This window comes from Mercenaria mercenaria, chromosome 16 (genome assembly GCF_021730395.1).
Source record: "Mercenaria mercenaria strain notata chromosome 16, MADL_Memer_1, whole genome shotgun sequence".
NCBI classification, from domain to species: Eukaryota; Metazoa; Mollusca; class Bivalvia; order Venerida; family Veneridae; genus Mercenaria; species Mercenaria mercenaria.
The window spans coordinates 39150672-39222760 of NC_069376.1; the positions used below are offsets into that span (position 1 = coordinate 39150672).

Here is a 72089-nt window from a genome sequence, read left to right on the forward strand (position 1 = left end):
TGAAAGCGAACAGCATGGATCCTGACCAGACTGCGCGGATGCGCAGGCTGGTCTGGATCGATGCTGGTCGCAAACCCACTATGTTGGTTTTCTCATGGCGCGGCTCATTTATTCGATATTATCATTATTTTGTGACTTTTACCTACATTGTATTTTATGTGTCAAAATACCTACAATAATATATATTTTAAGACACGTGTACATGTATTGTTTAGAAGGCTTCTCAATGTCTACCGTTAGGCAAGAATTGTGTTCTGTTCTGAGTTTCAGTGGGTACCCAATACATGCACATATTCTGAAACCAATGTAAACATAAAATAGATGTCATTGTGGGTAAAAATCAAATCTTGCGTAATTCTTTTCTTAACTGATCGGTATTTTTTTCAACAGCTTTTATGTGTTGAGGTCAAAATAGTATTATGGTAATTTTAAAGTAATAAACTCATTATCTATCTCATGACAGACAGTCTAGTATATACAAATGTAACGTGCTTTGTGTATTATCTAGCAGCCATCACTCCTTAATTACAATAAAACTATCAATCATGTTGAGAAAGAAGACACCTTTGATACTATTGTGTACACATTTGCATATTCATCTGCATAATGAACGACTTTTAACGGTTTCAACGGTGCTTTTGCATCACCATTTTGCACTCGGTCCAGTGTAGAAAATAGAGTTTTGAAGACAGAAACACGCTAGCCTGTCAGAAAATTGCCCTGTCATTTCGAAATCATTATTACAGGAAAATTGTATTTGCTGTTTATTGTGTGGATTTTCTTTTCTCACAGCGTGCTAACGTTTATATCATTAATCAATTTCTATATCATAACCATCTGTCCTTTTCTGAGCTTACAAATTAAGACCAATATTTCCATCTGAACTGTATGTTAAATAATAGCATTACTTATCATTTTGGAAAAATCTTGCTACAAGCTTTTAGAAACCATACCAGATACAATTTTAATGTCTTCTTCTCATTGTTTTGCCAATTAACCTTTAGAAATATAATCAATTGAGCACGCTAGACTGTCGGCATAAAATCCGAGGTTTGATTCAGAGAATTACCGGCCGGCTGGCAATTAAGCATATTAGGTATTAGGGGAGGAGCTTTACTATCTATGAGAGACTGAAGTCTGAGCATGTAAACACAAAATTCGTCTGCTTGATATATTTACACATTTAATTCATGTTTTCATTTTTGTTTTTTTCTTTTACCAGAATGACACTTGATTTATGTGATAAATGTCTTTTTCCCAAATAATGTTTTCTACATGTATTATGTAGTTATTGCCTCATATCCTTTTCTTTCCTTGCTGTCACGAGTCCCATCTACATCACCAAGTATCTGCAAAAACGTTGCATTGTGTTCTTTACTCAAGTATCTACAGAACAAACTTGATACACAGCAGAAAAGAATGTCCCTTAATTTTGATTATATGTTTAAATGTTTAAATATTTCTACAAAATAAAAATGACAAGTGCATTGTGTATTGCTATCAATAAATGAGAAGATATCTTTTCAATTTCCATACCTGAAAGCCATATATTTGGGGACAATAATTTTCTATGTAATTCAGTAATACATGTTCATAAACACGTGTAAACTTTCCGCCTTATGTCAAATGATATATAGAGGGTGTAACTCATACAACTGCTGTTTCATGATTAGCTCCCATCAAATGGGGAAGCTGCCAATCATCTGAAAGATAAATTCAAGTCTTGTAGCAGACAACACATGTTTTTCTGGAAAGGACACTTCTAGACAATCATTCAACATAATTTTTTCACAATTTATAAACATGGCGCTGAAGAAGACTTCAAAATTTCAAAAAGATACGTACCCTACTTTCTTTGCAATTATGATATAAACCTCTGATGTTGCGGGCTCACTGTGTACAAAAAAGTGGCCATTTCTCTACCTGAATCATTTTTATAGTTCTTTCCCGGCCTTTTGTAATAAAACTATGCTCTAAATTAAATGAAAAATAAGCAATGCTATGCTAAACTTGTAAAGAATACACAAGGATAAAATACTACAATTACAAAATAATATGCGTTAAGAAAGTGACTTTATTTGAGTTTGATAAATGTCCATTCGATCATCGACAGTTTAAATACCGACAGCACTGTAGAGTTCTGGTCCTGAGATACCTCCAACTTGCATTGACTTCTTAATATAGTCTTTCGGATGATTCAAGTCTACAAAAAACATAACAAGCCGTTACAAAACAGAAACCTACCGGCCAACCAAGAATGTCATAAGTGCGAGAATTGTAATGCTGAAAGCAGACTGTACACTTTTCCTATTAAGGGGCGTTTAGGTATCAAACAGTACATGAAAGACAAACCCTGCAAGTTTGGCGTAAAATTCTGGATGGCGGCAGATTCAGTTTCGGCATATTGCTGGAACTTCGATATTTATGTTGGAAAAAAAAAGCAACACAGGTTTGTGTGCCTTGTGTCACTAGTGTGATATATTTTTTCTGACATTATTTTGATAAAAATAAATACATATTATAAATTTTATAGCAGTGTTTGACAAAATAAATGCAATTTTTTATATTTCATACTATTGCGTGACTAGACCAACTAATATTTTATGTAATAGGATAATGTCTCGAGTGAAATTACCCGTGTTATTACATCGTACCAACAATTTTTCTGTTTATTTTATGTCTAAAACTTTTGTTGTGTTTATTTCAATAAAATGTCGAAATTTGCGGGACATTTTATCAGGAAGCATCGCAAAGATCACGTCATTTTAACGACGTCATCGTCATATTGTTTCCGGCTTTCAGTACGCTCGGTAAACTTTTTGACGTTAATCCGGGTATCAGATTTGATAATTTTCACTGAGTGGCCAGTGAGTTTATCAGGATATAATTCACCGTTATATTTCGAAAAACCACCGAAAAACATAAAATAAAAGTTTATAATCTGAGACACTATATGACGTTGTTTTATACAAGTACATAATTATATTTTCATAAAAATAACATTTTTAAACTCAAAGTGAAATATTTTGCATCACTTATTCCAGACCAGTATACATGTACATGCATTGTAGTTTCATTTATATCCTTTATTTTTCAGATTGATCGTGTGTTTGGGCTGAGCTCTAAGGTTGTGACAGATTTAACGAAAGATTTGGAGGGAAAAGGATATACAGTTTACACTGACAATTTTTACACGAGTCCGCTGTTAGCTGACTATCTCTGTACGAAAGATATCTATTTATGTGGAACAATTAGATCAAACCGAAAAGGTTTTCCACAAGAAATTGTAAAAAGTAAGGCAGAAGAAAGACGTCTCCCGAGGGGCTATTTTGAATGGCGGCAGTGCGGCCCTCTGATTGCTACTTGTTGGAAAGATAATAAAATGGTGTACTTTCTGTCTAGTTCGCATGTTCCCGAAGTTCCAAACCTAATAACGTCTAGAAGAAGTAAAGATGGTACTGTGATTGAGTTACCGTCAACTCCTACAGTTGCAGAGTACGGCAGATATATGGGTGGAGTCGATAGAAATGACCAAATGACACGATTAAATAAATCAAAAAAAAAAGTATGAGGTGGTATCGTAAAGTAGAAAGGAAACTTTTTGATTTGGCAGTTTTCAATTCATACATTATTGAGGGTACGTTTCAGGATCATCATGTACCGGGTAAACGAAAGCATGATATAAACTTGACTTGGCTCATGCTTTAGTGGGTAACAATCGTCTAAAAAAGAAGTCGGCAGGGAGATCAAGATCTGATTCATCTGTAAATTTAATTCGGTTAGACAATGTGGGACATCTTCCAGAAATCGGTGAGGGAAAGGATCATGTTTGTGTGTTATGCAATGAGAGGCATAATAAATACAGTTCCAGAAATCCAGGTGTTACAAACTCAGACAACCCTAACAAGAGGTGTATAACAACCATTAAGTGTGGAAAATGTGATAAATACTTGTGCTGTAATACAAAGAAAATGTGTTTTACTGACTATTATACTTATGTCAATTTTTAAATCCAACTGCGGACATCTTTCCTGTCAGAGAAGCCTTGTACTGTGGGATTCTTTTGAATTCTGCACACCTGTAATTAAGGTTTCATCTTACCTGTCCTAAAATGATGGAAATATACTTAGTAATTTTGGATGTTTTTAAAAATACTGTAAATATCTATGTTCTTAGGTTGAGATGGTGTAGTTTCAGTCAAAGAAAATGTGATGACAGTTCACAACTTTGTTTTATTGTAAATGTACATGAACGAAAAACACTGCAGAAAAATATTAAGTACTTGTACATGTGTTTGGACATTAAATATTCACTTTTATTCCATTTTTATACACATCACTTGATGGAATTAGAAGTTCTGTATCAGTTTATGGAATAAAATAAGCTTTTTTAATTGATTGAGGTGATTTTTATTTCTATCTGACGTTTGTATGCATGAAATTGACAAAATCCTGATTTTTTTTACCTGCTAATTAATTTTACCTGAACTTTGCAGGTAAAATTAATTAATCATCTTTAAGTTCAAACATTTTATATAAATTGCACTCATGAAATATCTGAAGTATAAAAGTTTGAATTTAAACAAGTACATTTACTGTAAATTTTCACCAGTATTTTTGGAACATTTTATTCATACCTGCATTTTACACAATACTTGCCGGTTAATTACAGGTAATTTCAGAGATAAAACATAACGCAAAAGTTATAAAATTTTGGATTTTTTTTATTTAGACAGAAAGTAACATAAAACTGGTAAAAGTATACTATCTTACTGACAAGAAATAGTATAGAATAGAAAAAACAGCATTTTTTACCTGTTAATTACATTTTTTATCTGGTTTTACAGGTAAAATACCTGTTAAATGACTATGTTCAAAGTTCATTGGGAAGAGTAGACATTCCTGAACATAAATATATATGGTTATATAAACCTATCTAGCTTATTAAATGTTGTAACATATATTGTAAAATGTTACTTATTTTCTTATATATTATTATATTATATTCAGGGTTTAAAGGTATAATACAGTATAATATACTCAGGGTTGAAAGAGTTAAAAGAAATTATATAGATCTGCATTTGGATAAATACACCTTCCACCAGGTTTAATTTTAAGCATGCAATGGTAATTATGATTACTGCAAACAACCCTGAACGTCCATATGTCCGTCAAAGTTACTTCAAAAATAAAAGAAACTTCTTTTTTTTGCATTCCGATAACTGATTTGTATAAACAGGCATTCCCGAACAAAATTTGATACACCATCATCTCATATCATTTTTGCCTTGAACAAAACAAATTGATGTAACTGATATTACACTTTTCATACCTAATTTTACAATTAACATTAGTTGAATGACGTGTTTAAACTACCCGGTGGTGTTTTTACTTGTGATCGCTCTAAAGGCGATGCCGTACTATATTCCTATGTGGTTTTGTTCATCTTGTCGATGTATTTTACTTTGGCTTTGTTGTTTCGTACGTATTGCCACGTTGTACACATTTTTACAATCTCATCTATAGAATTTCAGTATGATTGACCCGCCACGACGTTTTATTTATTCCAAAATATCGTTTAAAAACATTTACAACCAAGAATATTATTTACTTTTTTATCTCATTGAATCAAGATAGTATAATGTCAAAAACATATACATGTAAGTACGTCTAGAATCACAAAAAAATGTTATTCATATCTATATTTAATGGTTATGATATAATGTACATTAAATTTCACTATATATTAATAAGGAAAGTTGCGTGACTGGCGCTTTTTAGAGCTATTCTACATATTTTACAGACATATAGTAGGGATTGTATGTAATACAATACTGCATGGAATTATGAAATCACATAGCATTTGCTTAATAACAATTTTGCACGAACGGAAGCATGTTATGGATGTTAAAAATTGGCATAAATCTGACCTCAATAAGGCATGGCATAAACCCAAGCTCACAAACAATAATTATATCGTGAATCAAGATAATCAAGTGGTGGATCAAAGAACGTCAAAAACAAGACAATAACGCAAAATATATGAAATTTGAAAGATTTTCAGTTTTATTCCAGACACATGGCACAAATAGATATAAGGACAATGAGATTGAACGAACGTATAACGAACATGTTTTGTTGATTATTTCATTGTTTATTTTCGTCTTACTGTATTGTATTAACATATTGGTCACAAATGTTATTATTTCTGACGTGTATCAGTCTGTGACCTACAACACATTGGTATGAATATGTTTCAACAAGTAAGCATGATTATCATGATTATACTGTTTGATATTTAATCTGTAAAACAGAATAGTGTTTCTATTTCTGGAGGTGATTAGGGTTAAACAGCAAGCCAAAACCCCCTTTAATTCAAAACAAGACATTAATAACATGACTGTATTTGTTTCATTTATTGTGTTTACAGATTACTTTAAAATGACTAAATAAATGTAAGTATAAAATGTAATGAAAAAAGCGAGGAAATATAAGACCGAATATTTAGGTCAAAGGAGAAAGAATAAAAAGTTAAAGAATTGTGGGGAGGGGGTAGTAATCTTTTGGTGATGGTTGTGGGACAAGTGGGGGTTTTGCACAACAACAGGGAAGGAATACTAAGACACAAAAAACTAACCATGGAAAAACAGGTTTGGGGTGGTTAATGGAGTACTATAGATGTTTGCACTCTGCACATCGTCATTTTATCTCTAACCAATATTCCAAGTCCAAGTTTAAGTCAATACCTTAAAAGGTTTTAAGCTGCGCTCAATACACGAAGTATGGCATGCCAGGCAGTTTTGTTTTTTAGGCTGATTTGTACCTGAAAAGTTAACCTATCGACCCGATTCATGCGCTGTGCACATTCTCCCAAGTCCAACTACCCGCATTCTAATCTTCCAGTCAATGCATTGAAAGTTTTGTCTAAGTTATGATCTGAGCACATCATCCCATTTCGCCATATCTATACGCGAAGTGTAAAGTCAATACCTTGCAAATTTGACGCTTGTTAAGCTTTGCTCCGGACACAAAATGACGCACGCACCATAACATATTTCATCCTGAACAAATAAAAACGGTTTTTTGTAAATGTGATATCATTAAATGCATTCGTGTTTTAATTATGAATTCTTTACATACAATTACAGGGATGTTTTTGCATCAACAATTTATTTTATCATTTTTTATTAAAATTACTATCCTTGTGACGCTATAAATTTCACAAATGTGACATTGTTTCAGTTCACTTGTTACAAATTGTATCTACATGAATTATTGTAAAATTAGCAAAAGATGTCCATCAAATATTCCATGATCATTTTACAAATATGAATTTTCTTGAATATTTGAAGCTTGGTATTCCTATGTTTACACAGATGTTGGTATTTATCAGAGTCTTTAGTCACAGGTATCTGTTTGTTTACGTCTCTTCCACTGTCACCATTGAATGGAAATGACAACCGATTTGAAACAATATTTCACAACAAAGACAAGTAGGGTTTATTCGTCTTGGTATTGCTTAGCCTTGTATTACAGCATCAGTTTTTGTCAGCTTATCTATGGAACAAAGTATTTTACAATTTGATAATAATAAAGTGAAGTCTCACTCAGTATTTCAAAGTGAAGATACTACAGTTTGCTTGCCATCACAAAAGACGAATTTATTCATTAGTGATCTGTAGTACATGTCTGGATATAATTCAAGAACTGCAGAAATTAATCTTACTTTCGTAGGAAAATAGTCTTATTTTTCCTAGCTTAGCGAAACATGTCATCTCGCGTTTAACCTACAGTGTTTGATAGAAATTGTTTAAAGTCAGAACATTATCACTTTTAATAAGCAGAATCAATAATTTAAAGAGTATATTCTAAATATACCGATGCACACGATTCGTATAATTGTACGTACCACAATCCACAAAAAAACGGTAACATGCGTGCTTCTCATGTAAAACAAATGTCCCGCTTTACGTGTGTGTTAACGATTATTCTAAATATGATAAAAGTCATGCACATTTCTAGTAAAAACGGAAATCTGACAACACGTTATCATATTGTATGGCGCCGGAAAAAGGTACTGCTATTTTTGATCTGCAGTTTTACTCAGTTCACACACGCTGTATAGGTTATTAGGCGCGACAAAATACTCATTAGACATGTACGTACTTCTAAGTTAATCTGCGGGACTTGTTTCTTCCCGTATTCTAACTCTGTTAAAGCACAGATAAGAGTTAAAGTCACGTCAACCTACTATATTTGGCGCCACTAAAATAGTGCTTCCCTTTTACATAAAAGACATATCAGAATCGAAATAATATTTAGCAGAACCATGTTTTGAATATCCATCAACTCGACGGAAATTCTTCGCTATGACCCTCGTGATGAAATATCCCGGGAAAGGAACCTATGTTTCTTCACATCAAAGTTAAAGTTCTGCTATAATGATCTAATTAACATGAGTCTTGTGTAACGTTTATAACACCCCACAATAAAAAAACAGTAACACGAATGTGTCTCTATTATAAAACTTCATTTATCACTTCACACTTTAACTATTTCGAATAGCTAGTGCTGCTAAAAACGATATTGACGTTTATAAAGTATCATTTTTGCCGAATACCGATTAGTCGATTCTTTTCGAACTCATTTTTAATGTAGATAACAACTATCGTAATCAACATCAATAATAACACATGGATAAAGTTCACAAAGTGTATTGATTTACAAAATAAAAGCAAGGAGGCTCAGTGATGCTAAGCGTTGATTAATTATTTCCCTTTATTTCGACACTCAACTCAAAGCTGAAATATGGAAAATCAGACAATAACTTACAAATAGCATTTACAGGGTAGTGTATATAATGCAAGGAACACATGGTCTTCTAATCAATTTTAAAATCAATATATACGATGTATCGTCGACTTTTCTCTCGCAAAATCAGTATCAGTCCATATCACTAAGATATAAAATTCAATACTCCCTAGTTTCGAAAACAATTTAATACTATTTCATCAACGGAAACTAACAGATTTGTAAGACATATCAGAATGAATCTCAACAAATGGATGTTGTCGCTATACTTAAGACCGTTGGGCTTTCCTGAAATACAATACATGTATACAAGAAGGCTAACCTACAACCGTCAAAGAATAATTCGAATCTCAAACTCGGCTATTATGTTTCTGTGATTGTAAGCCTGTAAGTCCCTGGTTGTGGCCGTAAAAATGATTCACACACTCAATACTTTTATTTGTTCTGATCTTTTTTATTTCATTGCATTCATTCAATGTTCATGTATTTTAAAGAGTTCCGCTCAAGCCGATGCTAGGTGATATAAGAGGTTATCACTACCTTTCTTCAAGACTCCATCAAACTGAGTCAACTATGACTTTGTTTGCTGCCAAATACTCTTTTTATGATTTTATTTTTAGATTCAATGTTCTCCAGGGCAAAAGTTTAAATCGGTAATAAGGATTGGAATCGCAACCGGACTATCCGTTTTTAGTGTACTCGCCACCTGGAGTATAGGATCATTAAAGACAAGAAAACAAGAAACTACATATCATCAACTTTCCATTTATTTCAATGGATAGCACTCCCCCGTTAGGCATGCGGTTCAACATGGTGCAAATATAACAATTAGTCAGGTTGACATGAGAGCAATATATATGTTAACACCAATAAAACTTGACTCACTCCATTCTTTCAAAATAAGTAAACCCGGCTCAGGTTGATATTTACTTACTCTTAACCTAACCATTCAGTAAGCACATAAACTACAAGCGTACCAAACTATGTAATTGCTCGCATTTTTTTCAAATATTCCCAAGTAATAGGTATATACACCGCTGCCGAAAAAAACTAGTTTCAACTAGGTCAACAAGAATTAGGCAGGCAAATGAATTCATAGATACGAAAGCTACTTTCTTCTCAAAATGCAGTCACTGTGGTAAATACAGATCATCACCAAAACAGTTTCAGCTGCAATTACTTGAAGACGCATTACAATTGTTCTATTTTAAATGTCCATGTCTTGTAAAGATATAATTTTTAAAACAATACAAAGAGAAAAGAATCATGTACAAAAACTTGTACCTTTCTATTTGAGTAGGATTCATTGGTGTATTGGTGTAATTACACATCTTCTGTAATGAGACATAGGTGACGATACGTAAACGAAACCCTTGACGTTAAAACTACAAATATATAAATTCTTAATTTAGTGTTAGAAGTTACGATAGAGGACTGTAATATCGCAGTGTTCGTTAATCTTTCCTGAAGTTATATGTTCCCGGAAGTTCTAAGGAATAGAAGGGCAATTTAAAGAGTTCCACTAATCTGCAAGACAGTAAAAAAACGAAGATGCTCTTTTAGCTCTTTAGAACGTCGTGTTGCTTGAAGTTCCGAAGTTAAATGATCAAGTTATTTCATTGATAAATAATATTTTCATACGTCTTACTATATATTTATTACATATCACAGTAGTAGAATAGAAACCAATTTTGTTAAACAATAGGGCCAAGATGACCCTAGGTAGTTCACCGGAGTAACACACCATAACAGTGGAAACATGTTTGTCCTAGTGATCTGGGTTTTGACACCACATGACCCAGTTTCAAACTCGTCCGAGTTTTCAAGGAGATTAACATTCTGAAGGTTGAAGAAAAAATGTGCATTTTTGCGATTAGCGGGTTGTTCCTTTGAGTTTGATTAAACTAAAATCAATTTTGTATACAAAATCATACTTTCTGTTGGCAAAAGTCTTACTTGATCACGCCATTTTCTAGTAAAATTGTTAATGCAGTCATTTTTGTGAAAATATTCGGTGAAGTTTGTATCGACAGTGTGTTTTTAAAACACGTTTGTAATATATCAGTTGCAGAACAAAATATGCGTTTGTTATTGAAGAGGTCTATTTCCATAGAGGTGGCTTTCAAACAAGGAGAATTTAGACTAATCTACTAATTTTACGGCGTAAGATTTCACTTTCTAGCGCAGATTACGGTAAGCCAGTCTAAAAGTGCCCAAATGCGCTTGCGCACAAGTACGTTTTGAAATTTTCTAAAACGGAAATAATTGTTCGTTTAAAATAAAGAAATATAGTGTAATACTATTGTTTTACAAAAGTTGGAAACGGTTCAGTTATTAACAAGAAATATATAGATATATATTTACTATTCTTTGTTCGCAGTATTAAAAGATATTCATATGAATTGAATCACGTTAAAATGTATTTCGTTCATTTAAATGAATATATAGTTTAACTGGCGGGTTCGTTTGCCCCGTTCGGAAGATCTACCGGAATTTATAAGAAGAGATCTTCCGAGCTTCTGATAGTCGGAGATGTTAATCACGTGATCAAAACAAGGATTCGACAAACTGAGTAATAAACTAGAACAAATAAAATACTTAGAATTTCAAATAGCACATTAACAAATAAAAATATCTGAAAAAAAAAAATAAAAAAGAATGATATTTTTTTTTCACTTCAGGCAGATGTCCGTTCAATTGGAATTTTCTTCTAAGTTTTTCTAAAGCTTCTCGGAAGCTATTTTCTTGGGCCCGTTGACAAACAAGCCTGTCAGGTGAGGTTCTCGCAAAAATGGTAATATGCTAATTTGGCAGCTTTCACCAGGGCCAAGTTCATTTGAACCTTTTTAAATGAAATTCAGTAACTAGGAAATGCTTGGGCTTACAGTCCTCGGATTGGCGGAGGTTGATCATAACCTGAAGATGACTTGTGGATTTTGAGGTCATAAGGTCATGGTCACAGGGACTATGACCCCTAATAGGTCACAGTGACCTGCAACAGGGAAACTGTTTTTCGTCTACAGCACAACCTATCATATAACCAGATAACAATTATATAACAATTGTTATCTATGTCTCTGATATAACTTTAAAAGTAACAACAGTGGACCTCTCCTAGGTTTCTTATGTGAGGAGAATGTCGGCTTAATTAAAATGTTCGTTATATTAACTCCCACTAGCATTAAAAAAAGTTTAGTATGCAAAATATCAATCATTGCAGCTAAGAACGTTTTATGGGCGTATCCTTCGTCGAGTGGTTAAGATCACTGACTTCAAATCACTTGCCCCTCACCGGTGTGGGTTCGAGCCTCACTGGGGGGCGCTGAATTCTTCATGTGAGGAAGCCATCCAGCTGGTTTACGGAAAGTCGTTAGTTCTACACAGGTGTCCACTGGTGATAAAGTAATGCATGGAGGGGCACCTGGTGTCTTCCTCCACCATCAAAGCTGGCAAATCGCCATATGACCTCTTAATGTGTCGGTGCGACGTTAAACCAAAAACAAGAGAAAAAAAGAACGTGTCAAATGGACATACATAATTCACATCATGCGTGTTGTGATACTTATCTTTGTCTGAGATGTTTTTACTGAATATGTGAAATAGAAATGAACATGTTCTAGTTAGACTGATAATTTCACCATAATTATTAACAATTTGTCGACGCAGTATGAAAACTTCAGTAAAAAGTTTCAACAGTCGAGTTTAAATAGGATTTTTTTCTTTATTTCAAGAAAGGTCATTAGTGATGTCACAACGAAAAACGACGCTAATGTTTTTTTTTTCTTTTCTTTTCTTTTTTTTTTTTTCATCACGATAAGCAAAAATATGATGCATATTTATTAGTCATATTTTTCTATCAAAATATTGAATTTAATGTTTTTCATTATTTAAGGCCATTTTTTTACCGAATTCTTCCGGCTTAATACGTTTTACTTGGCGATTAGTGTTTTTCTTTGTATTAAAGTATCTAGATACATTGTATTTAGTAAAACATGAACGAATTTAATTACAAACTAAGTGACTGTTCTCTTTTCCCCTATTTTGAAAAACAATTAATCTAACTTTGAGACAAAAATTAAAATAAATTAGATTTTCTAACACGACCCTATTCATTTTCCTATTTAACAAAAGAAGGATAAAAACTGTGTGTTATTATACAACAATTCATTTTTTTCTGACGTCACAATTATTACTTTATAGCGTCAAACGGCATAGCGGTGCGCTGAAAAAGAGACCAACACAAAACGGGCAAACATTTAATAAATATCGTCAAGGATGTACTTTAAAGACCTTGGTAACGTGTTAGAATCGAAACAATATAACTCATTTAGTGATTTGCTCTTCGATAAAATCATTGTTTGTCGTTCAGATGCGTATTATTATATCACTCGGGCTGCGCCCTCATGATATAATTCTTCACATCTGAACTCGAAACAATGATTTTATTCAGCGACGAATCACTAACTGAGATATATTATTTCTTAACTGAATGAGATAGATATTCTTCCATAATAACACTGCGGGACTATTTTATATTGCATTAAGGCATCTCTAGTGGGATCAATATTTCTATGAAAAATTAAAGTTCTTTGAACCCGTTGCATAAGTTGTGTTTTTATTCCCTCTGTCTGTTATAAATCAAACATGAAATGTTGCAATAAATGTGTTCAGTCTTTATACAGTTCACCTTTTTTTCGACAATTCCGTTTAATTTCTTACATAACATCAGCTGTTTTATCGCTTAAAGCTTTGTTCGTTAGGGAAAATGCTTAACTCATACCGTTTTGTACAAGGCTTATTTGATATTGTAAAATATAATTTCCTCGTGAATGAAACGGATACATGTGTTTCAAGTTTGAACTAGATGTTGATGTCCTAAGATAACTTCTACTTAACATAATAATATGATTGTTGCTTAGTAATGACTGTATTGTCTGGTACCACTCCTTCATTTCTAGTATTAATACCATTATGCTATTATGTACTGATTAAATACTGGCTTTACCATTTGTCTGAGGGAGATGGTATGTTCTAAGGCCAAAGGGCATGAAGTGTATGTTTTGAAATGTCTAAATACATACTGTAGGCCCGATATTAATGTAAAGATAACGTGTATATCAGTTAAATTTGTTCTCGATTTTGCAAAGTGCAGTGTGAAACTTTAAAGGATGATTGCCTGTGATCAGTAGATGACTTTTGTTTGTATAGGTCAAAGGTCTGGCTCACAATGACCTTGAAACTGAAAACAGTTTCTGCTTTATAACTAAAGAACGAGTTGGCTTAGCTACATTCGCTAAACTCAGTAGAATGTTTGACTGTGGTCAGAACTTGACCTGTTTTGATTTGGTGGTCAGTAGAACAAAGATCACGACTGGAAATGGTTTCTACTCAATACCTAAATATGCTACAGCCTGCATTCTTCAAATTGACAAGATGATTGGTTGTGGTTAGTATATTACTCCTGCTGTTTTAGGGATCTGTGGGACAAAGGTCACAATTGCAATGATATTTGAAACGAACTATACTTTTCAGACTCCACCCAGCGCGGGAATTGATAAACAGTTGTTAAAAGACCACGCATGGGGGTAGTTCGATACAATATGCATTCATTACAACTCTTGTATATATCTGTAAATAAACTGTATATATCTATGTATGTTCAATTAAAGACCTAACACTCAACACAACAAAGTCAAAGTGACCTCTAAAATGGAAGCGGTTTCTGCTAAAAGAATAAAGCTTTTTATGGCTGTGTTCATGGGATTATTCGATGATCCCTGGTGTTTATTTATTTTCTCATTTGGTTGAAGTTCAAGGTCACGGCGTTATAATTTACATATATATTTTCCTCCGACTCATATTGGGGAGTGTGTTTTACATACAGCTCTTGTTTTACATGATATTTGTTAAAAGATCTGCCATAGTTCGCCGTAATATCTGGCCTCATTTCAGATACGCTGCAAATGTATATGTTTGTTCTCTTTTACTTTCTACTTTGTCATTTAAGTTCGTTCACAAAGTTATTAATGTGTCATTATATGTGTATATGAGTTGTTTTCTTTGCATATGAGTACTATATGTGTCTACGTATTCGAGCTGAACATATGCGTAACACGAGATCATCAATATAAAATTAGACACGTGACACGTTGAAACCGAGAACCAGTAAGACATTTAGTACATTGTATTGTATTTGGTTTTAACCTTTTCTTGTGTCGAATTAGCAAAATATCTCTACAGTCAAACCTGTCTATAAAGACCACCCTTGGAAGAGCCAAAATATGGTCTTTATTTTGGAAGTGGTCTTTATTCACAGGTTAAAATACACTGTAAATGTTAAAATGGGAAACAAAACATGTGGTCTTTAGAGCCAGGTGGTCTCTGTTCCGAGGTGGTCTTTAACACAGGTTTGACTGTAATTTCATTATGGTTTTATTACGATTCGTCTAACGTATTGCTGATAATAAATATGTTAAGGTAGTACGTGAAACATGGAAAATTTCAAACATGGTAATAAAAGTTCGCGTTGTATACTATTGTAAGAAAACTCGCCTAGTACAGGTACTTAAATGTAACAGACTACAGGGGGCGAGGCAGATTTATCTCTCTAATTACTCATCACTGTCTGTTATAAACGAAAACTAGAGAAGGTGCGACTGGTGTTCTATTAATTTAAGGGGTTTTACCAAAAAGGATTTGTGTATATTTCCATCTAATAAAATAAAAAAGAAGATACTCTGGGAGCAAAGAACGCAACCAGGAAAATAACAACTGACTCGATCCGATGTAGTCCGTTTATGAAAAGTAAAGAAATATACACATCACCCTCAAGAGCCCTGGCACAATTTTATACAGATGGGATCAAAAACAGGTCCATATAAGGTTGATGCACGATTCAACGGTTTTACTCTACTTTTGTAGTTTTAGATGGTGCAAAGGCGGTGCCCTAATGCGTTTGTGTACGTCTTTTGTCCTTGTTGACACTGTCTGGTACTTTGTCTATGTTTGTATATTTTCGGTTATACACGCTAAAATATATATAGTTATTTTACACTAAATTGAATATGCTTATTGCTTATGGAGTGTTGTTCTTATTTTTCTGTTTTTGTCATTTTAACATTAACATTACATCGCCTTCTTAAGAAGACAGCTTTTAAAATGCTTTTAACATAAATGGTTTGTGTTTAGCAACCGCTCCTCAACGGAAAGTTTATTTTGAAATTCTAAATCATGATTTATTAAGACTTCCTACAGAGATTGATGCTCTAGGAAATATAGTTTTTGTCTTACATTCTACTTTCACTGCAATTTTGTATTAAAAGCAAACTGAAAATGAAAGAATGGGCTTTATTTTCAAAATGATATTGTGATACATTACATTTTGTTATTTTCTAAGAAAACAAAATAGCCAGATAGAATTTGCTTGCAAAGGTTGTCTCTGCTGCTCTGCAAATGTAAAAACAGCTGTTTACTCCAATACGTAAAACGTTCGCAATGCAAGGTAATATACACTCGATAAATTGTGCATCTCAAATACTTTTATAGCAATTTGTTATGATTGTTGACCATAGACAGCAATGAAGGTACGTATTTTGTTGGAATTGAAAGGCCTTTCTACAATATAATTTTAAGCACAGTATAAGTTTATTTGTTCTGCTTTGATAAACGTCGTTTACAACGGAACATTGTTTAAATAGCTGGTCACTTGTTTCGGTGGAGATTCGAACCTTCGACATTCTGATTGTAACTAGTTTGTTGTTTTCCTTTAGAAGGCGCATATTGTTTAGAGAGGGAAAGCAAAACATGCTTGGTGATGCTTTCTAGTAAAAAAGGATTAAAATAATTACGTTTTCTCCTTAATCATTTGAATTACAAGTGCACTACTTAAAAGCATCATAAAAGGTTTTAGGTATAAATTTTCCCTTTTGAAAGAGCAGTACATGTACTTAAAAGGGTGTAATTACTTTATTGACAGAAATACTGATAAACTGAAATGTGGCATCCGTTTATTTTTAGCAAGTAAAGAGATAATATTCTGCATTTTCTTCTTCCTCTTAACATTAAAACTGTCAGCCCGTAAATCACTTCTTATATCAGAGTTAAAGTTAAATCACAGTTAAAGCTATTACATTTATTTCAGAATTCGCAATTTCCTTTTTCAAAACGTTAGCTTTAAATTGCTTTTGAAATCTGTAAAGGGGGAAATATTCTCTATAATATTAGAGAGTTCAAATTAGTTAAAAGATCTATTAATGGAAGTATGACAGATTGTGATAATATTTCTGCACGCCTGGACACCGTCACGTAGTTGTCATTGATGCACATGTAAAATGGAATTGTTAAATCAGGTCAGTTAAGTTTGAAATATTCAAGCATATATTTACACTTTATATAGTTCTACACGTTTAGATTTTCTTCTACAATGTAGAATTTGATTAAACTCTTTTTATTTCAAAACATCTGACAATATTTAGAAAAATAGGCACAAGATGGGTCATGTGCTTGATTTTTTTTTTTTTTTTTTTTTTTTTTTGCTGCACTGCTGCACTGGTTTAAAATTCTTGTTTTACAATGGGAGCCTATAAGAAATTTAGATTTTAATGAACCTTCTCACAGTCTTGAATAAACATATCGTCCATAATATGATGAAATAAAAGTATAGGTCCATGTACTTGGATTTTTAGATATCTTTCCACGATTAAGGCACATTTCAAACTGAAGTTATGATATTACTTGGAATTTGTGCAATTAAATTTTGTTTTGTTTTTACATTTTGCGAGCGCTAGGTAAAAATCGTATTTTTGTTCTGTTATTGACGCCAGAACGATTAATCAAGACTGGTAGAAAAAAAAAAACATAATAGTTTTCATAAATTGTCATCAAACATGTTTCACTTCGATTTTTTTCTCTGTGTCAGATATATATTTGTATAAAGTGTTCTCAGTTTTCACTAAACGTGACCGAGAACTTTTAAAGGTAAAAAAGCCTTGCAGATATACCGCATTATGATAATCACTTGAAAGAAAGTACATGTATAAATGAAAGAAGTACACGCAGATTCGAATAATCTATTTTTCCCTCTACCGACCGACTGATAAAAGAAGTAAATTTATAAAATACTATAGCGTACTAATGGGAAAATGTAGACAAAAGCATGACATAAAAAGATTTTTGTTTTTGTTTTATATAATTAAAATATTGCACTTATGAACATCATAACTTACATATTCACTTGTTGCTATGCCAGTCGTGAAAATATAATTGCATCTGGTGTTCACTCGTGAAAGATACTTCGATCTTACATCGAAACAAACAAATATCCTCTACCGAATGATCACTATGCGCAATATTTCTTCAGCGGCGTAGCGATGGGTGAAAATACAAATTCTTGTGTTCACGAACGTAAAGAAAAATATTGAAGATAGTTGATCTTATATGTAAAACAACCCGATCTCAATTCCCATTCGGAAAACTACTGTCCCTAACCGGTCGATTAAGCTATTCAATAGAATATGTTCACAAGGACTAAAAAATATCGTGCAACATCTGTAAATATTTTCCCTGTCATTTTTTAAAATCTTAAAGCCATAGTTTTCAGATGCATGTACTAAATTGTTTGATAAATGAATACGTAAAATAGAGAAATCTAATTTTCCTGATACACGAGGCTCTGTAATGGTTAGCATTAAAAGTATTAATGATTTAGCTATATTTTTGTTCCAACAAAAATGGAATGTTTTCCAGCAGTAAGACTAAAACTTAATAATTTAGATATACGAGAGTTGATCCAAACGAAATGTCATCAGTAAAATGTACAAAATGAATAGAACCCAACAAAAGTTCCTCCCTAATACCATAATATCAATTTGCAATACATTTTGAAAACATCATAATTGAGCCGTGCCATGAGAAAACCAACATAGAGGGTTTGCGACCGGCATGGATCCAGACCAGCCTGTGCATCCGCGCAGTTTGGTCAGGATCCATGCTGTTCGCTTTTAAAGCCTATTGGAATTGGAGAAACTATTAGCGAACAGCATGGATCCTGACCAGCCTGCGCATCCACGCAGTCTGGTCAGGATCCATGCTGGTCGCAAACCCACTATGTTAGTTTTCTCATGGCACGGCTCATATAAATGTTCCTTACTCATCCAGATAACGACATGCTAAGAAAGCATGGTAATGAAGACCGTCGCATGCGACTGACTTAACTGACATTAGAAATTGATATTAAATTAGCCAACATATTGATCTAATTTCCATAATGATAAAATATGAATAATGCGCAATGGACGAAATGACCAACCTTCGTACTAGTAGTGGTACAACAGCTTTAAGTACAGGTAGCTATGAACGAGCTTTGGGTGGTTGTTTATGTAAGTTAGGAATTCATTACATGATGACGAGTGGTTGTTTATGTAAGTTGGGAGATCGGTACATAATGATGAGTGCCTGTTGTAAGTTAAGGATTCGGTACATGGTGATGAGTGGTTGTTTATGTAAATTAGTTACTTATTACTTGATGACAGGTGGTTGTTTATGTAAAGTAGGAATCATTACAAGATGATGAGTGTTGTTTTTGGAAGTTACGATTTCAGTACGTAATGAAGTAAGTTAGGAATTCAGTATAAGATCATCTGTGGTTGTTTACGTAAGTTAGGAATTCGGTATATGAAGATGAGTGGTTGTCTATGTAAAATAGGAACGTGGTACATGATGATGAGTGTTTTTTATGTAAGCTAGGAATTCATTACATGCTGATGAGTGGTTGTTTATGTATGAAAGGAATTCGGTACAAGATGATGAGTAAGTTAGGAATTCAGTACATGATGATGAGTAGTTGTTTATGTAAATTAGTTACTCATTGCTTGATGATAAGTGGTTGTTTATGTAAGTTATGAATTAATTACAAGATATTATATCAGTACATGATGATGAGTGGTAGTTCATGCAAGTTAAGAACTCAGTACTTGATTATGAGTGGTTGTTTATTTAAGTTAAGAATTCAGTAGATGATGAGAAATTTATCTCGCTGATCATCTGAGCGATCTTTTAATTGGAAACTAGATTTATGTTATATTTGTACAAAGTATGTGTAATGCTTTCTTATACTATTAAGTTGGCTGATCAACTGTGCAATCTTTTCAATTAGAAATTTTTGTGATTTTATCATTGTACAAAGTCTGTTCAATCTTTTTTTTGCCTTTCCCCGTGGATTCTGCAACTTTAACATACCAAGAATGAAATGTCGGATTTCTTTTAAATGCAAAAGCTTAGATTAAACATAGGCTTAAGGGAAGTAAGAGACTATGTAGATTGAATCATATTTTGAGATTCGAGGAAAACGTTAGACATATTACCTTTACGGTATGTGAAGGCATTAGAACTTTCCTTGACAAAAATAAGTACGACCTTCATATAATAGAAAATGTATTAAACTTTCCAGTCTTAACATTGCAAATTTTACGTTTTTACATTCAGAATATTTAGATACGAAACAATTCAACTGTACTTTAAAACGATACTTGTAAAGATACTTTTACAGACAATTTGTCTTCTTATCTTTTGAAATATTCATGATGTTTAAGAGAAAACGTCTATCATTGTCGCACTCAATGTTCCATCACTTTATATCGCCAATTAATAATTGATTAATAAGGTGTGACAAAGTTAGGTAATTGTGAAGTTAATACAGTCATAAGGAGATATATATTTTCAAAACGTATGTTAGAGATGGGTTAGATAATGATTTGTCTGAGAGGTTTAATTTATTTTCTAAATACGTAAATAAGATACAATGAAATCCAAAGAGTAACGTTTCCTTGAAACAAGAATGATCATTGTCCAAAAGCCCCGCCATTTATTTCGCATCAAACCAGTGCTAGTAGAACGTGCTCCATTTGTTGTATTTGAGGTTTCGTATATTCCATATGATAAGGAACAGTAACATAAAATTATAAACAATGTCTCTTTTAGATATGCTTTAAGTCTGAAGTGAATGTCATATATAGTTATTGGCTTCTTAACCTAATATGAATTCATTGAGCTAAGCGATAATTTTACTTGATAAATGAATAATAAAAGACTACCAACTCTTAAGTATAATAAAGCATGCGATAAAAGGTTTTTAATTCGATATATTTACAGGAAAAAAGACTTTTCTATTTATCAAACTATACTGCTGACTGAGATTGTTTTGAATTCCGTTATAACTACATGTATAATGACCTCAGAGGTGGAGCTTTTTTTCTCGGTCACGTCGCTCTACAAAGCGCATTTGTTTTATGTTTCACATGTTTTATAAAACAATATAATCTACGTAGATCAAAGAGGAGAGAGGAGATTTATGCGGATTTTTGCATATAAAAGAAATTAGATAGATTATTGAAACAATTACATGTCAAAGCAGTATTCAGTCTGTTTTAATCATGACATTTTTTTGTTTTCATGTCATCCATACTTCATCCGAGTAACAATGAAAACTGAAAGAGGTGTTCTGCATAAAGCTTTGTAGACCAAACTTAAACATCTGATGGTGTTTAATGCAACAATTACTTACAATGTAGAATTCACACAGTGCACAACGTCGAAACAAAAGGCGCCTTCCTCAATTTAACACTTCCTTACTATTCATCAAACAAGTAGCAAAGTCTGTTTAACACCTGGAACTATTATTCAAGAGAAGGTCATTCATGTTGATTTACGTATATATAGTATTGATAATATTGTACAAAACAACGAAGTATTTTCCTATATTGTATGAGAATTCTTTTCTGCGTCATTAACGCTTTAGAGAGCCTACATATTTCGTAATGAGAGTGTCTCTAAAAATAAAAACTGACCGACGACTACTCATCCCTATCTCCTGCTTACAACACCATATAAAAGAAATTGCTTTCTTAAAAAGAATATTAGAAATAAATTTGGGTACATGGATTTTTCAATATGTTTAAAATAACATGGTCTATAGTCTATACAAAGTGCAGTCTACAGAGACTTACCCTAAGCCCTCTTTACTAACTGGCAAGAATCTGTTTATAGATCTAAATTATTTAGTGAACACTATTTGTCAATCCTTATCCAGTGCATGTTATATCAATGCAACTGAAAAGTCATCTATTTATGTTACCTGCTATACAGGGTAACGGAGTCATGCATCTAACAGTCCTGAAATTGTTTTCTATCATTTCCTCATATTTCTAGATATTTTGTCCATACTTTGACGCATATATATTGGTAGCAGATATTGTTCTATTTCCAGCGAAAGCTTTCTTCACATATTCCATCTTGTGAAAGCCTGTGGGTTTCCTCAGTTTTGACAAAAATCGTCTGTTTGTTGAAAAATTTTGGCAAAAAGGTCACATTTTCTCAAGGACATTTACTGATTTGATCTTTTCAAACTGCAGAGCATTGCAGTAATTATGTATGCCTTTTTATGTCGAGACGTAAAAAAGAGCATGGTTTGCATCAGATACTAAGTTTTGCAGTAACTGTTCAACAAATTACATTCCATTTCGTAATACACTACTCCACCTGATACATTTCATTGAAATTAACTGGAGAAAAACAAAGATATCGAAGATGAACATATATAAACGTCCCCAGAAACCGTGATGGTGATTTATTTGATATTCAACTTATATGGTGTTTTTAGTTCTTTCTTCAACGTGCACGATATGTATAATTATGTCTGGTGCCTCCGGGAATGATTAACTTGAGGTCAATGATAGTTAAAACGTAATAATAAAGATAGTATTAAAGAATAAAATAGTGCCTAGATTTTTGTATGTCTAGTAATATAATTCATTTATATTCCCCTAGAGGTAGATAATTATCCAAATTCATTTAAAACCCAGACAAACCTAGTAGTATGTGCTATTTTTTCTTGCGAGTAAGAATGCCGAATTAGAAACTTATTTAAAATTATTCCATTATAAACTCATAAGTGAACTTCAAATGCGCGGTACGTACAATATTATCAAATCAAGGACAGTCCATCGAAGTTAATTCTGAATATTTTTATTATGTATTTGCTCAACGACACACTTGTAGGCGATAATTATGCTATTTCTTTTCAGTTATTTTATTGTTGGACCCAAGGTACCATTTTGTGTATTACATCAAGAATGGGTGGGCTCATGGGTATAGCCAATGACATTCCGTCAGCATTATGACTGGCTCTCTTACATGAGAAATTTCTTCACTACAAGCGAGGATTCGAACCATCAGCGGTGAGTTGAAAATAATTCGAAGTCAGCGTACTTAGCCACTCAACCACGGAGGCCCCTTTGAATGAAATTATATTCCATGTATCTAGAAGAGCAATTACAACGTATTTGGTACTCAACCCTGAATTTGATATAGTTCTTCAAGCTTTCAAGCTACATTAAGCAAAAAAAACAAAACTGAAGACTGCTATCCGATATACCAGACTTTAATATCTATACAAAGAAGGCGGTATGAAATGAAGTTTATGTCAAAATATTGTCCCAAAAAAGTCAAAATTCTTCGAAGTGTTATCAGTGACCTCTCAGTAATTTAAAAACAATCGGTATTTAATATAATTTGGGGGTGTTTTGGGAAACGGGAGTTGTCGGTAGGAAGGCGCGCTGGGTTATTCGAAAATGATTACCGATATAATTTCTATTGTTATGAAATACAAGTGATTATGAGGAAAACTAACAAACATTGTTTTAAGCAAAATGTAAGATAGTGGAAAAATGTAGAAACAGTCGGAAGTTTGTTGAAGTTAGCATTGTAAGTGTTTTGGGTGGAAATTGGGGGTCGGGGTACTGGTAATATGGATACTAGTATTATAATTATATACTTATAATTCATATAAGCTGTAAAGAAATGTAAAAACAATTTCGGGGATGGGGAGGAAAGGGGTTGAAATTAGAGGGGTGGGGAGTGGAGGCAGCCGGTAAAGAAGGTGGGGGCAGGGGGATATGAGGCAATCGTCTTAGGAATGGAAACAAAATTTTTGGGAGGGTAAAAAGGGTGTAGTGCACGGGGAGTTTGGAAGAAGAAGTGGCGGTAGAGGTTTGAAATAGAGTTCTGTTTTTGTATATAATGCTGTGTATATTGTATATATTTATGTGATATACTCTCCCTATGAGGAGGCAATAAAGATATCTATCTATAATAATTGACTTCAATGACCTTCATTGTTTATATGAAATATAAAGGATGGTAAACGTAATGTCGCCACTATTAATCTGTTCAATATACGACAATCCAGGATGATGATATTTTACCTGAAATTAGGTCCTAGATTAATGTGATATAAAGACAATGGTTACACTATTTAGAAACCAATGTCTTATGAACCTCAGTTTGAAGTTGGTCAATGAAAAAGCTGCTAACTTTTTTTCATTCGTATACAGGTTTGCTTTTACTCGTTGTTCTGTTCTTTCTGCTTATATCCGCTTACTCACAAATATCCGATGTGCCACTCTCAAATATCCGCTATCTGTGCTACTCACAAATGTCCTCTAACTGTGCTTCTAGCAAATATTTTCTAGCTAGCTCTGTTTCACGCATGTGACCATTAACAGTGTTATCTAAAAATATTCGCTAATTAAGTTTCTCACGAATTACCGCTAACTGTGCTACTCCCAAATCAAAACAAGTCCAGTTATTAACCAGAATTATCTTGTCGCAAATTGGATATAAATATGAAAGGAGAACGGTTTGCCGCGGTAGACATATCTGAACACCAAAATATACAATAATGACTCTTTTTGGTATTTCGCAATATATATAGATTATAACATCGAGCATTTAATCTACACGAACATTGATTTCATTTCATTTTATTTTATTTTCATCTAATCAATTTTTTTACAAAACAAAATAATTATATACAAACAAATAACATGGCACAAATAAACATATATTTGGTTTATCTTTAAAAGCATGGTATCACAATGTATTCATTCATTCTTCTGCATATTCCTGAAATTCAAAATGTGAAATATTGTTTACTCTCTTGTTAGCAAAGTACTTTAAAATAATTCCGTATTCAAATTTAAACATATCAACAACATTATAGTTACGTTCTCGGTATTTACTAACGAAATAAGCTTTATAAATTCAGAATCCGACTAGAAATAATAGGGTATTAAGATAATATTTGTTTGGGTCTAAAATTGTTTAGCCGATAGCAATCGTTTTTAAATTTCGTGGATTTTTGAATATGCTATATATTCATAAGTTTCCACTTGATTTTAAATATTTGGGATTTAACCATTTTCCACCTGTATTTCATTGCATGGATATTCTTCTTACTAATTTGTACAATCATGAATTCTTTTATTCTATTATCTTGTAAAGACTGACTGAATTTATAAGAATAATGTTATTTTATTATTTTAAAGATAAGTGATTTTTTACAAAAGGAAAAAAAATCAATGAAATCTGTAAGAACCTTATGAACCTAGGACGCAACTAAGCTAAGTTCATAGCAGACTTAGTGTGACTGAGTCTATTCACGAGAGTTAACCAAATGTGAGGCATCCAAAAGGCCCCATATATACCTTATGAAATTCCTGAACATTATAAAGTTCGTGCTAAAATGATCATCTTAATTAAATGAACTTTTTCACTAAACGTACATCTATCTATACGTTTAGAGATTCGGGTGTTAGTTTACACGCCATGTTTTAAATGTTCATTATTTGCCATGTTCTGTATTTGGACATATCATCTATCATGTCTTTTGACAAATAATTCATGTGAGAGTTTGTAAACATTTAGTCGGTTTAAACTCAAAAGCAGTTTCGTTCTGTCTTGTAAGAAGTGCTGATATTTCTACCCATTAGTTTTACTTTATATTTATCATTGTTTGCATGCCGTTATCAATGGGCCAATTCGTTTCAAATAATCCGGGACATGCCGGTCACATGAGCAGCAGAAAGATAATTTTCGCCGATTTATTGATAAACGAACGCTTCGGCGTATACCGGTCACGTGAGCTACAAATAAAAAAATTATAAATTTTCAATTTATTATGATTTCTATTGAGGCCTTTTCAAAATAAGCTAGAAACATATTGTAGTATGTTCTACCTTTACTGTTATTAACCGAAATTTACAAATGTTTCTCCGATTTTATATCGCGAAAATGTATGATAATTATTTAATTATGCTACTTTGCCTATCTCGGAAGACCGGCGCACATCTGCGTTTGCCGGATAGACCCGGGCATTGCCTGGGAACCCAAAAGAATGCCTGCGGCGAAACGGCGTGCGCCGCAAAAATGAAACGAATTGGCCCAATGCAATCTGGAAATAATGATTTATATCTTGTAGATTGCGTCGGTAATGAAGTGTAGTCGCACTCTTATACTCCGTGAATATAACACGCTACTGTCATCAAAGTTGGTTAATCACTTAGTACCCATTGCTGGTGAGTAGTAAATCATCTGTCACCGAGTAGATCTGGGAAATTATATAATGCTGCAAAAATATAACTTATTCTTATTTTTGTTTTAAGCAACAGACACAACATGTTTATAGGTTTTGCTGAAACTGTATATATCTTAACAAATTGATACATGTTTATATAAAAATGTTATAAATAACAACAGAAGTATGTTTCCTGAAACAAGTTTTAATAAAAGCTACAGCAATCAATTTAGTTTTTTTCGAAATTCTGAAATGTTAAAAGTCTTTGTACAATAAATGTTCACGATACTTATTTGATTTGTTTGCCAATCTTACTAAAGTACTTGTGCTGTGTTGGTTTTCTAAACGAAGAACTGGGGATGACCAATTTACATTCATCTTTCTGTATATTTTGATTTCCGAAATAGCTATCTTTATTTTCACGAATCTATTTTTATTTGAACCAATCAGACGACTTGTTTCAACAAGTATTTGGCTGAGCCATCTAATTAGCGTCGAATGTCAAAGGGTGCGAAAAATGTGCAGTCAGTCCAGGGCTCGAACCCGGGACCCCACGCTTACAGGGCGAGTGCTCTACCGACTGAGCTATCCGGCTGTCTGCAACCTTACGTGTCCAAGTTCGTACTTTTTCTCAAACCACGAGGGCGTAGTCGCGATGTGGTCGTCATAAGAATAGTAAATATGAAAAATATGAAATATGAAGAACCCAGGCTAAATATAGATTTTTTAAACTTCTACTTTGCCTTACAAAATGTTGACAGCAAGGCTCTGATTGGCTAGCGGAAAGGTAGTCAGAACGAGGCTATCAATAACACGTCTTCAGAGCCTAAGCGTAGCGTAGTTTAAGATGTACTTTAGTCAGACTGATTTGTTTGCCTACGTGTACTTATATAAACAACATTCAGTTAATTGATTCATGTAGAATATCACACGTGACGGCATATTAAGAGTTGAATCAATTGTGGCAGTGCGAATACGCGATCACAATTCCTATAGGCTTATATCACCTAAAGAATGTAAATGAATGTGATGACATCAACGTATGCAATAACTAGTGCGGTTCGGCAAAATAGTTCTTATCAGTATTACATAGGTGTTGAAGTATTAACAATGTACAAATGCAGTTCCTGCAGAGATAGGCGGCATTTCTAACACCAAATACGATAGGATAAAACCCCTTTTTATGTATTTGCAACTTAATATTATGATTTGAAAAAAAAAAACAATGTTATTGGTGAAAACGTGAATGCTTTATGAGAAATTACTTGCTTATTAAATAGTCGTGAAAGTAATATTGTTTTGAAAATGTCTCTCCACTTTAGGTCAGACGAAACGCATTTTCCATAAGATGGGACTGTCAAATGGTAATAATAGAAGATAACTGAAAAATAACAGACTCGGTTTGATGAGAGATAAATTAATGTGAAGCAGAATTCATGTCCCTAGCATTTCCTCGACAAAACCCTTTTGAGTCTGTTATTTTTTTACTCTATGCTTCTCATTATATCCATTCTTTAATTTTTTGTCGAGAAGTAAATGTTCATGCATAGAACATGCGTTCTTTTCAAAGCAAGCATAAAATGCCACAGTCTTACATTATCAATTGTTTTGGAGATTTTTCATTAAAGTGGTTTTGATACATTCAACACATATGGTTATCATTTTAATCAATAGTTGAATCTCAAAAGTTTAGGGAATTTTCTGTATTCTTTAACTGCGGAAAAGTCTTATTTCGAACATGCAGAAATATGCTATATATTTTCTTCGCGAAATTGTTATGATTAAAGAACAAGTATCTGTCATGTCCTGTTCAAATAATGACCGCAAACATTCAATTTTAAAAATGAGTGCGGGCGTAATCGATTTTCAGTTAACGCTTATCACCTTAATCAGACCTTTAGACCTGCAGTATGTTATACATACGTGATACTTACTCTTACAACGCCTTTGGTTACTATAAGTTTCTGTGACATCCTACAATGTTCAAAGATACACACGTCTTATTTTAAAATGTGTATGTCAATTTTTATTCATAAAGGTAAAATTCTTCTGCATTTGCAATCATATTATTATGATAAAACTAAGTAATCAGTAAGTCATGAAATAAACCAGTAGAATTTTCTTCCTTCGTTGTAAGACGTCATAAATCATAACAAAAGCAAAGTTACTTTATTGTCATGTAATGTCTTGCAAAATAATTTAATCTGACTATATCTCAGGGAAAAATCAATATCTACACCTCTGTATCATTATAAATGTTATTTGCTCGTTGAATGGAAACAAAATATTCGTCTGTTCTTTGTGACTCTTAAAACTGAGCAGAGATCGTAAAATGTATGCATTCGGATTTGTTCGGAAAGTTTCATATGCCCTTAATTAGTGTAAATGAAAATGTTAAGCTATATATGTTGCAACTGTCCCAGAATGATTCGAACTTCCAAATCTGCTGCTGCGTATATGAGATTTATATACTCGATGTGTTCGTTTCCTCAAATGCAACATATGTGCCAATTCGTTCCGGAAATATGCCCCAGTGATACTGTATAGAAAGAAATTCACACAGTAATTCAAATAAAACACAGTTCTAGTGATATTAAGAATGCCGTTCCAATAGTCTATATCGCCTTTATCAAAGATATAGGAATGATTGTGGACAAATTGTGAGGACAAGAAATTCCTGAACCAAATCGCAGAATATGGCAAATTGAATGCTATGAAAAAGAAGGAAATTGCTAAGAGTATAAGTGTGAACTCTAGCCGGATTTTGGTATCCTCCGCAAACAAGTCACTGTGACGATGGTTTCGCAAGTACAATGTTCTCATAATCAGTGCATTTAGGACAGTAATGATAATAAAAGGAACAATCGTTATAAGAACAGCAAACACAGAATCAAGCGCAAACGATACAAAGCTGTACTCAGGATTCGAACTGCAAGCGGTAAGTCCTCTTTTTGTGTACTCGCCACTAAGAATAGGTTTATATAACACCAGGAAACATGACACTATCAGCATTCCAATTATTATCTTTTTGGATTTTCCTTTGAAAGATTTAAGTGGATAGCACACTCCCGTAAATCGTTCGATGGTGAACATGACAATGATCCAGGTTGACATGACTCGAGAAATATATGACAAGTACAACAAGACTTGACACGGTCCATTTCTGTCCAAAATAATTAAAATTGACTTTACATCGGGATTGATATGCACTAACCCTCTCCGTAACCACTCAATAAACACATAAAACACGAGCGTACAAATGTCTGCGGCTGATAAAGCCGAGAGATAAGTACTTGCTGACATTTTCCTCATGTTCTTTGATGAAAACACAGCTGCCGACAGACTGTTCCCAATAAGGCCAACAATAAGTATTACTGGCGTAAGGTAGGCAAATAAATTAAGCCCAAACACGAATACTGCTGGCTTCTCGTACTCGAATTGGTCCGGTAAATGCAAGTCTGAGAAGTCGTCAAATATATTGTTACTGCAGTTAGTTGTCGATGACGTATTGGAACCGTTGAAATTATCAACTCCGGAAAACAGATTCCCTTGTAAACACGGACGCTTCATAATTCCAAACTGAAACGAAAACATAATACAGTTGTAAAACGACATATATATACAATGCAAATAAAAGGATTATTTCTTACTGTTCGTGTGCTCGTATACGACTTTCAGTATTTGTAGCAGAAGGGGTTATATAACTAGAGTACAAGCCAACTTAAAACTCTTTTGTTTCCTGTAATGAATGGTGAAATGCATTGTTGTTGCTTTTCCATATTTGAATGCTTAAAGGCTATGTGCATTTCATATATTATTCTCATAAGTTATACACGTTATATTTTTTCTTGCCAAAAAAGTATAGATTGAATGACTAGTTAAAGACAATTTTCAATGCACGTATCATAGTTAACTCGATATAGCATCCGAACTTCCGTTTCTCAGTGAAAAATAAATTGGAACAAAAGTTTCCTCCGGGAAATTCGCAGTTCGATTCAATATCCAAGAGGATTTTATTTTTTACACGACAAACGGGTTAATTTTGCCCATTTTACATTTCATATGATTTATATTCATTGCAAGAATCTCAGATTGTAAAGCAGACTTGCAGATTATTTGATCATTCATCTATTTTGACATCTTGTACAGTCAACCTCATCTCTTGTGACATCAAAAGTAACAGGTAAATGTGTCAGCAACAGAAGTTATCCGTTGAGGCATAAAAGAGAGAATATAAGTAAACAGTTATTTGTTAACGTGCTCTTTAAACAATAATCGGACTAATCATTTCTGCAGTTTTGTTTTTCAATCATGTCAATAATTACTTTTTCGCACATTTTCAGTTATCACAATCCTTGTCGTAAATACACGCGTTTTCAGTTATCTTACCAAAGAAAAGGAAAACTCTGCTTCTAATAGGTCGTCATTGGTTGGTGGGAGGGGGGGGAGGGTAATAAATATGTGAGCAAATGTCTTGTGCTGCCGAGGTTTTGCGATTATAGCTGAAATACTTCAAACATTAGCATTGTCATTTTCTTTTCTCTTTTTTTTCAAACAAATCAAGGGGACAAAGTCCGTTTTTACTGGGTCAAAAGGAATAATATCTATAAGCAAAGGCCGTGTGATAGTTAATAATTATGTGAGGTTTGGTGATTCTAGGTAAAATACTTAAAATATAAGCATTTACAATTTCGGACGGACGGACGGACGTACGAACGCAAGTACGGACGAATGGACGAACAGTCGGACGAACAATACCAACATAATATCTTTTTGCCTTCGCTGGAGATAACAAAGAATATATAAGGAAGATATTGGAACCATATAAATGTGTTGTATTACAGAATGTCGAACGTCTTTTCAGACATGTGTCGTTAAAAGAGACTAATACTGTATTAAAAACACCTTGTAGTATCTAAACTGTACTGTATAGGAAAATAAACGTAATCAAATTACAATATATGCTGACTAATATTCTAGAATCTAGATATCGACCAAACTCATAAAGTCATATCAAACCAGAAAGGCATTACTGTAATTATGTTTTTTTCAAATGGTTCCTTAGAGCCTCTCTGTGCAGCTCGGCACACTTTTCCATCGATTCATATAATTGATACAGCTACTTAAAATTTGTAATTAAGAAATAAACAGAGACAGGACTAGCTGTAGAGTGGAACAGGCGGCACTTGTCTCGGCACTTATTGCAGTATAACTCGCTAGATAGGAAAATGGTGCCAAACGTCCAATGTTATATCTTTTTCAAAATTTGTTCTCTTGATGTAAGGATCAAACGTTCATTGTAAGGAAGAGCAAGTTAAGTTTGCTGGTGTTGTTGTTTACATAATAATATTTCTTTTTCTGCAAATTTCTTTTTTGCTATCAAGTCGCAAAAGTTTAATGGTATGTGTTGCCTGGGATTAGAAGTCCGCTTGATTGTTAATAGACTCAGTATACCACTGATCAACATTGCGACTAAAATGCATAAGAATATACGGCAGATTATTCAATCACATGACGAAAATTTGGAAAGATTGAAAGTTTGCATTACTCGTCCATTTCATTTGCGGCCAAAATAAGCCATTATTACTTAGTGCATCACACGTATACTTTCTTATCTTCACTAATGAGAAAACAATCTCTTCTTTGAATAGATTGTAGGAGTAAAAACATTAACTATATTTTGGAATAGAAAATGCTCCTATGTTTTTACGCGTAAATGTTTCTTCCTCAACTGTATACCATAATCTTGAATTCTAACTTGGTTTTGGTTGCTTTTTCAACGAAACTTCAAAAAAGAAGGCCTCATACAGCAAGGAGGGTTAGTAATATGAACGGTTTTAAATGCTCAATGTAACAAGTCTTATTGAAAAGTGCCGCATCCTCTACAAATTTGTAACGGTGAATTGTTATAGTTTAATACGCAAAGAAACACAAAGCGAATAGGTCTTTCAAACTAACGGAAAAGTGTTATATTATTAAGCCATTACAAAGCTCATACTTAGATATTATTCATGTTTATTTTAATAGTGGTTCACACGAGAACGGAGCTCGGGTGTGCATGCTTAAAACGATAATGTTATTCTAGTTTGATTTTAATGAAATTCGTAGATCAAAGGAAAGAATGTCAACAACGCCAGACGTTTGAAATACATCATTTTATATTAGAATATCCATCATTTTGCAATCTCTTATCAATAAGCAATAATGTTTTGGGTTGTTTTTTTTTTTTTTGCATACAATACCGTTGTAATATTGTTACTAATCTTGCCGAAACCACAAGAAACCTTACCAGATATAGTTTAATAATATGTTTTTGATATATTGCTTCTAGTTTCAGCAAAAAGGCCAACCTGGTCTTTTATCACTCTAATAATTCATACAGTTCAAATTTGTAAACCACATGCGAAAACAAAATCATCTGCACAAATCAAATTGTCTGCATTTTTCTCTGAGAAAGACCAAAGCGAGTACAAGATAGCGACTCGAAGTTTCGTATAAAGTGATTAGGGTATTTTCCATTCCAAGGACTTGACATAGATTTCAATAAAAACCGGACAATCCCGAAATAGCATACTGAGAAAACGTCATTTACTTCTTTAATAAAACATGTCTATTAGGATAAATGGTAATAAATGGTAACAGATGTTCTCTAATTATCTTTTTTTTTCAGGAGAAAATTAGGCTCCCTTAGGGACTTACAATCACAGAAGATGGAAAGAGGCAACATTTCTTCCACATTAGTGACAAAGGCAACAGTTTTATGTGTCTCATCGCATACCCCTGTCAAGACTCAATGAGAATGTATCGAAAGAGGGCACAATGTTAGATTGTGTAACTAGAGGCCTTTGTCTTTCTAAAGCTTGACATGAACCGTAATACAGAGAATGATCTGATTTCAGTTATAGGCATACATTTTTCTCGGGGCAAACTGGTGATCTGTGCTAATAAACTTGATATCGAAAGTCATTAGACTGACTAAAAAACAGTTTCCTACATTTTTATTTAATTACAAAACAAAAATTTAGAAGCGTTTATGTTCCTTAGATTAGTACATGTAGGAATAATTTTGCTTTCACTGCCCTTTAACTTTAGAACACGGAGGGGGATTACGGGTGAGGAATTATGTACATTAGATCGATTAGAATTTCTTACAGTGCATTTCGCCACTTATCCTTTCAAGACGATGCGTCGCTGCATTCAAGTATTTTCTGTACTTGTCATATATTTTTATATCCATTATTTATACAACAGATTATATATGCACTATTGTAGGTATTTGCTTTAAAGAGCTGCGCTCTTTAAATGTGGCTGCTTCGTGGCGAAATTGTGTTCTTCCATTATCATTGTGACATTGCCGAGGCGATTTCATACTAGAACAGTTCAAAGAACAAAGTGCCTTCCAGTCCACATATTCTTTCTTTCAGCTGTTTTTAAATATTTTCAGCTACTGTTCATGTTGATGCGGATTGTGCGCATTAATAAAATACATGTTTTTCTTAGTTAACAACAGAAATAATTAAAAGTAGTTTTTTCGTTTTCATAAAAATTCATAATTTCAAATATTTCTGTGGCAGAATAACTGTATAGACATATACTGATATCTACATATATTTAACAATTTAAAACCAGAAAAAATAAACTAATGCTAAGTTGTTACAGCAGAAAGCATATCAGGAACTCCGCTGCAATTGGCATGTTTTATCAGAATATACACAGATGTATGCAAACATTGAGGACATCTCGGGAATGATTTCTGCAAGTCGAGGTATTCAAATTAATATTGTTGTTTATTTCACCTGTCAAAACATTAATTCACAGTACCTACAATATCATTATTACAAAGCGTGAAAGACGAGATATTGCTATGATTGTAGCTAGTTTAGAACTACGTGACATAAATAAGCGCGGCATAAGCACCTTTAATCAGCAACTGATACCCCAGCGCATAAACGTTTGTTTGTTACGAAAATTGTGTTCTATATTCCCTAAATATTTCCAGAAGGTGATAAATAACATATGAAAACAATAAAATGACTTTGCAATGCCGTATTAGGTCAGATATGGTTAATAACCGGTACTTTCTGCCTAATGTTTTACGACATCACGGTTGTACGAAAAGAAACGTTTTGCATGTGAGGAGCTGTTTAAAATACGGTAGTGATGTTGTTCTTTTTATATTTTGTTTGAAATATAAAAAACAATAGAATAATTGTTATTCACATATATTTTAAGATGAGTTTTATCTATTTCCTGCTCACTGTTCTAAATTAAATGATTTTAGAAACACAAAGTAAAATGGCTTTGTCATTTCTAAAAATAAATTTTAAAATATTAACAATCTATTTCTTTCTTATCTATTTCTGTTTTGGTTTTCCACATATGAGTATGGTTCAAAGCAATCATTACACACAATAGTTAAAGTTAATAAGAAAATATTTCTGTCAAGGTCAAAGCAAAATGATGCTGACATCTTGCATGATGAGCATCGTTTACAAAGAACGTTAATTATTGTGTCGGAAATAGCTATTTCTCATAGGAGTATTAGAAGTCATATTGTTAATTCCAATGATATTACTAAAATGTTTACAACAACATTTTATGTTTTCCTTCATAAAAGATACCGTATTTGACCATGACATACATTTACAGAACACGCAATTGACAGTTTCCATACTTATTCAGCAAACAATTTTTCCCGAGAGTACCTATAAGCTTCACGTTGCCACCTTCAACATTTCCAAACATTGCCTTTGCCAAGGATATTAACTAGATATCTGATATCTTAACATTGTGTTTTTGGCTACAAAAAAGTAGCTGGCGTATTACAACAGTCATTTGTAAACAATGTTATTGTCAATTTTCACGAATGTTGAATAATAAAGTAATTTCCGACAGGAGTGCCAGAAGACATTATGTTGCCTACTGTAACATTACCACATATTGTTTTTACCAGCGTTGTTATCTAGTGTTTGTCTTGTATTTGATTATTGTGAAGGAAAGCTGGTTAACCTTAGACAGCTCCCTAACAAAGTCAATACACTTACTGCAATATACAAATTGCAAAGAGGCGGAAGTAATTAACTAATGTCGTACCATAAGGCCTGAAGGGGATCGGAAAACAATAATTAGTGTTGTTTGATACACACTATTTATCATATACGATTGAACTATTTCCGCGTACGGTCGTCCATATGCCATTTAAATAAACTGAGACCCTATAATTGTATTCCTACATGATTCCTACAGTCAACGGCTATTTCCCGTTATGCACGAACGTCCAAATGCACAGTTAAGTAAGAATAATTGATATGAAAAATGTAACAGTTTAGCTTCCTGAGGCATTAAGTAAAGAAGACGACCCGCATGCCATAAACGGCAGCAATCCAGTTCGTTAATTGACAATAGAAAGACAAAATATAGTACCGTATAGCGGGTTAATTCTGCGGGCAAAATATTCTGCGGGTTTGTCCTAAAATGGATCTAGTTTATTTCTGCGTTTTTTATTACTGCGACCTTCGAGAAAAGCAGGAATTGATAACGACTCAAATGTATATCGTTCTAGTCAGGTATGTCTTGGTGGCATTATCTAGGCCGGGATCTAGGAGAGTGAAGATGGCTCAGCTGATTTACGTTTAAAACTGATTTCTTTTCATTACCGTGCATGATAAAAAATCAGAGTTAAAAATAAATACTGTAGGTCTTGTACCGGTAATTCATTAAGAAAGGCATTTTCATAAAATGTAACACTGCTGGTAGAAAAATTTACGATTCATTTACAAATATATATATATATATATATATATATATATATATATATATATATATATATATATATATATATATATATATATATATATATATGCAAAATCTAGTACATAGTCCGTTCACAGTTCATTCAGTTACAACAGTTACAACACACATTCATTAGTTTGTTTCACTTTTCATAAACCTAGAGTCCTTGTAAACATTACACGTCCAAAACGGTAACCATTCATTCGTGGACAATAGATTAATACAATAACAAAAGCAATCAACCACAATCGATACGGTGTGAATAACTTGACTGCGTGAGATAAATATAACCATCATTAAATTAAGCAAAATATCAAAGTTTATTTCTGTGTCAAAAAATTCTGCTAATAGTTTAAATGTGCAGATTTAGCAGAAATAAAATCCCGCAGACTTAACCCGTTATACGGTTATGTCATATGAACAAGAAACTTGTAGAATAGTGGAATGGTTTCAAAATGGTAAAGTATGGTATACGCCTTAGAAAGTACAGATTCGCTAGGTAAATTGACAAGGATATCTAAACGCATTACTGAATTTTGAAAACATTCGCGATGTAAGTTTATAGAATAATCACAACCAAGATGTAATTCATTTATCATAATTAGCTCCATTATTCGGAGAATAGTGATGCTATTCTACTCGCCCCGCCGTCGACTTCGGCGTGAGCTTTATTGGTTAAAGTGTTTTGGCAACATTTGTTTTTCTTTGTTACTATTGCTTATATCTTAATGTAACTTCACATTAACATTTTTCAGTATCCAAACAAGGTATGTGCAGGGGCTGGCCCCATTATACTCAAGGTCAAAGTCACCAAGGTGTTAAACATAGGTTATTTTTAAGGTTTAAGTTTTTCGGCAACCTTTGCTTTTCTGTCATATATTTGTTACTATTGCTTACATCTTACTGTTAGTCCAAGCAAACATCGTCCTACATACAAACAAAATACGTGCAGAGGCTCGGCTTATTATACTCAAGGTTAAGGTCACCAATACTTGAATTATTCTTATATTTTTAAGATTAAAATTTTTCGGCAACCTTTGTTTTTCTTGCATTACTTTGTTACTATTGCTTATATCTTACTGTTAGTTCACATAAACATTGTCCAGCATAAAACAAAGCACGTGCAAGGACTGGTTCCATTATACCCAATGTCAAGGTCACCAAGATGTTATACTTGGGTTAATTTTAAGGTAAAAGGTTTTTGGTAACCTTAGTTTTTCTGTCATATCCTTGTTTCTGTTGCCTATATCTTACTGTAAGTTCACATAAACATTGTCCAGCATACAAACAAAGTAGGTACAGGGACTGTGTCTATTATACCCAAGGTCAAGGTCAACAAGGTATTGTACTTAGGTTATTTTTAAGGTTAAAATTTTCGGCAACCTTTGTTTTTCTGTCATATCTTTGTTACTGTTGCATATATCTTACTGTAATTTCATGTAAACATTGCCCAGCAAAGAAAGTATTTGCAGGGGCTTGACCCATTATATCCAAGGTTAAGATCACCAAGTTTTTATACTTGGAATTATCTTTATGTATTTTTTTTCGAAAGCTTCGTTTAAATACATATCTTTGGTCCTTTCAAAGATAATGACTTGAAATTAATAATACATTTTTATAATCGTCCTCTGCATGTGTGGTTTCAATCCCTTTTACACTAATTGTATTTTTTACAGAATAATACTCCTTTCATACTTAAAGTTTTTAGCAATCTTCGCTTTCAGTATATAACTTTAGTACGATATAAGATAACGACTTTGAACTTAAAATGTATCTTTATCACCATTATCTGCTATAATAATAAGTAAAATAAATTAATAAAATGAAATGAAATAAATAAAAAATAAATATAAATACAAGTATAATTTGAGTTTAGCAAAGTCTTTATACTTAATGTGCATGTAGATTATTGGACTGTTTTCCTGTGATATAATTTAATTCCATCAAAATAAAGAATGTCAGTACCCTTTTCATACTTGACCTTAAACCCCTCTGAGTAGTATGGTCTTTTTATATCTTGGTGTATATTCCTTAAAAAGTAGAGGTCTCATATTGAGACATAAAGTCAAATCGCCGAATAGTGGAGTGCGCTATCTTGCGTACAGATTATGTTATTATTATTATTATTATTAGTAGTAGTATACCTAATTTATATAGCGCCCTTTTCATAATAAACACGTTTAAAGGCGCTTTACATTTAGCAAACGCAGCCATGGAGGACGAGAAATTCATTTTCTACTAGTACAGACACAGAGCGATCTGACTAGAGAAAGCTCCAAGAACAGACAGAGATAAATTCTGTTTAGATACAGGCTTGACCGGCTTTCTTAGCCTAGCTCTTTGCGAATACAATCTGGTTCTTTAACGTTCCCGGTGTATAACACCGATACACGCGAAGCCTTCTTTCCTGGGAAGACCCAGTTCAGGCCTTTTAGTTAGTTGGAAGACACACAAGAGCATCTCAGAAATTTCAAGTGCCTGGACCGGGATACGAACCCCGGAGAGTCAAGCGTGTTACCACTAGACCACCGACCCACATTGCTTTACTCGGATATGTTGTATATAATTGAAGACAGGGTCTCCTTTGCTCACTGGTTAATGGCGATGACTTAGTTTATTTTTCACTCACAGTTAAAGATTCTAAACCTCACATTTTCAAGTACAGAAGCCGTTCTTCTGAAAGCTGTTTGGTTCTATGAAGGTGCCTGCTGATGCATGAAATGTGGCCTTGAGGGGCATCTGACCTGGGGTCTTCCTCCACCGTTTAAGGCTGGAACATTGTCAAATTGCCTATCATTGTGTCAGTGTGACATTGAATCAATAGCAACAAAACAAAACAAACGCGTTTGAATAATTAAGTACGTTTTTATATTAATTGTTTTTGTTTCTCTGGCATGAGTCATAAAGAATTGTTTCAGACACTCATGCGTACAAATTAAAATTCACAAAACGATTTCTCTCTTTGAGTTTTGCGTATTTTTTATACTTTCTGAACAACATTACATTTCTTTTCTGCTTTTTGTTTCGTCAGCATTTATAATATCATATATTAAGAAAGATAATACTTTCCCTAGCTAAATATCTTTGATCCAAATAACATACATTTATATATCATATGGGTAAAAGACAAACACATTTTGAAATTACTAACCTTCCATTGAAATCAATGACAAACTGAAGTAAAGAATGATACAAAATGATGAAAACAAAAACAATTTAATTTGTTACACTAGACTAAAATGCAAAGGCAAAATTGTGTTCTAATTCTTAACAGTATAAATTTTTAAGAAGTGGGTAATGGTTTATGACAGAATAGAAATGGTTGGAAACACATTAAGTACATGATAAAAATGCGCTGAGAACTTTACTTTTGAACGTAGTACTTTTATCTTTAGTTACAAAGCTGTTCAGTCGGTAAAATTTACAATTATGTTAGTCCCGTTCGTTTAAAAAGCTCTTGCTATACAATATAGAACTTTATCATATCATTGTTGTTTTATTTTTAGAAAATTAAATCAGCAAATAAAAATGTGGATAATGTTCTTGATTCATTGACAGATAGATATGAAAACATTGGACCTCCGGTCTTTTTTACAATTGGCATCTGTCGGAACATCGAAGGTTTGATGACAATGTCTTACAATGTAGATTAAAATGTAACTTTTCATACTTGTAGATTTACTTAATATTTTCATTCATATTGTCAAATTAAATGCATATCTTTGATTGCTTTATTTTCAACATTAGCCAAATATCAGACGGAGTTCTTAAAAATGTTACTTACAAAATGTATTGTATTATTCTATTGAATTACTAGTATACTAGTAACCAAAACCAAAATATAGTCAAAACGACAGTAGCACTGCCTGCTTGAGACACCGTGCCAAAATGCAACATTTATGTTTCACATATAACGGCCACAAGATATTATTCTAGAGTAAATGACGTTGCGCCGTCTACCCGATGACTTATCTGAAACGTTGATAAAAGAACACTTTCTGATTCAATTATATGATTAAAGGAGTTTATCTTTATGTCTTATATGTTTGTCATATCCTGTATTTAAAAAATAATATATCAAATTGTGTTGTTTGAGTAATAATTGTATTGAACTTAAATAGCCGATATTCTCGCAACATGTCATTTGATTAGTGAAACTCATGTAACAGCCACCAGGATATCTTTGCAAAACCAGGATTTTGGCAAGCTTCACTACTTTTCTAAGTGACTTTTGAAAATCCAGACTTTTCCCCCATATTTCGGCATACTGGATTTTTTTTCCGGGCGGAAAACCTAACATTTTTATTAAAGAAATAAACTGTATATTTTACTTAGTTTTGGGTTGTACTGTAATTTGGGGTTTAGATAAATTCAGCGATAAACAAAAAAAAAACATTTTAAAAGCTGGAAAAAATCCGATTGTACGTTTTCAGAAAAAAATTCAGATTTATTGTTGGAGGTTATAAATATGATAAAATGAGCACTTTTATATATAAAACGTTAATTATAATACTCTTGGGGCAGTTCAAACTGGTTTTACAAAATCTAAAACCCAATCGTATTTTTTTCCCCCAATTTTAACTGCTGGACTTTTTTCCAACTTAAAAAGTTGGAAAAATATCCAGCTTAAAAATGGGACTTTTTTTCCAGTTTTAAATGCGTGCATATATTTTAACGCCGAAATTGCGACTTTTCTGAAATATATATATCGTGCTTATTGCAATTCTTTGTGTTTTGAAATTTACCATGCTAATTGCTCTTAAATCTAACAAATAAATTTAACATTCTTTGTCTTCATTTTTGAGCTGCTTTAATATGAAGTTATTGAACAGTGAGCCATAGAATATCATCTGATATTTCCAAAAAGAAATGATGAAAAATATGATTTTCCTCCGTTATATACTATTGCTTATCAGTTCTCATATAAATGAATAAAAGCTGCTCATACTCTTGCTGATACGTGGTAATACGTAAGAAATAGGAAAAATGATGACTGAATGATACTTGACAATGCATACTACTAATGGCTGATAATCATAAAGATAAGTAATAACGATTACGATGATAATAAAAACTTTAAGGATGGCTGATTATAATAATGGCGAGGATGTTTATAATGGACGAGACAGATGATGGATGTTGATGGATGTTGATGGCAGTACATTAATAATTAATTGATTATTAATTATATTAATGAAACAAATTAAACTTACATCCATCCCTTACATATTCAATTTCATTAATGCAAAGCCCATTAACTGTTTTGTTGATAATTACTCGTTTTTCGTTTGTATCACTTACACATATAATCAGCAGTATGTACAGCTGCATGTTGGTAAATATACATACTAAACTCAAACAGAAAAACGCTATATTGTAAGAACATTAAGAAGTTAATTAACAGCTGTGATGTACCTTTTTGTCATAATGGCCTGCCTACTGCAATAATTGACCGAGAGCAAATGAGAAACTTGGTGAGCCGTTGTGGTCAGGAGGCTGTTTTATTTACGTTTCTAATCGAAACACGGGTAACTATATGACACTGACGTCGGAACGAGGGACATTCTGGCGATAATGTTCCCGGCAGTGTTCGTCATTACCTCGTTTGCATGAGTAACTTAACAATAAAATTGTTATTTTTTGTAAGACATTATTGATCGTGAAAAACAATTTTTAAACTGCACACTGCAATTGTCAATCATATTATTACCGTTTAAATGTAATGTGTCTAGTAAATCATAATTTAGAACTGAATGGTGGAATATGCTAATATTCTGTTCTGAAACGTGCATGTTTTAGGTCGGATGCCGTACTTTAAATGTCGTTTAAAATCTATGTAACTCTGTCTTATGTAAGTGAACCGTACGATAAAAATAGATATGTCTTCTCAAGTAGTTTTTTTTTTTTTTGAATTTTCAAGTTAGGTATTAAAATATCAAACATATGGAAGATTAACGCAAACTTTTAAAAGCCTTTTATAAAAGTTTGAATCTACGTTAATTAGCTACAAACTGCAGAAGAAACAAATTCACCCTTCATGTCTGAGAAACTTATTTTATGATATTTATTTTACATACATGTAATCACCTGTCATGTTTATTGTTTCCAAGATGAACAAGTACTCATTAAATACATTGTTTCCTAGTCATAAAATATAAACTTCATTATTAATTCATGAATGTCCTTTTGACTATTTTACTGCAATTTTCATAACAATTAGCGAGTTATCACCAGCCACATAAGCAGGTAAAAAAATGGCGCGAAAGAAGTAGTTACATAATGGCGGATGCAAATAGTCCTCAGTTTTATTTGCTCTGCAGAGCTATTTTCCATATTTTCTTTGCATCATTTTTGCTGAAATCACATGACTGATCTGTGCTTAACATGTAAGTAGCATTTTCATAATGAAATAATAACATCATAGAATTTTTCATGGATACCTAGATCATACACCACCGCTGCAATTTAGGGTCTCATTTTTAGCTGATTTTGCAGTTTGTATATTTGACTGATATGTTTCTTGCATAAAACATGACCCCCACTATTCTTTTGATTTTTATTCAGCACTGACAATATATTATTCAGGAAAATGTAAGTTACATGTGTGATGCAGCCATTGGAAATATGTCAATTTTATAGAAGAGCAGCTATTTAGTGTGTTGCCCTATACGCAATATCAATGTAAGTCTAATAATGTTTTAAATTTACCATTATTCCAAAGACATCAGCTTTATAGCAAAATGTTAAATGTTTAATCCAATTTGAACGATATCATATTTGCGCATTGATGAAAATGAGACACTTAAGTAAAACTTTTTTTTTCTCAATGTCATAGATAATTTTTATTTATGTGTTCTATGTTTGTCTTTCGAATCCCTGTTAGAAATTAGAATACAATATTTCATGTCGATATCAATGAAATGGTAATAAATTCATTTTGTTAATTATAATAGATACAGTTGTAATAATATTTTTATCAAACGTTGATTCTATGTTGTACATTTAACCAAACATTTCGTTCTTAAGATATCATAATTTTGTTTCCTACAGTAACTTTTAAGAAGAAAAAAAAAACGAATGTTTACTCACGTATTCATTGAATAGCGACGAATTAAATATTGAGTCCATGATCACACTTTGTTTTATTTACATTGAGCCACTTTTGAAAGTTGTAATATGCCACGCAACTGTCAGTTTGTTATGTCGTATCTACATTATATTGAATACCAGCAGCCACAGAACAATCCCTCTTATACCAGTACAGTGAGTGAACATCTGAAAAATACATTTTTGCTACAGCGCGTTTATCGGAAAACACATAAACTTTGATTCATGTAAATGAGAATTGGCCTTTTAATTAAAGCCTTAAATATTTCGGATTCGACAATGTGCTTATAATGCATTGTCCTGTTTCACGAAAATCATAAATTTCATCCAAAACTGTCCCGTAAGTGTGGGCTTAAGGAAGTTCTGCATGTTCGGATCAAACAATGTTCTACAAATTGAATGTAGAATTTGATAATTTGATTAAACCCTGTTTGTTTTCTTCAAAACTTACTAAGAAAATCCAGTAAATAAAACAGATATGGTCGTGTGCTTGATTTTGCTAGACTGATTTGAACAATTTGCCCTCTCACGCAAGTTCTCATAATGGGAATGTATGGGAAAATTACAATTTTGATAACATTTTCACGAACAGAATTGTTTCTACAACGTAGATTTTAATCAAACTTCGTACAGTTGTAAATTACCATATGGCCTATAAAATGGTGAAATAAAATTTATACGTCTGTGTGCTTGTTTTTAAGATATTTGCACTTGATTAAAGAGATTCGCACATTTCAAGCTGTTTTTAAGATATTGTTTCGAATTATTTAACGTTTCAGATATTTTAACACCATATTTTAATTTTAGAAAGATGGTATCGTTGCCATTGTAACAAGAGCCATGTTAGACTTGGCCAATCCCCCCGTCGGGCATATTATTATTGAAGGCTAAAGTTCCTGGCAAGATAGTGTCTGAAAGTATTCATTTTGGGAGAAGCTTTGAAAAACCGTTTAGTTGTGGTCCACATCAGGGGTTTTAAAGATGTGGAAGAAAGAACTTTTCAGTGGTGAGGTGGTTTACTGCTAAAGTTTATTAATTTTCATGAACAGTATAGCTGTATGATGTTTTTCTATATGGCTACTGTAAAAAGAAGGAATGGAAAGCTAACAGGGAAAAAGAGTGCCAGAATGTCACAATATATGCCCGTCACAGCAAATTTCTTTACTCTAGCAGCTGTATTTGCAAATGGAATTTTAATTTTGTGGTTGTTTAGTAATCATTGTAAGTCTTTTGTTTTTCTAATTCCACAAAAAAACTCCTTACCAGGTAGAGATGTCCTAAAATATACCTAAAATTGGAAAGTAACATCCAGGTTGTACCAAAGAAAAGTGGTCTTGTTTTTTCCCTGTGGTCAATTATAAAAATGTTACAATATAAGTTATTTATAGTAACAACTAATGGAAGTAAGTTTAAAACAAAAATTGTAAGTCACCCAAAAATCTTTACTAGGTAGAGATTGGTCAAAATACACCTCAAAATTGGATGTAGCATGCATGTTGTACTACTGAAAAGTGGTCTCGATTTTTTCCTACGACTAGTAATGAAAAAGTTACAATAAAAGCTATTTAAAGTAACAACAAAGGGAAGTAATTCTAAAGAAGGGAACTGCGCATGACACTTCGTCTCATGATGGTGTATAATTGTGCCAAGTTACATCAAAATCCCTCCATGCATGAAGAAGAAATGCTTCGGACAAAGTTATTCTTGTATCTGACCTTTGGCCTCTAAGTGTGACCTTGACCTTAGACCTAGGGACCTGGATCTTGCGCATGACACTCTGACTTGTGGTGGTAAACATTTGTGCCAAGTTATATCAAAATCCCTCTATGCATGAAGAAGAAGTGCTCCGCAAAAGGTTTTCATTCTTGTATCCTTTGACCTCTAAGTGTGACCTTGACCTTAGAACTAGGGACCTGGTTCTTGCGCATGACACTTCACCTCGTGGTGGTGAACATTTGTTCCAAGATATATCAAAATCCCTCCATGCATGAAAAAGATATGCTGCAGACAAATTTTTTAAAGAAAATATGATAAAGGGGAATAACTCAAAAAGTAGACCAGGTAGAGTTATTGTTCTTGCACACTGCACTTTCTCCTAATGTGTTCTATCAGTGTATGAAGTTTGAAGAAAATCCCTCCAGTACTTTTGGAGTTATGCTCCGGACAAATTTTTTAAAGAAAATATGATAAAGGGGAATAATTCAAAAAATATGTAGGGTAGAGTTATTGTTCTTGCACACTGCACTTTCTCCCAATGTGTTCTATCAGTGTATGAAGTTTGAAGAAAATCCCTCTAGTACTTTTGGAGTTATGCTCCGGACAAATTTTTTTAAGAAAATATGATAAAGGGGAATAATTCAAAAAATAGGAAAGGTAGAGTTATTGTTCTTGCACACTGCACTTCCTCCCAATGTGTTCTATCAGTGTATGAAGTTTGAAGAAAATCCCTCCAGTACTTTCGGAGTTATGCTCCGGACAAAGATCGTTGCGGACGCACGGACGGACGGACGGACGACGCACGGACGGAGAGCATTTCTAATATCCCCTTCGCCTTTGGCGGGGGGATAAATAAAGTTACTCACAGATTGCAATTTATTCATAAAATGATTTTCATTTCCATACGCCGAATCCAGGCTTCATTCTACGTTATCCAGATAAATGACGCTACGCCATCACTTCCGGTTTATCAAACGTGCAGAACTACCTTAAAACACATTGTTTTATTATAGAACATTACTAATCGTTTGATTGATTTCTCTCATTCACCGTCATGTCATAACTATCATGATGTTTTGTTTTGTCAAGGATCTAAATGTAGTCTTACATTTAAAATGAACCTTCTTAAGAGGTTTTAGTGTTAAGTATATCACCTATTATTGTTAGACAAATGATGGTAAAGCTATTTGTAAAAGCTAAAACTATATGTTAACCAGTTTCTGCATAGTACCATACTGACTTTTTTTCTTGATGTATTGACCGTATACCTGTTAGTCAGTTTGAGCTGATTGCCAGTACGTTTCACACAAAAATATAATAAAAATGGTGATTTTGTAGCATCCTCTTGATACATATGTATGTTGTGGGGGGGTGGGGGTGGGGGGAGGGGGGTCGGTGGTGCAGTGGTAAGCAGGCTGGACTACAACCCCAGCGGTCCTTGTTCGATTCCCGGTCGCGGCTGATATCCCAACTAGTGATGAGTGCTAGATTATTTACTGAAATTGGTACTGTTTCCAGCAGTATCGGCCTAGACTTGATGCTTGGGAGGTAAATATGACACATGTCGTTGGCTCGGCCGGAAATAAATTGTTCCATCCATTCCAGGTAGGGACGTACTTTGCCTTTTTTATGTATGAATGAATGTAAGTAATATTTAACGTCAAACAAAATAAAAAAAATGTCTTAAGGCTTATAATCTTTATTGTGAAAGACTATCGCAGTCTTTCATTCCTACAGTCACAGTCAACAAACCTTTTAAACAAATATATAACCGCATAAGTTCAATACATCATCACATGACAGACATCACATGCTTTACTGGCAAGGCTGTTAAGTAATTGCCCTACGCAATATTGCAAAAAATGTAAGTAAGCAAATCACGTCTTGTTGGTCGACATATCGCTTGTGAATTTGCTTGACAAATTGAAAATCGAACCTAACTTTAATTAATTAAACGAAATTTTATAATAACATGTGATTATTAGGCATCGTAATTTGTATTGTTTATAAGTTATATACATTTATATGCTTAATATTTATATCATATCTATATGTCTCCAAATATGGCATCACATAGTTTGCAGATCGACTGATGCGATATTTATGCATAATTACTACTTTGCCCTTTCTGCTTGCAAAAATGTTCAAACAGAAAAGGAATGTTTTCATACGATATTTTCTTTTAGTAAAAGATTCCTTTCCTAAGTATTTTGAAAACAGATGAATATCAATAGTTTTTAGCCCAGTGTTTTGAAGATAATATCATCAACGTCAAAGCAATTGTTCTTGAAATTTTAATTTTATTTTAACTTTAAAATACGTGAAAGCAAAAATTGCAATTAATTGCATTCTTATAAGATATTATTTTAACAACAGAAATAACATTTTGATATGAACTGATACAACAAATCACAACAGGTTTACAATAAAACGTCCGCAAATGATAATTTCAAAGGTACACGAATTCAAAAGCGTAGAGCTCGACTATTTTCAATGATATCTGAGCCGTGTCATGAGAAAACCAACATAGTGGGTTTGCGACCAGCATGGATCCAGACCAGCCTGCGCATCCGCGCAGTCTGGTCAGGATCCATGCTTTTCACTAACAGTTTCTATAATTGTAACAGGCTTTGAAAGCGAACAGCATGGATCCTGACCAGACTGCGCTGATGCACATGCTGGTCTGGATCCATGCTGGTCGCAAACCCACTATGTTGGTTTTCTCATGGCGCGGCTCATTTATGTTTTCGTTTTACATTCTGAGGCAGCATATACAAGTTTCACTGTTATAACAATTTTTTATTTGCTTGCAAAATTTTTGAAAAGTGTACGTAACCCCGAAAACTCAACGAATTGCACGCCTGTGACATTAAGCTAAAAAGTGGTCCAATTTTGAATTGTCGACTTTGCCTTGTCTTTCTCGTTATAACAAACAATAATCAATAACTTTAGTCTTTGCATAGGAATAAATTGTTGTTGAAAATGCTTGGGAACGCTTCATGCAAAAATGTCAATATTCATTTATTAATACTGGTTTCAATAAATGTAAATCAATGTCGCTGATGTAGCTTTTGAACATTTGACACGGCTTGCTTCCTTTGTAAGGTTTTATGGTATTTCTGCACGTTCAGGTAAAAAATACAATGTAGAATGTTGATAAAATCCTGATTTTTCTAAACCTAAGAATATCCTTAGAAAATTTGGAAAGTAAAATACTTGATTTTTTTGCTAGACTGATCTGAAAAAAAAATGGACATAAGACAAGATTTTATAATGATAATTGGAGTCTACGTGAAACATTCAATTGTTATATCATTTTCGCGAATAGGAATGTTTCTACAGCGTAGATGTTAATAAACATTCTCCTCGCAGTCGACAATAAACATATTACCTAGATTATATTGATATAATATGTATAGGTCCGGGTGCTTATGTTTGAGATATTTGCCCATGATTAAAGAGACCCGCACATTTCAGGCTGATTTTCAGACAAAATTTGGAATGATTTAAAGTGTCAAACGTTTTAATATCATATTTTATTTTTTGCAAGACAGTCCCGTTGCCTTTTTAATAAGTTTAATCAAGGGCATTTTCTTGCGTTATCCGGGTAAATGACGTTACGTCATTACTTCCGGTTTATCAAATGTGCAGATCTACCTTATTCTCATACATCTGACTCGTGGGCTTTAAGTATATTTCAAAATTTTCAACCACATCGTTAGCTGGTTGCTATTTGTGTAAAAAAACTATTTCCAAGGATAATTTAAATTTCCATCGCTGCAATTTACATATTTCATACCGATAGACAAAAAAACATACTTACTTTTACATAAGCACTTAACAAAATCTGTTTTTCCATTTGCATGTGCGTCTATTTATGTCTGAAAATTTCCTGTGATTGTTTAACATTTACATATGAAAAGAGGAAGGAGAGAATCGACATTCCTTAAATCAAGTATGATAAATGTTTAATATATCAAAGCTGAATTAGGGTTAATATATTAAATATTGCCTAGATTTAACTGTCAGACACATTCTTGATATACATGTATGGCGTAATGATTTGAGGGTTTTTGTCAATTCAAAGAGATTTAACACAACCAGACAATCATTCTTCAATATTTTAGAGCGGAAATATATATTTCAACATAAGAAACGTGTATGTCTTTCAAAATACATTTCCAGCTATTATACATATAAGGTAAAACACGATATCGCATTTATTTAGGGATAACGCATGTGTATTCGTGTTATAACATAGAGATTGGTTGGTGCACGAGCCCGGCAGAGCGAGGCTACAAACGTTTCCCGAGTGGTTCGAAAGAAGTTACAACACAAAAAATGCTATTCTAACATAAAACGCGCAAAAAACTAATAAACGAATAAATTATCCCTCAACGTCATTAAGTTTCCATGAAACGCGGGGGAACGTCTGTGCATTTTTACGTTGATGTAATTTCCTTTTGAATTATTCGTTTTCAGGCCGTAATTCGTTTAAAAAGGTATTTAACAGAACGTGAGCGTTAGAATCTCTCTGTTAACACATGTTTTGTCTTCTGTTAAAGCACTCCTGAAAAGTGGCAAGAACATCAGGTTTATGCTAGAAATTGAAAACAAATAGGTTTTTCTTCAACTGCGGTCTTAATTTCATGATATTGTAATATATTGTAAGATATGAGAAGAAGCAACATTATCGATAAATTAAGTTATAACATAAAAATGTTAACGAAAAGGATTAGAACAATCCTGGAATAAAAATTAAACTGTTGGTTTTGAATTATATGGTTGCACATTTACAGTTCCTAAAGGAAGCTGGAAATGTTTCACGAAATGTTATTGACTACTATAGTAACCTATTTTTGAATGTACTATAGCAGAGACAAAAAAAAAACTTTATTAAGAGCGTAATAAAACAGCGCAAATGACGTTGATCGAAGTAGCCCAGTATCAGCGTTCTTGAAGATCTTTGAGACATAACTAAAGTGAAAGTCAAGGATTTTACATGTCTGCACGTGCAAAAATAGAAAAAAGTGGAAACTTCACAGGTCGCTCAACACGACAAAAACGAAAATGTTGCAGGCTCGGTTTGATTGAGCCTGTTCATAGACGGTAGTGGAAATGCATGCTACCGTCCACGCCCTCTAGCCCCGGGTTGAGCAGAATTCAACATTTACACATGCTAAAAGTACAAAAAGGAATTTAGAGACATCCGCAGATGTATTCAAACGGCGGTGCACATGGAACCTTCAATGTTACACGGGTTGTGGCGTGCAATTCAATGAAAAGCGGCGTTTGGTCCCCAGATAAAGTAACAAGACATGGTTTTCCCATATCAGCGTGGAATTGAAAAACGAGCGCTAGAGAAATCCTTTGCTTTCAAAGTTAAAGAGGAGCCTCAGTGGCCAGGTTGTTAAGGTCGCTGACTTAAATAATTTGCCCCTCATCGAAGTGGGTTCGAGCCTCACTCGGGGCGTTGAATTCTTCATGTGAGGAAGCCATCCAGCTGGCTTACAGAAAGTTGGTGGTTCTACCAAGGTGCCCGTTTGTGATGAAATAAAGGGCACCTGGGGTCTTCCTCCACTATGAAAGCGGAAAAGTCGCCATATGACCTATAATTGTGTCGTTGGGACGTTAAATTCAACAAAATAAATAAATCCAAATTAAAATAAAACAGTAATGAAAACAACAAAAACGATAGATTATATTTAAACACACTGTTATATGGATAAGCCAATAGTAAAATTATTTTTCATTTTAAACGATAAAGGTTCGAAATTATTATGACAATGACAAAGATGCCCAAAAAGTTTTACAGTTACTATTTGACTCAGAGAAGTTTTAATGTTGTATGCACTTCCCCGTTACATGAAAAATGGCATTTACATCAAAAGATATGTCACTTCTATTAAACGCCAGACAGTAAGATTAAACGAGTCGCAATATATATTAAAGAGACTGGACTCCAGATTTTGGCAACAATGATATTTCATTATAATTGATATTTGGTCATATAATGAACACCAGAATACGAGGTTTTGTTTCTATCTTAGCAAAATGCAAAATCCAGGAAAAAGCATGTCCGAGTTTGGAATCAGTCCTGGGCTCGTATTCATAAAGAATCTTAGAATCAACTCTAAGATATTTCTTATCTTATTTTTTTAGACTTAGCTAAGAGAAATTCTTAAGTTCTTATTCATAAAGCGACTTAGAAAAATCTTAGCGAAAAAGTATAAGAAAATGTTTTTCTTAGTTTCATTTCTATGTCTATATTTAATATGAAATTAGGTGCTACCTATGACGCGGAAAGCCCGTCACAAGTTAAATTAAGCTTAATAAAGTCTATACAGTAAAGATGCAATTCATGAAAAACTGTTAACTGCGGTTATTGGCGTCCATTTCATTTTTACTTTTCTAAGATAATTCTTAAAAGTTAAGATAAGTGGCCACCTGTCTTAAATTTTAAGAGAAAAATCACCTACTTAAGATAATTTCTAAGCCAGATTTCGTTCTTAGAACAATTCTTAGGCAAAAATGTTTTTAAGACACATTTTAAGTCAAAATGAGAAAAACTTAGAAAATGATGACTTCTAAGATATATTTCTATCTAAGATTCTTTATGAATACGGGCCCTGGGCCGCTTCAGTAAAGCTTTCCTACCTTTTTGACCAACGCACCATGGCGGTATTAGTACTTACCGATCGTTAAAATTAATATAAAACCCTTTGATGAAGGCAGTTTTTCTCCGGTACCCTGTTACAAAACGCATTTTCAGTTTTGCAATGTAAAATGATAAAAACAATAATTCTTATGTGCTTTCATTACATATGATCTATCAGTATCTAAGTTTCAAAGCCTTTTTAAGAAATATAGCAGTATCTTCCTGATATTTGAAGAAAAAACTAGTTTGTTGTACAATCTGGAAGTCGGTGTCTTAAGTGAATATACCTGAAACAAGAAGTATCTTTAAAAAAGATACACGGCCGCATTAGCAAAGAGTGAACACTTTAAGCTATGAAACGCACGGGTATTTATAAAGCAAAACAAAATTTAGTTTTTAAAATAAAATTTTCATGTTTTTATATAGAACATATTTTACAGAACACATATTTTACATCATAATTATATAAATCATAATCTTGAAAACTGTGACAAGAAATAAGACTAAAAAGGAAGGACCGGATAGTGGGGTCAAAATTAAATCGTCAAGGGATACGAAATAACCAAAATGGGGACGAGTTGACTGGGGGACGAGTTGACTAGGTGGTGACTGTTAATTGTTTAAGGGACATCATTCCGTATTAGAGTGACAGAGTTGGCAGGTTTGTAGTCGAACTGTGCCGCAGTTTCACTTCCGATGGGATTCAGGTATAGGACGTAAGCTATTTCCAGAGGAGTATTGCAACGGATTATACTGTCTAACAATGCAGCGCTGAGCACCTGCACACCCCTTGAGAAAATATTATCTTTTCCATTGAAAAAACCTGCGGAATTCTCCATCAATCAAAATGTACAGTTTTAACCAGCTGTTAAATGACATAGCTTTACCCCAGATCTTTACAGGAAGTAAAGGTGAAATCAATATAGGCCTGTACGACCGGAATAAAATATGGAGTGAACATATAATTAGATGAATTTGACACCAACTATAATTTTGTCTGTTTTGAAAGAAATTGTGTGTTTGATATGTAGTCGTAAACACTGTACTTAACATTATTTTGTATGTGCTATCCAACATTAAGCAACCTCGTGCTTTAAGTTAATTATAATACAGAAGCAACCCGTTGTGATACAAGCACTTGATTGAGATATGATTGCTAATATTACTTTATTGAAAACGTGTAAATATTAAGTTAAACGGGATTTCTGTGCTATTTTAGCGCATCCAAAACATACGTGGAAATACTCTAGAGTTTATACACGCCAGGAAAACATACCGGTATCAGATAGTGTTAGGAACAATTAGTAAGTAAGTGAATGAAAATAGCACTGATAAAATATTTATATTTTCATTTAGGTTAATTACTTTTTCCTCCTCTTCACTTCTGTGTTGTTATCGAGCGCGATTTACAAACCTAAAATAATTTGCATGTAAAGTAGACGTATAAGTGCAATAATGTGCTAATCGACCGGCTACACCAACCCTTGAGCCTTTCTGCAGTAGATGATATACAACTTGATTTATAGTATAACATCGTTTAACATTTTTAATGTCGGTTTTGAAAAAGCGGTTTCCTTTGCTGTGACTTGTTTCTTCTTATACCAACCATTAAGTTTGATTACCTTTTTAACTAAACCCATGTTGCTTAAGGCTTTGAAAAGTACTACAGTTTAAAAGAATAAAAATGAATAATAGAGGGACTACTTTCGAAAAAAGTGAATGCCCCTCATAGTGCTTCATTTGAATGGAAGTGGTAACAAATATGTAATACCTGGGTAAATATTTGGACCTATATGTTACTGACTGGTTAGGGAAAACCCCTATTGAGCTTTGACCGCCAAGTGTGACACTGACTTTTAGGTTAGGATTCTGAGTATTGTGCATGACATATTGTCTCACTATGGGAATGGGCTGTGCCAGAAAGTATCAAAATCCTTTGACGGATGTCAGAGTTATGGCCCGGACAAGGAACAACAACCTATTGATTTTTGACCTCCGTATATGTCTTTGATCTTAGCGTTATGCGTGACACGTTGTTACATTATGAGAAACATTTGTGCAAAAAAGATTAAATTCCACCGAGTGATGGCAGTTCTGATCCGCATAGAAAAAACCCTAATGAACAAGTGTGACATTGACATTTCAGGCAGGGATCTGGACCATGTGCATGACACATCGCCACTGAACTTCTTGATCTTGGTCAAGTAATATTAAAATATCTTGATGGGGTCGGACAGAGAAAAAATCTGTTGACATTTCACCTCTGCGTCTGAGCTTGATATTTGAGTAAGGGATCTGGGTGTTGCACATGACTTTTTTTTATTACGAGGAACGTTTTCAAGTAATATTAAAATCCCTTGGTGGATGACAGATTTATGGACTGGAAAGGACTGCGTTACCTTGGGCTTTGAGTTTGGAGTCTTTGTGTTGCGCATGACATGTCGTCTTATTATAGGATACATTGATGCCATACAAAATTAGAATCTCTTCAAGGATGTCAGAGTTATTGACCGCAGAGGAAAACACACTACCGACGTTTGACCTTCAAGTGTGACCTTGACCATTGAGCTTGGGGTCTGGATGTTGATATGACACATCTTCTTATTATTAGATACAATTGCGCCGGGTAATATTAAAATCACTTCACCAATGAACGAGCTATGGATCGGAAAGGAAAAAAAACAACAACACTATAATAATTGATCTTTGACCTCTGAGTGTTTGTATGCTATGCGTGATACGACTCTTATTATAGGATACATTTGTGCAGAGAAATATTAAAATCCATTGATGGCTGGTTGCGTTACAGACCGGACAAATAAAAACAACACTGTTGATATTTGACCTCCACTTGTGACTCTGACTTTTGAGATAAGGTTTTAAGGCTTGCGCATGATACTTCATCTTATTATAGCGACCTTTGTACCAAGTAATTTTTAAAATACCTTGATGGATGATAAAGTTATAGACCAGACACGAAATCTGCACGAACGAAATAAGGACGGACCTACGGATAAAAGGACGGACTGACGGCGTAATTACTATATGCCGCCCACAAGACGGGGGGATAAAAAAGCATGAAACGTATGAACGAAGAAGTCATTTATGAACAAAGCATTCATACATGATACGATGTTATGCAAACACACTTTGACAATTATGGAAGTACAAATAACAAAATAATAATGGCACAATATCTGTTAAATGTTGAATAATTCTTTTCATAAAATTAAACCTTTCGAGGTATTTTGTTTTAGATTTTTATATTTAGGACAAATGCGTAGAAATTGACAGTCATTTCAAGAAGGGATTAAATATTATTTGTGTCGTCTAGACGGGAATAAACAACATTAGGAAGTAATGCAAATCTACGCTAGTAATGATTTATAGAAGTCCCATTGTGATTTATATACCATTCTAAACGCACAAAATGTTCCTTTCAATCCTTAAATTTATATTTCCAAAGTAGCTTGCTACACAAATATCTATAAGAATGTCAGGCTATCGAACTTTACAACATCTAGATAAAGCCAAACAATGCCCGCCAACGTGAACTCGATAAAAGTACAATTCAGTGCCCTAAAAACAGAGAATTTTCTCTCGGAACCTTTAACCGCTTTTTTGTAACAATATTAGGGCGCATAAATGTACACGGTTCACCAGCTCGATACTGCACATACGCTCAAACAAAAGGTAAGCTCTAACAGATGCATAAAAAAATGTGCAATCTGATATGAGAAAAGTGTCTGATTATACTATGTTCTCCCAGAAGAGTCCTAATGCGGAACAAGCTTGTTACTTCCCTTGAAAAGTTGTATAATAAAGCGCAATGATAACCAAATATTACATTGGTCCCTTTCAGTTGGATTCCTCTGACTTTTTCGTTATAACCTTTATCCAAGATGTTACGGATGGTCAAAATAAATATGCTTTTTATGTATAGGTTTCTACATAAAAATGATTAATCAAACCTAAATTTAGCAAAGGGCCACTAAAAGAAAACCTGCCCTCAATCATTTTCCAATCCAATGAAATGTAGTATAGATATTGCTTTTGAAAGTTACAAAGAAGTCAACGACAAAAACAGAGGAAGGACCAATCTACTTCTTGGACATAATCAGGGGAAGTAACTGACTAATGTTTCCCATTGTACCGAAATATTGACTTAAAAAGGAAGTGCACTGTTCTTTACGAGATTTGTACATTTATTGTAAAATATTGGACATTTCACTTCGGCTTAATTCTTAACGCCGACATAAAGATGAAAATGTTTCAAAAAATTAGATAGAAATGTTTCAAAACCAACAATAAAATATATAAAGAATATAAAGAATATTCTTCGGAAACTCGGTTTGATTTAGACTGGTCATGAGAGATCATTAGCTATAAATATTCTTTGAAAAAATTATCTTTTCAACATTCAATTTGACAAATGTAATATTTCTTGCGTATGTTGTTATTATACGCACAAAAAAGTTACTCATTGCGTTCTATAAGGTTGAAATAACCTTTCTCATAAACGTCAGTTTAATGACTTTTTGATTGGCAATGCCGCTGGTGCGTTTTAGAGATATTGACACTGTAGAATTTTAACAAGCCACGGCTAATTTGAAGCTGTTACAGTAGTTACATATTTCAGGATATATTTTATTGTTTTCACAGAATATTTATTGCCTTGTGTGTAACGGCGCTTAGCAAATCTTTTTTTCTTCTAGCAAACATTACTTCTTCGCTGGAATTAGTTCCGACATTAACCGTACATCAACAGTTTTTGTGTTAATGCGCTAATGAGTTATACTAATTGCTATTCAGAGCATAACATATCTTATTATAACCTTCCTACAAAAGAACTGTAAGAGTAAAAATTTTATCATTTTGGTCGGTATGCTTTTTGTAAGTATAAATAAAGACAGAACAAGGAAGATTCCTTAAGTAACTTATTCGGATAACTTGTTTGTACGGCATGTCAAATTTCTTAATGGACCAATTCGTCTCACATTTGCGGCTAGGCATTCGTTTGACGTGCCCAGCGTACGCCAATGCACGCCTGTCTTGCGAGATAAGTTCATTATTCTTTACTTGCAGTTCTGGTATCCGGCGCGTAAAACGGAATGTTCGTTTATCCAAAAAAGGCGAGACCGGTGTATCCCTTGTTAATTCATATATTTATAGAAAGGTCTGTGGTGAACTTGACCACTTGCACTTGAAACAACGCCTTTTGTAATTAAAATTGGAAACTTAAATATGTCTTAATCTTGAAATGGTTGTTTACCTTTATTTATATCTTACTGAATATACCAGTATGCATAAAGCTTCTGTAGCATCATGCCATCATTCGACTATATTCAGTTATATAACATTACAACAAATTATCCGCATAATCAGTACAGTACGTTTTTTTTAGTTAAATGTAAAAAAGCACGTGTACACTCAATAAATTACCATAAACAGAAAGAAACCATTCTGTGACTTTGAGAAAATACTTGACAAATGTTTAAAGACAAAAAAGCACACATCAGTAACTAATTACATTCATAGTTACTTGGAAAACATTAAACACTTATCAGACTCTAATCCAATGTGATTTACATGTTAGCAAGAAACGAAAATTAACATCAAAAGATATAACTGTGTATTCCCTCCCCCACCCCCTCACTTCCTTCAAAACTTCTTATTGGTCTAAATCGCTGAAAGTTGCAAATAACAACGTTGAATAAAAATAACGTTTTGTTTAGCCATTGTTTGCCAGTATAAATATTTTGTGAATACTGATACACACATATGCGATGACAAAATCTTCATATCATGTATATAAGGGCTTCGTCTTAAAATGTGGAGTTAATGTCCATTTTTAATTAACTTATCAGTTTTGTAGACACAAACTCCTTTGATAATAAAGACTGATGCCATGCAAAGCTTTATGACGTTTTGCAAACTGTTAATTACAGTACAGAGACAGCAATATTATTACGAAGATGTGGGTGAAAGTTATTTTGGTTCTAGTTCATTTTCCAGCAATTCAAATAAAAGTCTTAACAATTATAGGTTTTGTCAGTGTAATTTGTTCTCTTTGGCTCCGATTAACGTCACACTGACGCAATTATAATTCAAATGGAGACAGTCAAGCTTCTGCTAGTAGAGGAAGACCCAGAATTCCCTTCGGCATGTTTTCGGGTACAAGTATGTATCTGAGTAGAACCACCAACATTTCGTATAAAAGCTGGATGGCTTCTCCACATGAAAGAATTCCACACAGCAAGAGAGGTTTGGAACCACAGCGGTGTCTGGCAAGTGATTCGAAATTAACGACACTTACAATCCAATCGGTCACAAAGGCCTCCAGGTTTTAAAATTTCTTATCGAAACTCAGATACTGATGCGATTGCAAAAACCTATTCTTTTTACTTTATCTAAGTTTCACCAATTCTTAATTGAATTAACGGCACATCACAGAAACAATCAAAATAGCAAAAACAAAACCTACACGTTGTCTCCAAAACCAGGTAAACGTTTTATTATTATAACGCATTTTCCTACAAAATAGTTATAAAGGAGAGGGATTATTTAACCATTGTTTTATGGGGTTTTTTTCAAGTACGTTTGAGGTGTTGATGAGATTTTGTTGTTAGTAGCCTTTTTGAAATACATAGAATATAATACTTGTAAATGAATTAGATATTATTTTATCAGGTCTGTGATGGGTCTTTATACACATTATAGTTTTATATTGTTTATTACACAGAGTATTACAAAAACCAAATATAAATGAAAAAAATTCTCAACCATCGTGTTCAAAATATTTAAACGCAGTATAGTTTTTGATAACGTCATAAATAATCACCTTTTATAGATCCAGTGTAAGTTAGGCGTAAAAAAATTGTTTGTTTCCTGTATCCCGATCTACCCTAAATTTTTGGCCCAACCCTAAATGTTTTTATGGCCTTGGAGAATATTTTTTTCAACTTTTTAACAAGAAGATGCAAAACTGCACTTTTTATGCTTTAAACATAGCCAGTGATGTTAGAAATCAACTTACTTATGCTTTAAAGGCATAACCCTCTTATTTGTAATCATTTTTTGACAAAAAAATAATTTCCGAAAAGCCCCCCTACATAAAAAAAAATTCCGACCTACTTCCCCTAATTTTTTTCAGCATGTTACCGGAAACAAAGAAATATTTTTTTAGGCCCTATTGCATGTTCATGAAGGCTCCGAATACAACAGATCGTGTATCTAGACAAGTGCCGTTCATGGCGGGTTTTAACAAATCTGTATGATACGGCGCATGCTTATATGATAATGCAGGGAACTATTTATTGTAATCGTGTGCTAAAATCGATTTCGAAACCGATTTAATCATCTAAACGTTCATGGTGATTTTCATTTAAGCCTCAAAATGGGCTAGAGTAATTATCACTGAAATATTCATTGCCTCTTCAAATTTTATAATTGAGGTGTAGGGATAACGCATTTTGTTTTCGTGTTATAACATCTGCAGAATCCTGAGAATACCAATGCATGCATCACGAGGGATTTTGCTAACAAGAGCTGTCCGTAAGACAGCCAAGCTCGACTATTCGAAATATTGTCACAGAAGCAGGAAAATATTACCCAAAAAGGTTAAATATCAAAAGAGTTTTAAGTTCAAAAGGGGGCATAATTTGACAAAAATGCATATCAGTTATGGGACTTGCTGCTATCAACTAGTTTTATAACCCCGAAGGCACATGTAAAGTTTCAATTCAATATCTGCATTAGTTTTGGAGATAGTAACTTGCATGTAAAACTTTAACCAAAATTTTCTAAGTCCAAAAGGGGGCATAATTTGCTCAAAATACATGCCAGAGTTATGGGACTTGACCCAGTGAGGTTGGTAATTGATCTAGAAAAATAAAAAATAAGTTTCAAATCTATATGCCTTTTAAAAATAGCTGTATGTACTTGCACGCAAAACTTTAACGAGAATTTGCTAAGTCCAAAAGGGGGCATAATTTGGCCAAAATGAAGGTCAGAGTTATAGGACCTGCTGCTATCAACTAGTTTTATAACCTCGAAGACACATGTAAAGTTTCAAATCAATATCTGCATTAGTTTTGGAGATAGTAACTTGCATGTAAAACTTTAACCAAAATTTTCTAAGTCCAAAAGGGGGCATAATTTGCTCAAAATACATGTCAGAGTTATGAGACTTGACCCAGTGAGGTTGGTAACTGATCTAGAAAAAGAAAAAATAAGTTTCAAATCTATATGTATTTTAGAAACAGCTGTATGTACTTGCACGCAAAACTTTAACCAGAATTTTCTTAGTACAAAAGGGGGCATAATTTGGCTTAAATGAAGGTCAGAGTTATGGGACTTGCTGCTATCAACTAGTTTTATAACCCCGAAGACACATGAGAAGTTTCAAATCAATATCTGCATTAGTTTTAGAGATAGCAATTTGCATGTAAAACTTTAACCAAAATTTTCTAAGTCCAAAAGGGGGCATAATTTGCTCAAAATACATGTCAGAGTTATAGGACTTGACCCAGAGAGGTTGATAATTGACCTATAAAAAGAAAAAATAAGTTTCAAAGCTATATGCCTTAAATTGATGGCTGTATGTACTTGCATGCAAAAACTTAACCAAGGTGTGACGCCGACGCCGACGCCGACGCCAGGGTGAGTAGAATAGCTAGACTATTCTTCGAATAGTCGAGCTAACAAGTAACAAACAGAATGACCTACATGGGAATAAATACAGTTGCGCATCGCCTTGGAACTCTCCATATTTTAAAGTAGTTTTCTTTCGCCAAAATCTTTTTGTAACCCAACATTTTTCTTATTACAGGAACAGTGTAAATGATATAACTCCCCACATGGTGATTTCTTTACACATGTAAGAGAAACCATGGCACATTAACATATTTTTTCCGTATATCTGAAACACAGTATGAGTTAAGTGTAACCAATTTTGGAACGGAATTAGAAAAAAATGGAGATTTTTTTTTAACAATATTATGGGAAAACGTATGTGTGAATGCATCAATTATCGTTCGGGGAGTAACAAACAATATCGATACAACATTTTGAACTTGTGAAGAATAGAGTTTTTTTGGCCAAAGTATGTATCATTAAATTGAACCATGACATAAGACTTTTTTTAAAATTATACCATAAAGCTTTGGGAAGTGGTGATTAAGCAATCTGTCTTTTTTTGCCGAAGTAACATCAATGATAATTTGTCTAAGTAAAACTTTGACAATTTGTCGACGTATCTTCTGTGATTACTGATTAAATCTTTCACACTTTTAATGTTGACTGTAATTGTATCATCCATCGGACTCTTAAATGACCGTTTCAAAGTTACTATACGAGTGCCACGCCAACCTATACACATACATACAGATGTTAAACTCATTTCGTACATTTCTGAGGCAGGCATACCTATTTCGTCTATAAACAAGGCATCATATCATATGCAGATTGTAGCATGTGATATTTGTGATTGTATTTTTAGCAAGAACGGTTGATCCAATACGATATTAAAAGCTATAAGTACTGTACGATAACTAGATTATGCCACCACTTATTATTTAAACGGCAAAACATTAACAATATTCTTTTTATGAAGGAAGTTCTTACTGCGGTATTTTGAAATGGATTAACCTATCTTGTGAAGATTTCACTGAAATAAACTTCAAACGACAAACAGATAAAAAACTTTTTTTTTAAAACGAGTATTGTCTTATTTTGTTTTCATTAAGATAATAATGTACATCTGATTCATTTTTCGGAACATTACAAACAATAGAACGTCAGAGTGTCTAGCGATTTTGCCATATTCACGAAAAAAAGACACTTTTCATGAATTATTTATATTGGCAATTAACATATCTTTTCAATAAAAGCATCTAAAAAGCTAACAATTTTACACTCAAAAGTAAAGTATCGTTTCGAATTACTTGATAATTTTCGTTCAGTTATGTGGGTGTATCGAATTGAATTGCCTGTAAATTCCATGCATTAGTCCAAAAGAGAGACGAGGGATAGGATATGCTTTCCTTCAAATGATGCTAGACATTATGTTTGATTTTATCAAAGTTTAATTATAGTTAAATAAGACATTATCTAGATTTGTCTTACTATTTACGTACATCAAATATAATAATGTCTTTCTTCTATGACAATACGACAGTTACTATCAATTTTCCTAAGAATGTTCACAAAATATCCAGACAACCTTGCTCCGTGTCTGTATCTTAGAGAGGATGTACTTTCAAAAATGAGAAACACATATGTTTATAAAACCCATTCTACAATGAGTTGCAAGACCTATACTTCAAAATTATGAATGGAACGTACTGCTGTTATTTATTACCAAAGAAAAACTACAAATCCACGACGCCTTTTCCAGTTCCATTTTTAAGCTTAAAGTCAAGCGTAACAACATGAAAAGGTAGTGGCTGGTTTTGGACAATGTGTAGATTAGCCAAATTATATTTCTTTTGACAAATTTGATAATGTGAGAAAGGTCAACGACCAAACATGTATGCTATGTATAACTATAACATGATGAAACGTTATTCTAGACACGATTTAAAGCGAGAATAAGACATGTATATGTTTGGATTGTCCAAAGTTGTTGTACCGTTTGAAAGAATAATCATTATGATAATTTTCCTTTTTTAGCCAAAATAACCCCGGCAAGATAGGATTGTAGGTTTGGATTGTCCGAAATTGTTGTTTCATTTGAACGAATGTTGATAAATTGCCTGATGTACCCTTACAACAGAAATATTTGATAATTTGTTTGAAACCTGTGAAACATCACTACCGTACTACAATCCAAATCGAGAGTTATATGTCAGCTTCACGAGAGTTCAGCATCAATGTTTGAAGGTCAAAGTTCATTTTTTCAGTAAAATAAAAATCAAAAAAACACTTGTTAAAATTGTTTATGTTCAGAAATATCTTAATTATTTTGTTTCAGGTGATAATTTATTTTGATGAGTATGTGTTAGACAATGTCAGGAATACAGGTCGAATCCAAAAATAGTTAAGTGCATACCTAATATTAATGGTAAAAGGTAAAATTTGTGTGAAAAAGTCGCAAAAGTAGCCTAAGGGTTTTTTATCAATATGATTTAAAGCTTAAACATGTTTTGTAATTATATGTAACGTGTCCCTATATTGTTTTCAATTATGTAATGCCCAACAAAGTCAATAGGAAGATACCAACAAAATGAGTCAATGGAAAATCTGATACTAAAAGTCATTTTGTATGTAACTTCTAAAAAGATTCTAAGATTACTTTATTTGCTTGTTCAAATGTTTGTACGTAGTATCTATTAGTCACTGATGTTTATTAATTTATTTACTTTGATGTGTATATTATGTTTGACAATGTCAGCAACGCAGGTATAATATCAAAACAGTCGATTACAAACCTAGTATTTAAGATCAAAATTCAAATTTTTGTAAAAAGGACAAATTAGCACTTATTGTTATATATCTTATCTTATTGTCCAATTTCTGGTCACTATTATCAATTGAATGCTATTTATTTAATGTATACATATTTAACAATGTCAGTGATCATCAAAAATGAGTCAATGTAAAACCGGATGCTAAAGTTCAAATATCATTATCGTATAAAAATAAAGATAAAACTTTTATTTATTTATTTCTTCAAAAAATCTCTTGCTTTTATAAGTCATGAGCATTAACCCAATTTAATGCCAGTGGCAGCATAGCAGCTTTAAAGTTATATTAGATCCAAATTTCAAAATGAACAATTACTTCATATAGTTTATGTAAACATAAAAACAAAAAGTTTATATGCATTTACGGTACTATGCATTAGGTTTAGAATAGTACACACTGTATACATGTATACATGTGTACTACCACTAACAAACACTCAGCATGTATGGTCTAAAAGGCTTTTAGTTATGAATGTAACTCTGTATGTAAACTTAATTTCATTATGTAGTAAAGTAAAAAAAAAGCATTGATCAGGATTTGTATATAATATTTTAGTGAAAGATGGCCAGAGGATATATTTTTCCCAATAACGAAGGTCGAACCTAAAGTTAGAAGTTAAAGTCAAATTAGACTAGAAAAAAAACACAACAAAAATAGCTTTTTTATATAATCTTATTGTTCAGAGATAGTTTTTGTAATTATTAATAACGTAGCGTTATTGACTTCAATGTATTCTTAAACCATAATATCACCGACAAAAATATGTTTTAACAATAAAAATGTTGTTTTTGCTACATATCTTTACACAAATATTACCTTTATCTTTGGTTTGCCTTTGACTGGCTTGGTATAACACCCTTATTGCGAAATAGCCTATGAAGTATAAATTAAAATGAAATAATATAACTGTCTTACACTGACAAATTATTGTTATTGCGAAAGTCTTATGCAATAAGTTTATTCCAAATTATCTTATCTGGAGCAATGATGCTTATTATGAATAGAATTTATACTTTCTATATACGTGCGTATGAAATAGATTAATAACAGAAGATATTTTAACTTGATCTAGGAATCTATTGTATCATCTTTGTAGTATTCATGTAGTAAATTAACTGCTCTTATTAATAGTTTTCAATTATTTAAAAAAAATCTAATATTTGATACTGACATGGATCAAAATGTTCTACTACATCCTTTCGATCAAAGGTAGTTGAATGATGCTAATGATATGAACGTGGCATGCGGTCGACATAGTTTGCAACAAGGATAAATAAATGATTTATGAATAACACGTTTTTTCATTGAATGTCATGTTTTCGCTGAAACTGTTCTGGAGATAGTTTACTCTATTATCTGACAAGTGTTTAAAATGCTTGACCAAATATCTAACAAAAAACCACACAAAAAATCCATACGAACTGGTCGCTAGAGAAGGCGACAGCTGCTGTTGCTTTGACCTACTTCCTCTAAATATTATAAAGTTTATATGAATATTTCATCACAAGTCGTGACGTCTGAGCTTTACTTTTTAAAACGTAATCATATTTTGATGCAAAAATTAGCGACACTTCTTAACATAACAGATTATAGAAAGGGAAACGACAACCGTAAGCTAATTAGCTTCCTGTCCAATTCCCTTAACACATTTGCTGCATATTATACATGTAATGACTTATAAATAAAATATGTTTAAAACAAAGATGAAAGAAATATGAAATCATTCAATTACACCTTAATGTTTCTTCTTCATGCATGTTTATGACTATATGTGATTTCTATGTGATAGTTATTGCCTTCGATTACGTTAATGTGACAATGCGTTCAACCACAAAGTAAGTGAATTACATGTATACATTTACATTTATACCCCCTCCCCCACATTTATACGCAGATTGCTTAATAAGCAGCGGAGTTCTTTGAATGTGGTACTTCCTGATCGTTTTGCGTCCTTGATTTGTTTTGTCATGCATGTAAACGGTATTTAAAATCGCACGCTCCAACATAGATAGATAGATAGATTTTAGAATTTTATTTGGTAAAAGTGTACACAAATCAAGTATAAAACATGGCAATAAAACAGATGCATGATATATAACAACATGGTGGCAAGCAGACTAATTACAATCATACATATATTCTAAACCATAAAAAAATGCACACCAATACCAGAAATAACACAAAAAGTGAAGAAAAAATTCCCCTTATTCCATTTGTGGTCCCTGTTATTGCCGGCATGACACAGAAAGCCATGTATTTGTTTGTTTTTTTTTTTTGTATTTTAATGGTTTATTTTAAGCAGTTTTTCATGGCCATCAAAGTCATTTTAACAAGGTGTACTTTACTTGGGTTTTAATATACATATTTCATGGCTTTATAATGTATGGCATTAAAACTATGGTCATGAAATTCCCATTAAATAGTAAGAACTCATGGGTGAATTTTAATGGTGACCTGCTAAAACTCTGTTAAAAACGTTTGAAAAAATTAAGACCAATTTCATGACCCTTTTAATGGCATGTGCATGCAGTAGTGAGTGTACAAATAACCAACACTCGAATCCTGACTAGGGAAAGCAGTTACTCTAGACCTTGTGCATCGATCATGTATGGAGCTAAGGGGTACAAATTTATCATTCAGGTACTAAGTGGCTTTACCCATCTGAATTTTATGTACATGACAGAGAGTTAAATGTTCAACCTTTTTAACAACTGGTAACCAGTTTAAGGACCTAAACTACTCAGGACCAACATGAGACATACTATCAAGACCAAAGACAAACCGAATAAGATTGTTTTGAGCAATATGAAGCCTGTTCTTCCAGTATTTAGTCAAACTGAAATACCAGAAAGAACAAACATAATCAAAGTGGTACTGAATTAGAGCCATGACCAACAATTTCTTGGTGTTAAGAGACAGAAATTTACTCTTACGATACAAACATTTCAGACGGGCATTTGCTTTAGAAACCACAGATCTTGTAATTTCATCATAAGATAGATTCTGGTCCTAGACTGCACGAAGGTACTTCACTGAATTGGAAGCTTTAATACTTGTACCATTACATGTAATATTCAAACTTGATTGAGACCTTGACTTGGGTTTTGATCCAAACAGAATGGACTCTGTTTTTCCAAGATGTTGCGAAAGCTTGTTATCAACAAGCCATTTACTTACAATTTCAAGTTCACTGGACTAAACAGTTTCAATCTGTGAGGTGTCTTTTCCAGAGACAAGAATTCCTGAATCATCAGCATATAATTAAAGTTTGTTACTAACAATAGCTGACATGTCATTTACATAAACTAAGAACAAGACGGGCTTAAGGATGGACCCTTGAGGAACCCCAACTGGAGCCTGTCTGGAATGAACACCATATACATCTACTAATTGCTGTCTATCAGAGAGTTAAGACTGAAACGAGCTTTTTACATCAGAACTTAGTCCTATGGCATTCATTTTCATTAACATTCTAACACGACCAGCAAATAACCTACATACATGTAGAGCAAAATCTATCTCGGGTTATTCTGCAATATACCACTCGCGTGCAATGACGTGACCCAGGTGCGTAGCACGGTCGTAAAAAGTAGTTACAATTTTTTTTCTAACACTGTTGATACTAATATGTCGTGTTAGAATCGAAATATTAAGTTCCCAAGTGTGATTTATCGGAGAATAACCCGAGTTTTTCGTTCTCATGCGAAACAATATATCACTCAGGCCTACGGCCCTCGTGATATATTCTTACGGATAAGAACTCAAAACTCGGGTTATTCTACGATAAACCACGTTTGGGAACTTACTATTTCTTAAGTTTACTATGGTTGACAGTGTCAAACGCTTTTCGTAACTCCAGTAACACCATGTCTACCATGTATACGACATGTGTCTGTTGAAAAACCACGCCTAAAGCCAGACTGAAAACTATACAGAAGTTTCTTATCATTCAGATAACCTTCCATTTGGTCGTAGATAACCCTTTCAAAAATCTTAGAAAGAATGCATAAAATGGACACATGCCTATAATAACCGACATCAGTTTTGTCATTTTACTTGTACTTGTAACAGAGGAATAACCCTTGCAGATTTCAGGTCATCTGGGACTATGCCCTCAATAATGGACATATTTACAATGCGGTCAAGGGACAGGCTATAATTGAAGCACTATCCTTAATAAACCTACAGGGATTACCATCTAATCCAGCGGCCTTATTACAAAGATAAAGACAAAGGCCTTATTTAAACACTGCTGGAGAATCGTTTATCACTACAGTACAAAATTCTGAAAACATTTTTCAGCCATGTCTACTTGGTAAAGGCAGCATTTCATTTGATACTAAAGGGGTCGGTATTGCACTGTAATCCTTCAACGATACATCTGTATTAAACACTTTGTTCATATGTGATTACTAAAAGTCTTATGCTAGGTACTAACATAATATCAGTAAACGGCTATTTAAGGTCCATAATGTTTTAAATTTTTCTCTTAAAACTTATGAAACAGCCTTCCAAATAGATGTTTTGCGTACTTACATGGTGTGAAAAGCACTTCTTTTAATATTGCATATGAACTGCTATAGTTACAGTCATAAAGGGGGTAATAAAACAATAGATTCACTAAAACATTCTAGTATATTCAGCAATATTCAAACCTTTGACTAATGTTAAAGAAAGTAATTATCAGAAATAGGATTTAGGAAAGAAATGTATTTCATGTTCATAACGGAAAATGTGGAAGCCACATTTTAAACAAAGGCATTTTGAGCATTTAATATGATATTACTTGATCTGAATGTATAAGAAATACGCAAAACAATATTAAACAGTGATAAGAATTGATAAAAACTAACTAAATGTCGATTCTAAGCATATATTTAAGTCATTCCGATCTATTTCATTAAGCAGTGATGGATAAATTATTTCCTGTTTCTCCATGCACAAAGTTAATGTTCTGGTATTCTGGATGCAAATAAATAGTCTTTTAAGTAGTGGCCTGGAGAGAGAAGCTATAGAGTCATTAAAGCATCTGTCATCATTATTCATCTGTATAAAGTTACAATAAATTGTTGATTGAATTATGATAAAGACATTTTTTATCAAAACACTGTTCTATGATATATCATCCTGCTATAATCAGTCAGTTAACTGAAGCATTAGAAAACCATTTTGTGGAATGAAAAAATATGTAATAAGTATTCCCAATGGTGTATTTTATTCCATGATAAATATCAGGTAATATCGCAGCCTCATCCATTAAAGGACAACATGGTAAAATGTTTAAAAAAGATACTTCAGTTTGCCTCAAAATGGACAGTCGATTTTGTATTCATCCAGATTTTTATACAAATCTGTCCAGGAAATATATATTTAGTGATGCGGATAAGAAAACAAACACATTATTATAGTGAGTATAAAGGTTTTAGCAAGAAATGACAACTTTATAATTACCCGTTCTATCAGCAATTGATTGTGCTTTTACAAACGGCAACAAAATCTTATGATAATCACATCCTGAGTAGACGGCTATGTCATATGAAAGTTGTTAGTGACTGTCACACTTGTTTAAGTGAAAAGGCGTATTCGTTCTAATGTATCTAATTGGGATGAAAATCTAGGTTAAGACAGACAACAGTGTGCAACAAATACAGAAGCGGCTGTAGAAGGTGGTTAAATGCAATATTCTCTTGACTAAGTCTTATCTATGGACAGACGACTTGATATAACTACTATTACTATTCAAATTCATATCATGTAATAATAGGGTGCGTTCTGTTCGTAACTAGCTTTTCGGCATACAAATTATACTGGCATATGGTATGCAATTCTTATGTAAGTTAAGGTCTGTCAACGTTTAAACGGTCGTAAAGATTTGAGTATGTTCTGAAAATTATTGTTACAGTTGTTACGAAAATATATTATCGATTTTCATTTGTTTTGCCTTTAATCGTTTTCCTTCGAATTTGCTCAAACGTACGTTGTGGAAAAGAATAACCAAACCAGATAATCCCCTTTTACTTGATTACTGACAATTTTTCAGCAAATTAATTAAGTAAAAATACTTGCATATGCTTCAAACACATTATTGATGTTTCAGAAAAGAAAACGTTATATTTCCGTATAGTCTAGTTTGAACAATAGTTTACCATTGCGACTTCCCTCTTCATGTCATATTTTATTGGAATAATGTTTTAAATGAACCATCTGTAAACATTGGATACACGGAAAAAAAATTCCAAAATCAGAAAACGTTGTTCTTAGAAAAAAGAATGTGTCCTTATCAAATATGAATGTCATAATTAGCCACAACCCGAAAGGCTTTCAATCGATTTACTCTTTTTGGAAGGAAATACGTATTCTCCAGTTACAGTTTTAGTACAAACGATTGAAGTGACGAATTGAATCTGGAGTTCATCGTTATACTAAAACACTTTGTCTTTTTCAATTTGCCAACGTATAAAATTTGGTGTTTATGCCGTTTAAAGGTGGTTAGTCAGATTGTGATCAAGTAACGGGTTTGATCGAAGGTTTAACAAATGATCATTTACACTTATTTGTGTTCACTGATTGCTTAATACATATTAGACTTTCACTAAATGCATTTTTACCGCATATGTATAAATCTAATAAGCATTATTTGCGTGAGAAGTCCTATAAATATCAGAGCTATTAATTACAATTGTCAAATATTTACATTGACAAATAAATATTTAGCCAAAATTCAAAAGAATGCATATTTGTAGGATTGTTGTTACCTCCCTTTACCTATCGTTGAGGTGCAACCAGGACAGATTGCAAATATATGAAGTCTGAAGCTACATACTAAACATTTAAAATTTGCCTTTTGGTTCAGATTGTTGAAATATCCCAATATTTATCAAATGCTAATGTAAAATTAGAAATTATATTGAAATCAAAAGTAGTAATCCACTTTTTAATACTGTATTTAAGGTGAGTAATTACAAATTTCATAAAAAATAATAATACGTAAATTTCATAGGGATCAAACTCTATGAAATAGGTCCTTGTGTTCCTTAAATAAATCTATAACAGATAATACTAAAAGACGAAAATGTCATAAAATGCTGCTTAATTGTAATTGACTACCTTTAACGTCGTTTATACATAAATCCACAATACAATCACTCTTAAACCAATACAGTCAAACACTACAAGTAAAAACTGATTTTATTTCCTAGAAAACAAGTAAAACGTAATTCCAATAGCCTGATATAAAACAAAATAGTTCAATAAAAGTAGAAGGTTGTAGGTTTCACAGACTCTGCTATTCATAACAATAGAAAAAAACACATTTGGTTATTTTTATTTATCTACAGTAACTTATTTATACGGTAAGAATGCCTGATTTCAAATTTAAAAGTAATGTTTATGGACAAAATTGATATTTTACCACGTCACTAGGACGTATTGACCTCAGTTTTGCAGGTACTGGGCTAATTGCACGTACTTTGCAAAAAAAAAAAAAAATGACATAAATCATGGACTACATCTAAAATGATGTGAATAGATATATAGGAATTCTATTTGAGGAAGCTGCAATAACAATTAGTAAGGTCTGAATCATTCCATTTTGAAAGAATGTACTTACTCAGTGATTTCCAGTTGCATAAAGATGAAATGTGATTTTTAAATCCCAAAACAAAATGCACGAGAGTGACACGATTGTGATAGTTTTCCTTGCTTAAGATATAATTTACGAAGGATATATTTTTTCGTGTCATATTTGTTTTGCTAAAAATTCGAGGAATGACCATAAGTAGATCGTGTGACTTGTGTGTGTGTTTTTTTGTTTTGTTTGCTTAAATGAAACGAAACGACCAATTTGAAACTGATGTGCGATTGTTCTGCTGTTCAAGTACAGAAGGGCATAAGTGCCAGGTGGTTGATATTTATTAAATCGCAATTTCGACACACGTATCTTGAATTTCGGCTTAGAATTTTGCCTTCTTGTACACAAAATTTGAATGTCCGCCTGTCTTTCTAATATTTAAAATGTTAAAGAATACGTTTCGCTTAAAAACTATATGTGGACTCCTAAAAAGTTAAAATTTATAATGGATACATCTGACTAAACAGCAGTATATGGTACGTGTACGATCCAGCCTGTAGGGACTCGAACACTGTTCAAGGCGTATTTACATAGTCTAAATATTACCCTACACTACATCTTTGTACAACCAACCATCAGCTACTTCAAAAGAACGCAGGAACACATACCTATATTTTCAATTGTCAATGTTAAGGGGGTTTTTTACCTGTCGGTCGTAGGCCAGATCGAACACTTTCCAGATATGGTTAAAATAATGAAAAATACTGTTACCAGTTCTATAAACTACCTTCACTTCTAGATCTTACATAGGTACTTAAACTGTCCTATGGCTACGTGTTCGTACCAGCTACATTTATGAATATACAGAAGTTAGAAACAGCAAAAATAGAAACTTCACAGGTAGCCCAACACAAAAAAAAACGAAATATGCAAATAAACCGAAATTTCAGGTAATCTATGTAAAACATTATTGGCAGTATGAAAAAAAAATCGCATTAATGAAAAACACCCACCTACCACTGGTGTTCCTCCGTAATGGAGTCATAAGACAATGTGATTGATTTTTGTACCAAGTAAAATTACAATTTAGTTATTTTAAGATTATTTCTATGCAAAAAAAGATATCATAAATGACATGATAACCGTTTGACATTTTATGATTTCTTATTTAACAAAATGAGAAGAGGAAAACATAATGTCACAAACAACTGTAATTGGTTTCGCGACATTTTTCCATAAATAAATAAAATTCACGTCATTTCTATGCCACTATACGACTGAGTACAATTGAATATTGTCAAGAATAAGGTATTGTTAAACTATAAAAAGAGCACAAATATCTTCTGTTTCGTGTAAAATTACATCATTCAATTCCATATTTGTTTCCACTTGATCATTTTATAGGCTTGCTTGAATTGCAATGATTCTCAATGATTCTCAAGTCAACATTTATTAAGCAATAAGTATTGCCATTTAAGCGATACTTGAATATTGCCTATAATGGTAATAAATCGTTTAAATGCTAACATAAACGGACAAATCTGGAATATACTCATCGTAAAC

The 72089-nt window shown here is 33.1% G+C and overlaps 1 protein-coding gene across 1 annotated transcript; it reads right to left on the reverse strand.

Annotated features, from left to right (window-relative positions):
- Window positions 1-24613: 24613 nt before the first annotated feature.
- On the reverse strand, window positions 24614-43267 carry LOC123541387 (thyrotropin-releasing hormone receptor-like). Its single transcript, XM_045326847.2, has 2 exons — window positions 43099-43267; window positions 24614-29796 (listed from the first exon to the last, which is right to left on the reverse strand). The coding sequence occupies exons 1-2, from the start codon at window positions 43135-43137 to the stop codon at window positions 28612-28614; spliced, it is 1224 nt and encodes a 407-aa protein (XP_045182782.2). The 5' UTR covers window positions 43138-43267; the 3' UTR covers window positions 24614-28611.
- Window positions 43268-72089: the final 28822 nt, after the last annotated feature.

Bases quoted from the DNA above. Each gene is read 5' to 3' on its own strand.
- LOC123541387 (XM_045326847.2), bottom strand. From the start codon at position 43,137: ATGGACTCAATATTTAATTCGTCGCTATTCAATGAATAC. The intron at 29,797-43,098 runs GTGAGTAAACAT...TTTTCGTTTCAG, and splicing joins CGTCGCTATTCAATGAATAC to TTTGGAATTATGAAGCGTCC.